General features: G+C 58.9%; 3 protein-coding genes across 13 annotated transcripts in view; all 3 read right to left on the bottom strand.

The window, feature by feature from the left end:
- Positions 1 to 7,139, bottom strand: part of MAN2A2 (mannosidase alpha class 2A member 2) — an 18,810-nt gene extending 11,671 nt beyond the window's left edge. For 2 of the 9 annotated variants that reach the window (XM_064569860.1, XM_064569861.1), the window contains exons 1-9: positions 6,951 to 7,139; positions 5,499 to 6,673; positions 4,687 to 4,944; positions 4,471 to 4,615; positions 4,180 to 4,351; positions 3,630 to 3,757; positions 3,243 to 3,416; positions 2,637 to 2,823; positions 411 to 588 (exon numbers count right to left, since the gene is read on the bottom strand). In XM_064569860.1, coding sequence (XP_064425930.1) covers positions 411 to 588; positions 2,637 to 2,823; positions 3,243 to 3,416; positions 3,630 to 3,757; positions 4,180 to 4,351; positions 4,471 to 4,615; positions 4,687 to 4,944; positions 5,499 to 5,630 — 1,374 coding nt within the window. In that variant the 5' untranslated portion in view covers positions 5,631 to 6,673; positions 6,951 to 7,139. The remainder of the gene's footprint in view (positions 1 to 410; positions 589 to 2,636; positions 2,824 to 3,242; positions 3,417 to 3,629; positions 3,758 to 4,179; positions 4,352 to 4,470; positions 4,616 to 4,686; positions 4,945 to 5,498; positions 6,674 to 6,950) is intronic. The other 7 variants (XM_045899371.3, XM_064569858.1, XM_045899372.3 and 4 more) reach the window with 7 other exon arrangements.
- Positions 7,140 to 17,072: 9,933 nt separating this feature from the next.
- Positions 17,073 to 26,860, bottom strand: FES (FES proto-oncogene, tyrosine kinase). Of its 2 annotated transcripts, none has more exons than XM_045899370.3 (19): positions 26,526 to 26,860; positions 25,829 to 26,044; positions 25,440 to 25,613; positions 24,015 to 24,111; positions 23,711 to 23,885; positions 22,188 to 22,325; positions 21,994 to 22,113; positions 21,777 to 21,899; positions 21,458 to 21,644; positions 21,253 to 21,336; positions 20,463 to 20,672; positions 20,013 to 20,135; positions 19,543 to 19,596; positions 18,959 to 19,077; positions 18,599 to 18,693; positions 18,394 to 18,517; positions 18,022 to 18,179; positions 17,803 to 17,925; positions 17,073 to 17,412 (listed from the first exon to the last, which is right to left on the bottom strand). In XM_045899370.3, exons 2-19 carry the CDS (start codon positions 26,033 to 26,035, stop codon positions 17,270 to 17,272), a joined length of 2,454 nt encoding a protein of 817 aa, XP_045755326.1. In that variant the 5' UTR covers positions 26,036 to 26,044; positions 26,526 to 26,860; the 3' UTR covers positions 17,073 to 17,269. The 2 variants fall into 2 exon arrangements, with proteins under 2 accessions (XP_045755326.1, XP_045755325.1); XM_045899369.3 differs by having other exon boundaries at positions 23,702 to 23,885; positions 26,526 to 26,859.
- Positions 26,861 to 27,526: 666 nt separating this feature from the next.
- Positions 27,527 to 39,127, bottom strand: FURIN (furin, paired basic amino acid cleaving enzyme). Of its 2 annotated transcripts, none has more exons than XM_045899368.3 (16): positions 38,853 to 39,127; positions 34,941 to 35,274; positions 34,442 to 34,540; positions 34,239 to 34,334; positions 33,763 to 33,891; positions 33,576 to 33,652; positions 33,216 to 33,304; positions 32,532 to 32,704; positions 31,932 to 32,144; positions 31,380 to 31,480; positions 31,194 to 31,297; positions 30,988 to 31,105; positions 30,711 to 30,890; positions 30,170 to 30,294; positions 29,942 to 30,052; positions 27,527 to 29,770 (listed from the first exon to the last, which is right to left on the bottom strand). In XM_045899368.3, the coding sequence occupies exons 2-16, from the start codon at positions 35,112 to 35,114 to the stop codon at positions 29,178 to 29,180; spliced, it is 2,382 nt and encodes a 793-aa protein (XP_045755324.1). In that variant the 5' UTR covers positions 35,115 to 35,274; positions 38,853 to 39,127; the 3' UTR covers positions 27,527 to 29,177. The 2 variants fall into 2 exon arrangements, with proteins under 2 accessions (XP_045755324.1, XP_064425927.1); XM_064569857.1 differs by lacking the exon at positions 38,853 to 39,127 and adding an exon at positions 38,315 to 38,474.
- Between the last annotated feature and the right edge of the window lie 11,626 nt (positions 39,128 to 50,753).

Raw genomic sequence — 50,753 nt, 5'->3', positions numbered from 1 at the left:
CCCTCCCCCACTCATGTACTCTCTCTCTCTCTCTCATTCTCGCTCTCTCAGAATAAATAAATCTTTAAAAAAAAGGGAGACCCTTGGGGCGCCTGGGTGGCTCAGTCGGTTAAGCGTCTGCCTTCAGCTCAGGTCATGATCCCGGGGTCCTGGGATCGAGCCCCGCATCAGGCTCCCTGCTCGGCGGGAAGCCTGCTTCTCCCTCTCCCACTCCCCCTGCTTGTGTTCCCTCTCTCACTGTCTCTCTCTGTCAATTAAATAAATGAATAAAATCTTTAAAAAAAAAAAGGGAGACCCTTGCCCAAGAGTCGGGCACAAACCCCTGCCCTGGAGCTGGTAACCTGCCAGGCCAGGCTGCAGCACTGCGGAGGGACCCCCCACCCACCCCCCAGCTCGGCGCCCCCTCCCACCTGCACGTGGAGGTCGGGCTTGCTGTTGAGGAAGTCAAAGAGCCGCTGGTAGTTGAAGAACTGGGCATCCCACTCCTGGGGCTTGTCGTATCGGAAGTCGTCCCCCAGCGGCACCAGGAGGACATTGCTTCGGAACAGCCGAGACTTCTTCCGGTACTGGTCCAGAAGCAGCGTGGCCCTGCGGGGGTGGGGGGAGAGGGCCCGGGCCCAAGTGGAGTCTGGGCGGAAGAGGAACCGAGCAGAGCCAGCCGCAGAGGGCCCCTGAACACACCCAGCGAGGAGTCACGGGGCCTGTGGTGGGCATCTCCCGGAGTGGGAAACCTGTCCCCGGGAGCCCCGTGTTCTCTGGACGGTTCTGACAACAGGGGAGGTCTTCCTAGGCTAGGCTGCAGTTTCCGGCTACAGGTCCTGGACTCCAGGGCCGCCCTTGGACACCACGCAGAACGCAGCACTCCCCTCCCCTGGGGTTCTCCTTCAGACGTATGCAAGACGTCCTCTGGGCCTCCCCTTCCAGCTCCGCAAGCCCAGCTCCTCCATCGCCTGGGTCCCTCCATCTCCAGCGGTTCCCCAGCACCCTGTGCCTGTGTCCCTCAGAGCGCAGGGCCCGGCACTGGATGCAGGCGTCCAGGTGGGCCACCGGTGTGGGGGCGCATCAACAGGGGCATCTCTGGCAGCCCTACAGTCACCCCCAGGGCTGACGTCAGCCAGCGTGCATGTTTCCCATGCCTGCGGTTCAAGTTCCTTCTCATCCTGAACTTTTCTATGCTGTTTTCTGAGGCTAAGAGGGGAACCTTACGTTTATATCTAGTAAATCTCATCTGGTTAGATTCGACCCACATCACACACAACCTGTTGAGATCTTGGAGGATCCCGATCCTGACACTCCAGCTTCACTTTGCCCACCAGGGAGCAAACACAGCACAACACCAAAGAGCCTAGAATCAGAGCCAGACTATGCCAGCTCCACACGGACTAGGCTGAGTGACCCTGGGCAAGTTAGTTAACCTCTCTGGGCCTCAGTTTTTATAAAATGAGAATGTCAGTACCTACCACCATGATGTTATGAAAATTAAAACAGACTAAGCGATTTAATATATATTAAACACTTAGAACTGTGCCTGACTCATAGCAGAAACTATAAACACACATTCATCATTTTCTTTTTCAGTCAAGTTACTCGTAAAATCAATAAAAAAACAGAGCCTTGCAGCCTCTCATTAAAGGCCCTTTCTCTTTTCAGACCAACCTAGTAATTGGCACATCGCGGGTACCATGGTTCAACCAGCCACTGATCTACTTAACTGTGCTGATCCAGCTGGTACTTTCCTACTTTGCTCTCGAGAGAGGACTCCTTGAACACCATTTTCCCCTAATTTCTCAGCCTATTAAGCCTTTCAAAGGAGAAAACGTAGTTACTCTCATGACTTGCTCTCCGCAAACCTGGGCTGGCATCTGTAGGTCACAGATGCGCTTTGGGAAATACCAGGCCTTAACAGCCCTAGATTCTTGCTTAGAATCGGCATTCAGATTTCTGGGTTTCAGAAACAAAAGACCACTTTCTTTCCCTTTGGTCAGATGTTTCACCTCTTGGACATCATGGAAATCAGAGTTACTGCAACACGAAAACCAGTTCAACTTGTTATATTCTCAAGGCCGGTCGGTTCCGGCCAACCCACTGTTCTAGGTCACTCTTAACCTGCCCTTTCCCAGGGACGGGGCGCTGACTTCAGCAACAGAGACATCTTTAGGAGTCCCTAACGACCCTCAAGAGGGCAGATGGGCTTTCTCTGAGGCTGGGGGCCCTTGGGCAGGACTGAGTGGGATTCCAGGTCCATGACCGCTGGGGATCCTGGCCAACTTTGGGCTAAGGCAGGATGCCTGCGCTAAATGAAGGCACATTAGGCCACAGGGCAAGGAACTTTACCTATTTTGAGAATTGTTCACTTCTGAGTCAGTCAACCAGCTCTGGCTGGGCAACATACTCATTTGGGAAAATAAAACCATTCTGGCAAAGGGGGTTCCCTAGGGCAGCTCTAGTTTTCCAGGGAGGCTCAGAAAAGGTGCTGCACCTTAGCGGCTATGGACCTGAACTCACCACCTGTGCCCTCCCCCCATTCTACAGAGGTATGACCCGAAGCACCCCCGTGCAGCGGAGCCTGGAGCGAGGCCAGGTCTCCCGGCTCCTCCCTGCAGTGAAATGGCCCAGCACAGGCCGGGGACAAGTACCTCTCGGCCACGTTTGCCTCTGTGACCGCCCGGGGTGGCACCTTCCAGGGGCAGTTGATGCGTCCGCCCGGCAAGCGTTTGAAGTCAAACTGGCAGCAGACCTTGGGATCCGGGCCACAGGTGTGGGGCACATCATAGCTATAGAAGGGCATCATGTGGCAGAAGATGTCCGTGTCGGAGTCCGAGTCTGGAGAAGACACAGCGGGCGGTCGGCCACCAGCAGGCAGCCTCTGGAGCTGGCCGTGGGGGTGGCAGCAGGGCGGGGATCTGCTCCAGCTACGGGAAGCTCTGACATAAGGTGAGGCCTGAACCAGACCTCAGGCTGCAGATGATGTGCGGGCCGAGGCTCGGGACACAGGGAGGGCTCTGGAGCCCACAGCTCCTCCAGGGGGTGGGACGCTCAGACCCTCAGGACAGAGAGCAGGCCCCGCAGAGGCCAGAGGTCAACGTGACCCTTGACCTCCCCTGAAGGAGGAGAGCACTCTGGCTGTCTGTACTAGTGCTCATTGGCGTGCTCCGAAGGACACCGGGTCTTATTTCTCATCCCCCTGTCCTTCCCCAGGGAGAACTGTAACCCCGCCCCCCCTCCACCCTACCTGGTCTTACCCCAGGTCTGCCTCCACATGAACTCCAGACTGTGGGTGGAAGCAAAGTGCTTCTTGATGGCGTAATGCACCCTCTGGATCAGCATGCTGGTCAGGTTGGCACGGCGCAGCAGGTAAGGAATGGTGGAGCTGTGTCCAAAGGGGTCCACTGCCCAGCCAGAGCGCGGGGTCGCACCTGAGAGGACACGGGAGCCAGAGGTCCTGAACACTTCAGGACCGGGCCTCCTGTCCTGGGGACCCAGCTTTCTTCTTGCCATCACGCCAGGCCCAGGCTGGTGGAATCAACTTACAAAGGAATCCCCTACCCCCACCCCTGCGCCTCACAGGCCCCTGCTGTCCCCTCGGCCCAGCTATGGGAGCAGACTCTCATTCCTGAGCCCAGACTCACCGAGGTTTCTCTCCAGCCACTGGTGTCCCTCAATGAGCTGGTCAATGAGCGCAAAGTAATGGGAGTTGGCCTCGTCCGGCATCACCCAGCCTCCTGTCACAATCTCCAGCTGCCCGTTTCCCACCAGCCTGGAGTGAAGGGTGCACATTCAGCACGGGGCAGGGATGCTCTGCCCAGTCCTGCCAACCAGAAGATGCCAGGACCTGTGCGCACTGGCCTCACCAAGCCCGCTCACCCGACCCCAGGACCAACAGAACAAATGTGCACCCTCCTCTCCCCACATACAACCTCCATGCTGTCCTGGCCCTGCCTCTCTCTGGACCTCCGTCTGCGCTTCCCAGGGCCAGGCCCCGTGCTCCTTCTTCGCTGTGACTCTGATTTCTCCCAACACCAGTGACTGTCTTCTTAGCCTCAGCCCCTCTACTATCACTCCTCCCTGCCCTGCTCCCCCTTCCTCTCCCTGCCACCCTGGCACCCACAGCTTGGCCTCCAGCTGCTCTGGCACCCATCCCGGGGCCCAGAGGGTAGGGCCTCCCCAGTGGGCACTGGCCTGCGGACTGCTGCTTTCTTTTGGGCATTGATGTTGTCCCACCACTTGGCAAAGAAGGAGACTTCTGCCCAGAGGAAGCGCCGCCGGGGGTCCTCCTGCAGCTTGGACACCATGCTGTTGAGGATGTGCTGGGTTTGCTCTGTGTAGTACTTGTCAAAGGTCTTGATCCAGCCTGGGGAGCCAACACAGGGTCCCCTAAGGACGCCAGCATCTTCGTCGGCCCCTCGCTTACCTCTGCCACCGGAAAGCCCCCTGCACAGCCCAGCTCCCAGGGCTCTGCTGGGTCCTCACCCGGGTCATTGTGGGAGTGAGGCACCACAAACACCTGCAGGGCTTCAGTGTCCCAGTCGTGCGGGCTGTAGGAGATGTCGAAGCCTTGCTTCCACACGCCGCCATCCACGTTGTCGAAGGGCAACTCCTCTGATATGGTCAGCATCTGCCAGGCCAGGGAGCAGCTCAGTGCCCATCCACAACCACCAGAGTTCCCCGCCAGCGCTGACCCCCTACCTGCAGCTCTGGCTTCTGGCCCCGGCCCCCCAAAGCAAACTGGCAGTCTTGAGGGGAGATGGAGAAGAAGCTGGGCCGGGGCTCTGGGGGCACCACCCAGGAGCCATTGGCCGTGTAGTAGGGCAGCAGCGCGGGCGAGCCCTCCGCATTGGCTGTCAGCTCCAGCACCGAGTCCTTGATGTGGCTGATGATCTCATGGTTCTCCTCCAACAGCTGCTCCAGCTGCTCAATGCGGTTCTGCAGCACAGAAATTTGGCTCTGCCAAAACACCAGAAAGCAATCACCCACGGCTCCTGGTGCCACAGGGAGGATCTCTGCATGGGGCCCACCACCCGAGGCCTGACTGTGATCCTTCCCTCCCCAAGTGCAGGCAGAACCAGGAGCCTACGGGCCTGGATGGCTCTGGCCAGATGAGGGGAGATCTGCAAATCACTACAGAGGACCCCAGTCCACTTGGCTGGGGAGTACCCTCACGCCCTGGCTCCCAGAAGGGCGAAGATTTCACCGCGCAGGCCTATTCTCCACAACTGGTGTGGCCCGTCTGGAGCACTGTGCGGACAAGGACTGCATCCGGGCTTAGTGGGAAAGAAGGCTGCAATCCATTAGCAATGTCTGCCAAGAATTCAGGAGGACAGAGTGGCAGGACATGTGTCTCCTTCCTTCTTCCTTTTTTGCTATCCTTGTTTTTACCTTCGCGTGTCTAGAAAATCTGCCGATCGGGAAGCAGTGTTCCTGTCCTGGGCTGACACTGACTCTCGACCTGAGCTCAGAGGACTTGTATATGAAGAGATTAGCAAGCAGGCATGACTCACCCGGGGGAAGTTCCCGCCATTCTGGTGACGGGTGGGATCATGCTGCACTCGGTCCAGCATGAGGTAGAGCGAGAAGACGGCCACACAGAAGATAGCGGCCCCACATACTGTCACCTGCTTTTTCAGCTTCATGCTGGCCTCCACACACCTGGCAGGAGGGACACCATATGCGGCTCCAGCAGGCAAAATCCCTTTGTTGGTCTTTCCACCAAATGCCCCAAAGAGTTCCTGAGTGCTACTCTCAAGGAACACCTATTTGCCTGACTCCGAAGAAAAGCGAGTTTCTAAGCACCAAATCCCACCATTGGCTGTGGAGCCTCCTCTCTTGGCTGAGACACTGGAAAGCGCGAGGAGCACATCTGAAGCACGTCCTGCCTGGTCCTGGTGGCAGCTCAGCCCCTAGGATGCAGAGGATGCTCCTTCCCAGGGTAACACGACTGGATAACAAACGTCCCAGCTCTGACTCCAGAGTGCACCACACAACCTCCTGATTATGACTAGCTTCCCGTAGAGCTTGCCTACAGGAAGGACACAGCCAGTCAAAGGAGGTGGGTGTCCAGCCTGCTTGGCCACGTGCTTCTGGTTTCAGAGGACTAAACTGGGATTTAGTTTGAATTTAAGGAAACGGAGAGGGAAACCTTTCTTCCTCTTGGATCAGACCGATGCTCAGCAGAGAGTGCCTGGCACAGCACGTCTCTCATTAAGAAAAACAGAATGAGTTTACAAAGCTGCAAGAGCAGCTTGTTTCTAACATCCAGCGGGCCCTGCAGTCTTCTCCCGGCTAGTTCCGATTCCTGCAGTGGGTAACTTTCAGCCTTCGCTTCTAGAGCACCTGGCGGACCCCCTGGGAAGCCAGCAGTGATTGGTGCCCAAGGTCCCCTGGCTAGGGAGATGCTGAGCACAGCTGCTCCGCTGTGGGGCAACTTCAGAGGGCCAGTGCCCGCTGCCACCGCCCGCGGGGCCCCCACTTGCCTGCTCGGGTCTAGGGAGGCCGCTAGCTGCTGGGCCGAGCGTGGGCGGAACCGCCGCTCCGGAGACTGGCTCCCGCCCTGGGGCCGAGGAGCTCTGTCGCCTCTGTGCGTCGTGCCCTACTTAGCACGATCTGATTCCGCTCAGAAGCCTCCGGGCAATATTTTTAGCCCTTGGAGGCTGGGTCTAGGCCAAAGTGGGTGGAGCTGCGGGGAGAGAGCTGGGTCACAGGGTGGGTAGGCACCTGCCATCGGGTCTTCGGTAGCCCACCCGCCGGCCGGCCCAGCCCCCTCCCGGCCCTCCCTGCCCTCCCGGCCGCGGCCCTCGCCGACCCTCCCGGCCCCGGAGACCGCAACGACAACGGCCGGGTGCGGAACCGCGGGCCGCCTCCGATCCGGAGCGCCGCTCGCGCTACTGCCGCCCACCCCGGCCGCGGCCCGGGGCGCAGTCGGAGCCCTCCCCCGGGTCCGCCCGGCGCGTTACCGTCCGCGGCCGGCCTCCGGGCCCCGCCGGCCGAGCTGCGCCCCTCACATCCCCGGGGCCGGCGGCCCGCGCGGAGGCAGCGACGCAAGCGAAGGCGGGCGTCCGCCCAGCCGTCGCCGCCCGCCCCGCGCGCCGCAGCCACGCTCCCGCGGGGCCAGGGCCGCCCGCACGCTCCGCCGCGCCTGCCCTCCCGCCTCCCGCGGCCGCCCGGCTGACCAGCGCGGGGGGCGGAGACAGCCGCGCCGCGCCCCCTCCGCGCCAGCCCCGCCCCGCCCCGCCCCGCCCCCTCCCGCCGGCCCGGCGCCTCCCGCGCGCTCCCCGCCACCGCCCCGGGGCGCCGGCAGCAGGGCCGCAGTGCGCAGCCGCAGCCCGGGCCCGGCCTCGGCGCGCTGCGAGGGGCGCGCAACTTTATTTTTCTGGCTCTTACCAGCGTCCTCGCATTGCCAAGCAGTAGTAGAAGCAGTCCTCCTCCATTTCAGCTGCCGAACGTGAAGCCCATTTTCCGGGCCCGCCCTCTTCCGCTCCGGGTCGCCTCAACTTGATGCGGTTACGCTCCCCAGGCCAAGGGGTGCTGCCTCCCGTGGGTGCCCTGCAGTGATCACGATCCCTTTCCGTGCTTGCCACCCCGTCAATAAGACATCATTTTCGTGGTGGTTCTCCTTTCCCTGGGCATCTGTGTGGTTCATAATTTTGCAGCATCATAAACCATACCGCAGTGAACATCTCCCTGAATTCCACATTTTTCTTTTTATAGTGTTACCTTAGGACAGATGGGCGACAGTGAGGTTACCTGGGCTTTAAAGATAAAGACCCATGTGACTGAGTATACTTGGCGTTCTATTGCTCCCCCAAAGGATTGTGCTATCAATGACAGACTGTTGAATATTGCTTACACAGTTTATTTGATTAACCAGATTTAAACTGTCATCTCATTGTTTTAACTGCCATCTCTTTTATCACCACAAACATTCTTCTAAGTTTATTTACGAACTGAAAGGCCTGGTACTATGGTGTTAGACTTAGGCTAGGTTCATGGTCCCCTATGTCTCTGTGTTTTGCCCTGTGTTCTGGGAAATTTATCTTCCAACCTTTCTGTTGAATTTCTCATTTTGGCGATCATAATTTTCAAGACCTCCTGTTTGTTCCCTGGTGATTTTTTTTTTTAATTGACATATAATTCACAGTCTATGGCACAAGTCTTAAGTGTACAGCTTAGTTTTGATGAATGTATGCACAAGGATAATCACCACTCAGATCAAAATGGAACATTCCCATCAACCCCAAAATGTTCCCCTCTGTCAAGAGGTCAAGCAGTCCCTAAGCACAGCATGGTGGCTAACGAGGGTCACTACAGAAGCTGCTAGGTGGGCCTGCCACATTTCTGTAGCCTCAGCCAGTAAGGAGACTTGTCGACAAGCCCCCATGGATCCAGATAGCTTTCTACTCACGCAGACAGCAAAAGCAAAACCAGCATGGTGTCAGCTTTCCCCAGAGGACCAGAGTGAACTGGAGGGACCAGATGATAGGCAGCGAGGTGGTAGGTCTCTCTGTGGCTAAGGAGCCAACTCAACAACAATCGGACACTTTCACGGCCTGCAGCTGCCCTCGAAGTGGAGGGAGGGGCCGGGTGGAAAGCCTGGCACTCAGATGAACTAGGAGGAGGGCTGGGAGAGGGCCTGGGGGCAGTGTCCCCACACTGTCAGGCTGCTTCTGTCCTCTGGCTCCAGGGGGAATCATAATGCGTTCTGCCAAGACTTGGGTGGTTCTGTGGTCAAGCCTCACCTTCGTGGCCTATCGGCAGCTGGACAAGGGCATCAGGGCGCTGTGTCGGAGCTGCTTCCTACGCCTCTACTTCCTGCCACCCCAACCTTTCATTTCTCCAGCTAAGAATTCTTTTCAGGAGCATAGCCACTCCATCAGAGAGTTAGTTGTACTGATGGGAGCTTGGACCAAATCCTTTCTATTTGTCTTAACATCAGATGAGAGTGCCCGCAACTGTGCCTCCCAGTAGGGTGATCAGGCCCACGTGGAGGACCGACCACAGCCAGGCTCCCTACTCGGAGCCAAACCACGATATCCCAGATGCCACCAGGGATCAACCTTAGAGCCGAGAGATAGATCACTCCACCTGTCCTAATTCATTAATTCGAGAGCAGCAAGAGGTGTTAGAAGCCGTCAATATGCTGCCTTGACTGGCTAGCACAAAGTTCAGGGAGCAAAAGAACTGTCCATCACCACTTGCACTACAGACTTTAGACTGGTTTGTGTTTGGCAGGTCAATATAGGCCTAATGTCCTCAGCCCCCATAACAAGGGCAGTAGGAGAAACACCAGGTTAGGATCTCCCACCCCCGGCTCTTCTTTGCTGCGGTAGGTCCCAGGAGCCTGGTTTCCTGGAGGCAGGGATGAGAGGGGAAAGAAAGAGTAAAGGAGACCAGTTGAGGCCTCTTTTCTCCCTCTCAACCTTATAGTTAAACACTATCTGAGTGAGAACTGCCCTTTCCTGGAATTGCCACGTTCGGAATTCACACCGCCTCGTCTCAAGGGTGGGCTCCATTGGGAGCTGAGCTTCGGCCGTCTACTTATCTTTTTTAGTTTTTCCTTTAAGAGTACGTTCCAGGGGCACCTGGGTGGTTCAGTCGTTAAGCGTCTGCCTTCGGCTCAGGTCATGATCCCAGGGTCCTGGGATCGAGCCCCACATCGGGCTCCCTGCTCCGCGGGGAAGCCTGCTTCTCCCTCTCCCATTCCCCCTGCTTGTGTTCCCTCTCTCGCTGTCTCTCTCTGTCAAATAAATAAATAAAAATCTTAAAAAAAAAAAAAAAAGAGTACGTCCCATTTTTTGTTGGCACCTGCTACCTGTCAGTGATACAGGGCATGCAATGTCCGGGGAATGCCACAGGTAGTTACCCACTGCCCAGTGTTCTTGGCTATGAAAGCACCACTGTCTGATTGTCTGTGTTTGGAGAACCCAAATGTGCAACACGGCCCATTTAGGAGTCTTTAAATGGTAGGGCCTACATCTACCGTGCAGACAGGAATTGTCCATCTCTGGAAAAAGCTGCCGAGAACAGTTGTTGCCCAGCAGTACCATTGAGCAGAAAGTGGGAGACGCATCTTGTCTATTTGTCATGACCAGCCAGGTTCAGTGCCCCAGACTACATGCCCCAGAGTTCTGTCACTCCACTGTATAGCCAGTAGTCCAGGCATATTAGCCAGGCCCTGGGTTACAGCTGTGCGGCCACGTTCTGTGTGATAATGGATCCAGGTGGCTGTAGTTCTTACCTGGGTGGTGCAGGTCTAACCAGCTTGTTGGTTCCACTCATGTTCATGGTCAAAGGGTCCTTTTACATGGGTAGCCTGTATTAGCCAAGATTCTCCAGAGAAGAACCAATAGGATGTATGGATGTGTCTGTGTGTTTAAAGGAATAAGCTCACGCAATAATGGAAGCCGGCAAGTCAAAAATCTAGAGGGTAGACCAGCAGGCTGGAGACCCGGAGAGGAGCTAATGCTACACTTCAGTTCTGAAGGCTGAGACCCTGGAGACCCAGGGAAGAGCCAATGTTGCTGTTCAAGTCCAAAGGCCATCTGCTGCAGAATTCCCTCTTGATTGGGCGAGGTCAGTCTCTTGTTCTCTGCAGGGTTTTGGCTGATTGGATAAGGTCTACCCCCGTTATGGAGGGAAATTTGCTTTACTCAAAGACCATCAAGTTAAATGTCAAGCAACTAAAAAAGCCTTCACAGCAACATCCACAATAATGTTTGACCATGATCTGGGCACCATGGCTCAGCCAAGTGGACACACAAGATAACCACCATGCTTTCCATGGGTTGTGAACAGGAACATGTGTTCCACGCAATCTGTTGTCATAGTGCTGCTCTTCCTACAGGAGTTAGGACTGGTGGCAAATCACAGGGGAATTCAGCTAGTCCTGTGGCATCACTGTAAAGGTGTATTGCAACCCAAGCCAATGAAGGCAAGATGATTTTCATCCTTTGGATGTAATGGGATGCTAACAAAGGCATTAGCAAGCAATGTCCACCACCACATCCCAGGTGTCTTCAGTCTGTGCCATGAGCTCTGTGACTTGTAATAATCTGTGATGCACCACAGGCAATTGGCCTTTGTTAGTGGCCACTTAGAGCTATTACAAGGAGATATCAGGTCGTTGAGCCCCCTTAAATCTACTAGTTCCTTCATCGAGACAGTAGTTCCCTTCTTCATCCCCCTATCCCGCTCTGCTTCGGGGTAACCACTTGGCTCCATTAGAGGAGATGACCCCTGGTCCCTATCCTAATGACCATGATCCTGATTGTGACATTTCCCCATCGGGAACATCCCTTACAATCAAGAGACGTTAACACACATACTCAAAACATCCACTCCCACAATATATTCAACAGTATTAGTCACAACCACCTGGGTGGGTGTTGGCTCAAAAGGACTCACCCCAAAACTACGGCAATCCAGCGTCCAGTTTGTCCAAATCTAGTGAGGGAAGCTTTTGGCCATGCCTGAGAGTATGTCCCAGTATCACAGAGGCCCACAGGAGGCCTGTGAGGCTTTGGGAATTTTCGTTGCTCTCAGTTTTCTAATTCACCTTGGCCACAGCATAGGGCCTCTGGTCTCCCCTGGGGATGAAAGGACCTTGGCCTCCAACCTAGCCCCAGTTTGTCTATGAAGGGGGTCAACGATAGTGCAGAAAGTGTTGGGCCAAACCACAGTCTGAACAGCACAAACCTCAGTGGGGAGGTCAGGGCTTTCTTGGCGTCTCTCCTGTTTGCTCACAGGACACACCAAAGCTGGCCCAGTTATAGCCCACATCTTTAAGTCCCATGGCCATCCCGTGGCATGACAACCAGAGATAATTTTTTTGTCACAGTAAGATTATCACTTTCCTCTTTCGGGAACCCCTGGCACAATAGCCAGGTCCAAATGGCCTGGTTTCTCTCCCCTACCTTGGCCTGGGGTGCATTATCTTGGCCTTTGCCAAGGCTTCCATTCTGGAAAAATTACCATGCTACTAGCTGAATACTTTCCCAGAGACATCCTCAGAAAGCAAGAGAAGGCTCCATTTCTCCCACAGCCTGGTGGTGTTGAGCAAATGTTCCAGCTGACTTTGGGTGACTATTTTGTTTTCTGGGCACTCACGATCTCCATTATGAATCCAGGTTCCAGGGCACTAAAAGGAAGGGGTAGCCTCTCCTAGTACTATCTGAGGGTGCTCATTGGATGACAGGAATTCATCCTGGATAGGCCACCATTTCATTATAGCTGTGAAGACCCCCTGCACAAGCCCTGATTTATCTTTATATTGTCCTCCCTCACATCCATGACATTGGCCGGGATGGTTGTAGCCGGGGGGGGGCTTGGAGTTTGGGGTCAATTGTTAAACACCCGAATGACTTCCATTCCTTGTCAGCCTGTGGAACTTGCATGGCATCCTCATTGGCTAGTCAGATGAGCCATGCTTCTATGGTTTCATTGGACTTTTGTTCAAATCTCTCTCTCATTTCCTCCTTTCTCACTCACTGTAAGTGGATCCCAGTGGATTTCGGAGTGGCGGACTGCCCTTGATCACCAGGGAGTGTTCCATTCGTAGTAACAGGAAGAGAGTGAGCAGTAATTGCTGTGTGCTTTCTTCAGCTCTGCAAGAAACTCCTTCTTTGGCTTCTAACTCTAAGCACCAATGGATGGGGCTCCCGGCCGGCTCGGTCGGTAGAGCCTGTGACCCTTGATCTGGGGGTTGTGAGTTTGAGCCCCATGCTGGAGGTAGATATTACTTAAAAATAAAATCTTAAAAAAAAAGAACACTGATGGAACTCATTTGGGACCAGGGATGATGGCCAAAGACCACCTGTCTCTGATGTCACCAAACACGTCGGCACGAAGTGGACACTAAGTGAGGCAGAGTTCTCTCCCATACTTGACCTGACAGTCCGTAGAAGCCTGTCTCTTCTCCAAAGTGAGATTGTGGCCTTATCAGCCCCACAGAAAGTGCCAGATTGGTCAGGTGGTCAGGTAGTCCCTGAGGGCAGTGTGGTGGCTAACAGGGCCACAAGGGTCACTACTGCTGTCACAAGGCCCATAGACCGCCTCACATCATAGACTCAGCCAAGAAGGAGACGACAAGGCCCAGTGCATCCAGACAGCTTTTTATTCACAGACAGCAAAAGCAAGACCAGCATGATGCCAACTTCTCACACCCCTAGTTCCACAGGACGACATTGAACTGGAGGGACCGGGACAGGAGGTACGGGGGTAGGTCACTCTGTGGCCAAGGAGCCAACTCTAAACTACAGCCAAGCAGTTGCATGGCCTCAGGCTGCTCTCTACGAGGAGTGGGGGGCCGGTGAATAGCCCTGTACTCAACTAAAACTAGAGGAATGGGATGAGGAATGGCCTCATGGTGGTCTCCCACAGATGGGGAGGCTCCTCACCCGGCTGCTTAGGGCCCCTTGCTCCAGGAGGAATGGTAGTGCATTCTGTCGATGCCTCAAGTCTCGCCTACACAGCCTACATAGAGATGTGCAGAGTTGTAAGGACACTTGGGTGGGGCTGTGACCCTGCATTCACACCTCTTCCCATCGGTATGCCTCAGACCAAACCACGAGTCTGACTTCTCTATAGCTTAGTTTTGCCTGTTCTTGAACTTCATAAAATGGAATCCTAAAAAGGTACTCTTTCACGTCTGGCTTCTTTCCTCAACATGTCTTTGAGGTTTGTCAATGTTGGTGCAAGCAGCTGTGGTCTGTTCTTCCTTATTCCTACAGAGACATTTGGGTCATTTCCGGTTTATTCTGGTCCTAACCTTGTTCTCCTTCTGGAATATCCATCACTCATATACTGGAATCTCATGTGTTTTTTAGGCTCTGCTTTCTCCAGTCTTTTTTTTTTTTTTTTTAATTAGAGAGAGAGAAAGTGGGGGGGTGGTGCAGACGGAGAGGGAGAAAGAATCCTTAAGCAGACTCCCCACTGAGCATGGAACCCAATGCAGGGCTCTCCCCTGGACCCTGAGTTCATGACCTGAGCTGAAATCAGGAGTCAGATGCTTAACCGACTGAGCCACCCAGGTACCCCTGCTTTCTCCATTCTTTTATTTTTTTTCTCTCCCTATACCTCAGTTTAGATACCTTCTATTCTGTCTTCTGTGTCTAATTCCTATGGTTGTGACTTTATGCTTTAGTCCTATGAGCCTTTATAAAATTCATGCAAGGAGCACATAATGCCAGAGATGGCAATTTTCAGTTCTACCTGCTCCTTTGGTTCTTTTTAAATAGATTCAGTCCTGCTAAAATTCTCTATAATTTGCTCCTATTTGTCTTTTCATGCAGTTAATACATTAATCATCGTTATTTTTAAGTCCTTGTCTGCCAACTCCAATATCTGGATCATCGGTGGGTCTGCTTCTATTGTTTCTTTTTTCTCCTGTTTATTGGCCCCATTTTCTATCCCCTTTTGTGCATGTTTTATAATTTCTGATTGTAGGTTGCATGTTGTGTATAAAAGAAGGGTATATTGATGAGCACTAATATACAGAATTGTTAAATCACTATATTGTACACCTAAAACTAATTTAACACTATGTTAACTATACTGGAATTAAAATAAAAAATATAGGGCGCCTGGGTGGCTCAGATGGTTAAGCGTCTACGTTTGGCTCAGGTCATGATCCCAGGGCCCTGGGATCGAGTCCCGCATCGGGCTCCCTGCTCAGCGGGGAGCCTGCTTCTCCCTGCCTCTCTCTCTCTCTGTCACTTATGAATAAATAAAATCTTTAAAAAATAATAATAAATGAAATAAAATAAAATAAAAAATATATAATAACCTTTATGGGGCGCCTGGGTGGCTCAGTCGTTAAGCATCTGCTTTCAGCTCAGGTCATGATCCCAGGGTCCTGGGATCGAGCCCCACATCGGGCTCCCTGCTCGGCAGGAAGCCTGCTTCTCCCTCTCCCTCTCCTCCTGCTGTGCTCCCTCTCTCACTGTGTCTCTCTCTGTCAAATAAATAAAATCTTTAAAAAATATATATATATATATATAATAACCTTTAAAAAAAAAAGGGTAGGACTTCAGACTATGTTATTCCTCTCCCTTATCCCCCATCCCAGGGGAGCCAGTCACCTCGATGTAATCAAGTATTGAGCTGAGTTGGGGCAGAGCTAGAGTTCTAGTAAAACTCAATCCTGTCCCTTAGGATTGTCCCTGTCCCTTAGGAGTGGCCCTCTTGGATTTGGGTTTGAAAGCCTGGCCAGCCTATATCTCTCTAGTCCTTCAAGTTCTCTTTTGAGACTTTTTTTTTTTTTTTTAAAGATTTTATTTATTTGTCAGAGAGAGAGCACAAGCAGGGGGACCGGCAGGCAGAGCAGGCAGAGGGAGAAGCAGGCTTCCCACTGAGCAGGGAGCCTGATGTGGGACTCGATCCCAAGACTCTGGGATCATGACCTGAGCCGAAGGCAGACGTTTAACCGACTGAGCCACCCAGGCGTCCCTCTCTTTTGAGATTTTGAGGTTAGCTCTTCAGCCTCCAAGACCACCCAGGTTCAAAATCTGGCCAATATCTTGAGGGGGGAGACCAGTTTTTGTTTCAGCCCCTCTCCCTCTAAACACTGCAAGACTGTGGGACTTGCCTTTCCAGCCCACCCAGTACTCAGCTGCCCACGGTGCTCCAGAACTCAGCAAATCTTCTGTGGGGAAAACTGGCTTGGCATTCCAGCCTCCTCTAGTGCCCAACCCACGACAGTCCCTGCAAGAACCACAGACTGTTCATTTCTCTTTTCCTCAGTAGAGTCTCCCTGCTCGGGGCAATGCTGGTCATTGGAGATGCTCCAGATCAATGAATGTCTAAGAAAGTAACCACCCATCATCAGCTCACCTTGGAAGGTCTCTTTCCCCCTGGAAATTTTGTTCATCTGGTCCTTATTCCTTCCACCACTCCTCATTCTCTTTAAAAATGATGACTTTCAGGGCACCTGGGTGGCTTAGTCGTTAAGCATCCGCCTTTGGCTCGGGTCATGATCCCACGGTCCTGGGATCGAGCCCTGCATCGGGCTCCCTGCTCAGCGGGGAGTCTACTTCTCCCTCTCCTTTTGCCTGTCTCTTCCCCTGCCTGTGCTCACTTGCCCTCTCTCTCAAAAATAAATTAAGATCTTTAAAATTTTTAAAAAAAAGTTAAAAAGATGATTTCCGTCTCGTTTCCTCCTAGCTGTTGCAACGGGAGCAGTGACCTGTGGAGACCTACCACATCCTACCCAGAAGCAAAAGTTCCTTGGTTCTGCTTTTTATCACTTCCAATGAGAAAGACTTTTTAGTATTTTTTCTTAATCACACTCTAACTTGATTTCCTCTTGTTCACACAAGTTACAGTGTTTTTATCTCCTTCCTACTAAGGAAGTAGATGTGATCTACTTCCTTAGCTTTCTTGAGGGATGGCCATTTTACCTCAAAGTTCTTGTTGCTTTGTTCTTTGGTGCGAGAGATCTTTCCTGGTTTCGGTTTTTCAGTTTGTTCATACCTCTTTGCCTTCTTGCCCTTCTCTGGAGCTGCTGGGAAGGTTTCTGATGATTTTATAGATTTCGGGGGGGCCTTTATAGACTTAGAGGAGGAGGTGAGCGCTCCGCGCTCTGCTGCCCTGTTGCTCAGTAGACTTGTCTTGATGGATGAACTCCCTGGGGAGCATGTTCTTTCTCTTCAGTAGCCCCGGTCACCTTTTAGGGAAACTCACTTTCCCTGACTCCCTGCCCCCCTCTCCTGAATCTCCTAATGACTGCCGCACACACCTAACGTTTGTCGCTAAGGACTTCCCAACGCCGGTGGCCGGCCTTTGCCTCCATCTGGGCTTCTGGACTTCTGTGTCACACCTACATCCCCACAGGCCCCTCAAACGCAACGTCTCCCACCTCCCCACTCCTCCCGCAGCTCTGCTCCTCTGCCTGTGACCCTCTCCGGGTGCCAGAAGCCCGCACACCGTCTCCCTCTTCCCCACGTCTCGCATCCAGGGGCTGTCGGATCAGGTCCGTTCCGCCCCGCGAACACTGCCCGTCCTCCCCCTTCCCACGGCCCCAGCGTGGGCCCCCGACTCCTCCTCAGACCTGCCGTCCGGAGGAGCGCACATGCCAAGAGCACTCAATGGGCAAAGTGGTTTTTATTACTTCCGCCCGGAAGGGGAAGGCCCGGCCAAGCAGAGCCGCATGGCCACCGGCAGCATGGACGCCAGTGGCCAGGGTCCAGGACAGGCAGGAGCCATCCGGCCGTGTGGTCCACACTGCGTGGACGTACAATCTTGCCTGCAGAGGCCACTGGCTTGAGAAGGGGGCCTGGCCTCACCGATGCCGCTTCCGGATGCTCTGCAGCTCCTGGGAGATGGCGCTGAAGTTGGGCCGCTGCCCGGGCTCGTAGGCCCAGCACTGCTCCATGAGCCTGAACACGGCGTCGGGGCACAGCTCGGGGCAGGGCAGGCGGCCCCCTGTGGGCACAGGCACCGCACACACGGGCTGTGAGGGCAGGCGGGGGGACCCGGCAGCCCCCGGGGCCATTCCTGGAGCACTGGGAGCTGCTTATTAAGAGGCACTGTTCTCGGGGTGCCACTCTTCAAGGGCCCCAGGGACACAGAGGCTCGAATCTCGGTCCCACCGTGTGCCAGCTGGGTGACCTCTGCAAGGCTGCTTGTTCCGGCTCTAAAAGGGACGTATTAAGCCCTCCCTCCCTTGTTGTGAAGAGTGAATGAGATATGCTGGCCTGGGGGCTCGCTCAGCAGCAGCTACGCTCGGAGGACTCTCGCTCTGCGCCCGTGGGCGGTCAGGGGCCTGGGGGAGCCCGGCCGGAGCCCTGGGAAGGCGGCGTGGCTCGGCCTTACCCTTTTCCACAAACTCCCGGGTCTGCTGATTGCTGAGGTTGGGGTAGGGGGAGGCCCCCAGGCTGAAGGTCTCCCAGAGCAAGATCCCGAAGCTCCACACGTCGCTCTCAGAAGAGTAGCGTCCTGCAGGGAGAAGAGGCGTGAGTGGGCCGGCCACGTCCGCTGGCCAGAGTGAGGGCCCTGGCCTGGGGACAGCCGGAGTGGGTAAGGCCCAGGTACCGTAGTTAAGAGCCTCCGGGGCTGTCCACTTCACGGGGACTTGTCTGAGGCCCCCTGAGGCTGCATAGATCCCATCGGCTTCCTCCCGGGACATCCCGAAGTCACTGATCTTCAGGACGTTCTTCTCCGTCACCAGGCAGTTCCGAGCAGCCAGGTCCCTGGGTAGGGCACGAGAGCGTCCACGCGGTAGCCGCACCTGCCCAGGCCGGCGCTCCAGGCACAGCCACGAACAAAGCTGCTCCCCACACCCCTGGGACTACTGGTCCACGGGGACAGGCAACCACGAGGTCTGCAGCATGTGCCTGCCCTGAGGGCAGCGGCGGGGTGCGCCAGGTGGTGGTGGTGGGGCTGCAGCGGGCGCCCCTCACTCACCGGTGGATACAGCACTTGCTCTCCAGGTACTCCATGCCCGCAGCCGCGTCCCCCACCATCTGCAGCAGGGTCTTCATCCTCAGGCGGGCGCCCTCAGTCCGCAGGAAGGTCAGGAAGTCGCCGCCTGGGGGTGGGCAGGGGAAGCTGGGGTGAACCTTAGGCAGCAGCCTCCTCCCCACCCCTGCAGACCAGCTTCCTTGCTCACCTTGCACGAGCTCCATGACAATGTAGATGGGCTGCTTCTGGGTGCAGACGCCAATGAGACGCACGATGTTGGGGTGGCTGTACTGCTTCAGGATCCTGGAGAGCCCCGGGAACCCCAGGGAGACCGAGGGAGGATGGGAGAAGGCAGCAGAAGAGGAGAGCATGGCCTCTGAGACCAGCAGACCTGGACATGTGACCTCGGGTGGGTCACTGAGCCTCTACCCTCGGCACTAAGTGGGGGGTACCACCTGCACGGTGCAGGGGGCGGGGGCATGAGAATTAAGTCAAGCACTTTACCTCATGCCATGCACAGAGGGACCCTTTGTATGTGGAACTGTGGGATTGTTACTTTATCACCCACCTCGCTTCCTGTAGAAACTTGGCCTTGAGGTCAGGTGGGAGTGTCTCTCGACAAGACTTCACCGCCACCAGAGTGTTGTCGGCCCTCAGGCGTCCACTGAACACTTCGCCAAAGTTGCCCTGAAAGGGTCTCGGGCTCCTACCAGTCGTCCCTGGACCATGGTCCTCTTCCTCACTCCTGGGGACTTGTCCTCATCTTGTCGCCACCCACCCTTCACTGCCCCCGCGCTCGGACTGCTCAGCCATGCTCCACAGGAGTTTACCCCCTGGGTGGGGAGCCAAGGGGGTGCACATGGGATAGGCAGAGAAGGTTACCTCGGACTTGCCACATTCACGGGGAGAAGTGACACAGAAAACCCCAAAATCTCTTTCACTTGGGTTGAAAAACCATTCTGATTCTTAAGAAAGTGACTTTTTTCCTTAGCAGGTATTTTATAGCTCATGTGAACAAAGCGTACCACCCACGCACATGAGAGCAACCTGAGGAGAAAGGGCCTGGGTCGCGTGAGGGGGCATCGGGGATGCCGGCGGAAGCGGGGGAGGGAAAATCAGGCAGCCAGGGGGCTGGCAGGGCACTCGACTCACCCGCCCAATCTGCTCACCCAACACCAGGTCCTCGTGGTTTAGCACCCACTTGTCCTGGCAGAGGGAGAGGGTGGGGGGGGGTCGGAAGTCAGTGAGGGGAATGGGTGTTGGGCCCTGCAGGGGACCAGACATCCCCCACCAATGCTCTTGGTTTTCATTTCTTAGCACCTCGGTTTGCTGGTCTGAAAAATGGGGGTTGGACAGTATCAGGATCACACTTAGATGACTTTGGGGACCAGGCGGGGGCCCCTAACTGAGGGAGTATCAGCTCTGCGTGTATGTGCATATGTGTGTGTGTCCCACGGAATGGGCGTGGCCTTGAGAGTCCAAACCTAGAGGGAAGCTGGCCCCCTGAGGAGTGAGGAATCACGCTGCAGGCCGTACGGAGGCAGGAGGCAGGAACCGGGGGATCCCCTCCTGCTCTGACGCTGCGTGGCTTAGCGCGTGGGCGGGGCTGGGCGCAGGCTCACCTTGGGCACAGCCCTGTTCAGGACAATACCGCTCTTCTTGGTGAGGGGCTGCTGGGAGCGCAGCAGGTGGTCGATGAGCAAGGGGATGCTGGGAAAGCCGTCCCCTTCCAGTCGGTACAGGTTCTGCGGGGCAGGGGAACCCAGGGTCAACGGCCTCCTCTGCTGGGGGGGCCTGAGCCCTGGGAGAGGAGAGACGGGAGGCAGAGCCGGCAGGGCAGGCACTCTCTGAGGCCGCACCACGGCCTGGAGCCCTCCTCGGGGCAGGACCCACGCTGAAGACTGTGCCTCTGGCTCGTTGCACGGACTAGGTGCTCTCCGGGGCCCCTTGCAGCTCCACCAAGCAAGCGACGGATGTAGCAGCAACTTCCTCCCCTCCCGAGGCCATTCCCCTGCTGGGGGGGCGGGGCGGGGGGGCGAGGCAGGGAAGGCCGGAGGGCAGGCCCCACTCACGTCAGCCGACTGGATGATGAAGTGCCGGGGCTGGCCATCCCACAGCACAGACAGCACGTACTCCTGCTTGCCCTGGCTCTCCCGCACCAGGAAGTCCCCGGAGTGTGTCAGCAGCTCAGCCACCTCTGCCCGTGGAATGGCCCCGTGGTACCACAGCTGCTCATGCAGCGGCTTCTGCACTTCTGGCACGAGCTGCAGGGGTGGAGGGAGCTGGCGGGGGCAGGGGCGGGGGAAGCGAGGAAGGGTCATTCAGCCAGTTTGCCAGGGGAGGCCACCGGGCCAGACGGGGTCAGCTGGGGGGGTCTGTCTCACATAAGCCCCTCGTGCTCACGGACCACCTGCGTGGCGTTAGCGCCTCCGAGCAGGCACCAGACTGAGCCGGGCTCGCTCCAGGCAGAGCTGGGAGGGGGAGCCCAGGCTGGCTGATCTCAAACCGGGCTTCTGCCTTCTCCTCCAGGCCCCCGCCGCCCAACTCCTCCCTCCAGAGCCGGGGGTGAGGGGGGGTGGGGGGGTGGGAAACAACAAGGTTGTAGCACACGTTGGGGTGGAGGGGAAGGAGGGGCTGACTGGCAAAGACCTGGGGACATACGCAATCTGGAATCCCAGGGAAGACGGGGACTCCCCGATAAAAGCGGTCCCCTCTGGGCAGAGCCGCCTCTCTAGGGCAACGCAGTGATGAACCCCAAACACCCTGGTGGGAGGGGCTTAGCGGGTACATGTCGGAGACCCCTGGCCTGGCCCCCCCCTTAGAGAAGGGCAGAGATGCGGGCCCAGGCTGGGCTCCACTCACCGAGAACTTGGGGCGGAAGATTCCCGAGATGTGGCTCTTAAGGATCTCCAGGGTGGGTGTCCTTCCCCCTTCTCGCTCCTGCTCCTGAGGCCAGGGACAGACGTCAGCGGGTGGCCAGGCTTGGGGAGGGGGAGGGCAAAAATGAGGAGCGCGCCCCGGGCGGGCAGGCGAGGCTGGTGGCGGTGGGCAGTGGCAGGCAGCTCACCGAGGACGACGTGGAGTGGCGGTCATCCTGCAAGAGCAGCACGGGTGGAGGCTCCCCAGGGCCCAGCTGCTCCAGCTTGGCCTGCAGCAGCTCCTGCTGGGCCTGCAGCTTGGCCTGGCTGCACAGAGCGACCTGCAGCCCCTGTAGCGCCTCTCGTAACACCTGCTTCTTGGCCAGCAGCTGCACCCTGCAGGTGGGGCCGGGCGGGGGGGGTGGGGTGGGGAGAGGGGCTCAGCCCGTAGCTGGCGGCCAGCAGCAGGTCGGCCGGCAGGCGAGAGGGGGGGCGGGCCAGGAGGCTGCTGTGGGCGAACCGGCTCACCGCTCCCGGGGATGGGTGTTCTGCTCCTCGTTCCGGAGATCGCGCTGCAGCTGAGCGACCGCCTCCTGCCGGCTAAGCACCGTCTCGGTGGCCACAGCCAGTTCATCCGTCACCGAGGTCAGCCTGTGCCCGGAGGAAGGGCGGTGTCCGAGCCGTGCCCCTCAGACGCACGGCCGCGCCCCCGGCCGCCCCGGCCCGGTGCCCAGCCAGCACGCACGTGTGCTGCACGCTCTCCACGGTCAGCTCGTTCAGCTGCAGCTCCCCTGGCTCCAGCGGTTCGCCCTCCTCAAGCAGTGACTCGTCGAAGGTGACACAGGGCGGGACGTCGGGTGCGGACCTTCAGGGGGACGGTGCCCCGTCAGCGAACAGGCCAGGAGCCCTGGTGCCCGGCAGGATCAAGGAGGGGCTTACCCATACTGTTGCAGGAAGCCTTGGTACTCGGTCTCGGGCTGGATGCGGGCGACAGCGGCAGTCATCTCCAGGTGAATGGCCACCACCTCATCCTGCACCAGGCTGCTAATCTCCAGGTACTCCTGCAGGATCTCCTTCCTGCCCCCGGACAGGAGCCCTGGTCAGTGGGGCCTCGGGCTGGGCCGGGCTGGGCAGCACGGGGCCCCTGACGCTGTGTTTGGAGCGTCCGTCCTGGGGGGTTGACCCTTCCTCTCCCCCTCATCATTTACCAGCCAAATGACCACAGGCAAGTTACTCAATGTCTCCCTTATCTCTGCTTCCTGGTGCGTATGATGGGGACGCTGGGCATGGTGACAAGGACCCGGTGAGAGCTGGTGTGCAGAGCGTGTGGTGTACGCGGACGGCTCGGTGAATGGGGAGCACAGGTGCACCTGTCCCAGGCAGCCAGCCCCACGGCGGGGGCTCTGGGCTCCCATGTGCTGCTGGCCCTACACCTACGTGTCCAGTCCCAGGCCCTCCCCGAGCTGCAGCCTCACGCGGCCACGCACATACACCAGCGTCCCGCCGGACGTCCCTTAGACACCCTAACTCCGTGAGTTGAAACGTCAACGCCTGTCTCCTGAACCCGTCTCTCTCTTTCCTGTCCACGTAAGTTAGCAGGAGCTCCATCGTCCCTGGCTCCATCTCACACCTCACTTCTGGTCCGTAGAGAAGCGGCCCCGGCTCCACCGTGGGAGCGCACCCAGGAATTACCACTGGCCCAGCGGTCCGCGCTCCCGCAACCGCCCCGGCCCCCTGGAGTGTCTTCTCAACACAGCAGCGCCCAAGTCCTCACAACGGCCTGCCGGCCCCTCCGTCACCAGCAGCGCCCCAAGCCCTGGACCGGAGCGGCCTTGCTCCCGCTCTGCCCTCCCCGCCCTCTGCCTGGGCTGCACTCGCCATCCCCCTGCTCCTGGATTTCAGGCACCCTCCGCTCTCCCACCCTGGGGCCTGCGCACCTGCTCTTCCCTCTTTCTGGAACGGTCTTTCTCCAAACACCGCCCCCCCCCCATTTGCTCTGGTACCTCTGAGGCCTTCCCAGAGCGCTCTACTGGAAGCTGTCCCTCCTCCCTGCCCGCCCTGCTGCCCCTGCCTCCCCATCGCCTTTCCTTGTCTGATTTTTCTCCGTAGCGCTCATTGCCTCACATGCTACCCATTGTAGCTGCTCTCTCTTCTCTCTCCAATACCACGAATAACCCTAGAGGACAGGCGCTTTCGTCTCCGTTGTCCCCGCTGCACCCCAGAGCCTACACTGGTACTCCATACAAGAAGAAAACCTTGCAAAGGGAATTCTGGAATAGCACGGCCTGGACAGGAGCTGACGGGCTCCACGCCTCGGCCCAGGGCCCGCTCCCCCGCGACTACGCAGCCTTTCCCGCTCGCCCGCTCAGGGACTAGGTTTCCCGGCCCGGCCTCCGGGCCTGGCGGCAGGGCCGCGGGGCGCTGAGGGGGGCGGGCTGCGGCCGCAGGCTTACAGGACGCACGCCATGTCCTGGTGCAGGTCCTGCAGCGACTGCAGCAGGCCAGGCAGCATGAGCTGGTGGTGGTGCTGATGATGCAGCTGCGCGGCCCGCACGCCCAGCACGTAGCGGTTGTGGTGAGCGAAGAGCTTCCACAGGCTGCGCACGTACTTGTCCTTGGCCTTGTCACGGTCCTTGTCTGCCGGGGGAGGAGAGGGCCGGTGGGTGACGGCTCAGAGGCCCCGGGTGGGCCCCACTCCCCGGGCACCAGTGCACAGGTCAGGACTGGCTCGGGACTCCTTCTCTTCCAGGAAGGGAAGCCGCGCACCTTTGCTCGCCTCCTGGTACTTGCGCCTGGCCTGGGCGCTGTCCCGCGCCAGGGCCCGGTACTGGCTCTTCAGCTTCTCGATGTCCTGGCTGTGCGTCTGGGGAGAGAGGAGGGGCCGGTGTCGGGTAACGGGTCCCCGGGGCACAGGAGAGTTCCGCCTGAGGCGAAGCCCTGCACGCGTCCCACAGTCTTGGCAGGCCACGCATCTAAGTCTGTCCTCCGTCCTCCGGGAAGGCCCCGGAGGCCTCTGGGGCCCAACCTCTGCTGCTGAAGTTAGGTCAGAGGAGCTGGCTTGAGGACAGGCCCCTGGGCAAGGCAGAGAGGGGGGCCGGGCGGGCCACACCTGGCCCTCCTTGACCTAGAGTGGTATCTGGTGGCAGGGAGGCCCCAGCTGCGGGCCCACATGGCCTGGGCTTGGTTTAACGCTCTGTTGATGACATCTTGAAACTCTTTCATAATTTTTTTGACAACAGGCCCCGCATTGTCACTTTGCAGCAAGTCCTGCAAATTACGTTCTGGGTGGCAGGAACAATGGATGGTCAAGAGCGAAGTTCTTATCCCAGTTCCCCTGTGTATGCACTGGGATCCTTGGGGTAAGTTCCGTCCCTGTCCTCTAAACCTTAGTTTCCCCATCTGTATAACAACTTAATGGAAAGACGAGATGAACCTTTCTCTTGAAAGGCCGGATGGTAAACACTTGAGGCTCATACGGTCTCTGCTGAAATCACTCAGCTTTGCCGCTCTAGCTCTGTAACAGCCCCAGGTAATAGGAAACGAAGAAACGGGCATGGCTGGGTTCCAGTAGAAATACCCCAAAAAAGCAGGCCGACCCCGGAATTAGATGCGCTTCTGGGGAGAGCGCCGGCGGGTGGACAGTGGCCACCAGGGGCCGCTGTGGGCCCGTGGGAAGGCTGGGGTTGGCGCAGGTGGAGGGGTGTGGTGCGCGGGGGTGCAGACCGGCACACTGCACCGGGCAGGCTCAAGCCGAACAGCTCCGACCGCCCGGGCTCTAGACGGAGCAGCAGGGCGGGGTTCAAACGCAGGCGGGCCGACTTCACACCTCTGTGTCAGGGGGCCACACCGCTGCCGTTCGAGGAGCCGACTCGTCCCCCAGGCCCCAGAGCCCGCCGGCGCCGCCGGGCGGGAGGGGGGTCACCGATCCTGCGCACCCTGCAGCCGCCGGCTGGATCGCTCACCTTTACTCCCCGTGCTTTACTGGGGCGCACGGTCAGGGCGCAGAGCACGCACGGAGAGGCCTTGCCACAGGGGCCCAAGTGCAGGAAGGCGGGACGGAAGCTAGGGCAGGCCTGCGGTCAGGGACGTGCACTTCCCCCAGTGAATCCAGGGGCTCTTGTGCAAAAGCAGCCCCTTAGAGTCAGCCTTTGGGCAGCAGGGGCCAGGGGGAGCCCAGGGCCCCCGACCCACCTTGGTGAGCTCCTGCTGCAGCTGCTGCCACTGCTCGCTGTAGGTCTTGCGCAGCTGCTGTCGCTCCCGGATCAGCAGGCCCAGCTTGCTCAGGGGCCCTGAGTTCAGGTCCTCCGCGTGCTGCCTCAGCAACCGGCTCAGGCCCTCCGTCTGGCTGGTGAGCTCTGCCCAGGACTGTGCGGCACAGGACGGGCGAGACAGGGAGTGGGGGCACAATGGCTCCCCAGCCCGGGCCTGCCGACTCCCCAACCCTGCCCAGCCCTGCGCAACCCTGCCCAGTGGGCTCTGGGAAAGGAAGGGGGCGGGCGGACAGAACCGTCACCCAGAGGAATTCCTCAGTCCAAGGCAGGAAGGGGATGAGGAGGCCTAGGGTGCCGCAGAACCCCCACCTGGCTGATGGGGCTACTGGGGCTCATGCCCCGGCCTCCACTGTCCTGTAGGGACATGTGATGCAGAAGCCCTGCATACTCCCGGTCGCTCTTGACCCGCTGGGCCATCCACTTCCTCATGCCCTCCAGCAGCCGCAGCTCAGCCTCCTGCATCTGCTGCACCGCCCCGTGGCCCTGGGGGCTGCACAGCTCCGAAGAGAAGCCCATGGTGCCGTCCTGGGGACAGAGACAGGGCAGCCCAGCACTGGGTAAGGCAGCAGCCGGAGATGGAGGCGCCAGCCGGGGAGGCTGGGGGCTGTGGGGCAAAGAGGAGCTGCAGAGAGACAGGAGGTGGGGTCCTGTCCTGCTGAAACGCAGCCCTAGGTCCAAAACGGGCAACTTGGCCTGGGACGGGCCCTCATTGCTTCCCGTGTCTCGGGCCAAGGCCTGGCGCCAGGGGACCCCTCCCTCCCCAGGCCCTCCCACCGGGCACCCTTCCCTTGCCAGGGGCTCGGCGTGCCCGGGACCCTCCGCCGGGCTTCAGGCAGCCGCAGCCTGAGCCGGGCCCCCGCCCTGCCACGCGCACCCCACCGTGGGGGGCGGAGGGGGGAGTGTCCCCCTCTCGGCACCCCCGGCCGCCGCTGCTCCCCGCCCCCCCCGCGCCCCTCCCCCCCCCGCGCGCCCGCCCGCGCCGCCTGGGCCTCGGGGCAGGAGTTACCCGCGCGGGCAGCTGCTCCGGGGCTGCCGAGGACGCCTCGGGGACGACTCCGGCCCGACTGCGGCCCCGGCGACCCTGGCCAGTTCCTGATTCGGCTTCCTCCTGCCGCGGTTTCAGTTGGCCGGCCGGGGCGGGCCCGGCGAGGGGAAGGGGCGGGCGAGAGGGCCGGCGCCCCCGACGCCTGCCGGCCCCCCTGCCCAGCGCGCCGCGCGGCCGCGGAAACGGAAGGGAGGAGGGGGCCGGGGAAGAATGGCCGCGCGGAGAGCCGCCTGCCGGCGCCCCCAGGGCCTGGGCAGCGCCCGGGAGCGCGGGGAAGCGGCCGCCGCGCGGTGGGGGCCTGGCGCCCGGCCCGGGCGGCCCAGGAGGGGAAGGGGGAAGCCTGCTCCAGGCCTCCCCACCCCGTCGGATTCCCCTAGGAGAGCTCAGGCGCCAGCCAGCATTTGAATAAAATTTCCAAGTAAATATCCCCGAGGAGAGGCCTCCTTCTCAGGCGCAGGTCCTGGGGAACCGGCCACCACTCCCCTACCCGAGGCAGGGGCTTCCTGCCCCAAGGGAAGCCAGGGGAGGGGGGCATGGCTGGGATAGGGGAGTGGACAGGTATGGAGTTTCCAGACTGGACACCGGCCAGCAAAAACCATCTATCTTGGTTCAGTCCGGCTCCACCATAGACCTCGGCCCTACAGCCAAGGGAGATCCTGAGCAAAGGCGGGGGGAACCACCCTGCTGGAGACCAGGCCTGTGGGGGTGCAAGCCCTCTGCTTGTCCTACTCTTGGGGCTCCCATGTCCCACAGCCTGGGGCTTGTCCCCAGCTGCTGCCTCCTTCCACAGCCCACTGCTCCCCCAGGGAGGCCCTGGAACTCCGTGGGAGACGGCCTTTGGAGTCCTGACTTGGGCCCACCTAGAGGCAAGCAGGACATCAACTGGCCCCAATCCCCGCCCCCATCCCGGATGCAGTCCCAGGGCCCTAGGAAGAACAACATCACCACACTGGAGACCAGGCCTGGTTTGCATAGTCTGCACGTTTAATCACTTTAAAACCTCTAACATTATCTCGTGTCCATTAAATAGAACCAACAATGCTGGGCCTGTTTAAATTACAAGAAAAAAAAAAATCACTGGGCACCAACCCAGTATCTTACAAAATCAGCCAGGCTGGCCACAAGGGTGGGGGGATGGGAGAGGAGGGGACACCCCTGGGCAGGTGGCTGGGTGCCAGGAAGGGCTAGGGGAGAGAAAGAAAAGAGGGCTCCCAGATGGGAGGGGACTGATTGTCCTAATGGGAGGGGTGCGAAAGGCACGTCAGAAGAGGGGGACTTAAGGGGGCAGAACAGGTCAGTGCTTTCTCTACAAGGGCACAGTGTTGGAGGGGGCTCAGTGCCACCACCTGCCCACCCCTGGCACTTGGAGAACCAGTGACCCATGAGCCCTTGGCACGATGAGCCCCAACTGAAACACGGATGACAGCCTGCCCCTCCCACCACGATCCCCTTTCCTAGGGCCCACCTGGCTTGCCCGCCTGCCTCTTCAGGACTTGGGGTTCAACTCCTCCTCACTCCTCAGCAACATGCTGCAGCCCCCCGCACCTCAGGGCCAGCGTAGCCGGGGGAACAGCAGAATGGACAGTGGGTGTGGGAAGGTGGGTGGTCCAGCTGCTACCCCCATTACAAATACAAAAAAACAAAAAAACCCAAAAAAACCCAAAATCAGCATCTAAAGTGAAATAATCACAAAGTGAAAATATATCCTCAAACAGCCCCTGAGATCCCCACAGGGGAAAGCAGCATCGGGTGGGAGGCGGGAGAGGCCGGCTGGGCCACCGTCCCTCCCCACCACCCACCCAGGGGCTCCGGGACTGTGAGTGCCAACAGCCCAGGCAGCCCCGGGCTCAGAAAACAGGGACTTGGGCCCTGGCCGGAGGGGAGGGGAGGGGAGGGGAGGGGAGGAGAGGGGAAGGAAAGGGAGGGGAGGGGAGGGGAGGGGGGGGAGGGAAGGGGAGGGGGCCCGAAAAGGTAGGGTGGTCAGGACACCAGCACGGGGCTCGGCGGGCAGCCAGCGGTGGTGGAGGTGGGCAAGGGGACACACACGCGCGTGTGCTCACGGGCCCACCCTAAAGCACCTGCCTTGCCTTGGTCCCTTCCTTTGATCGCCACTTCCTCAAGAGGCTCACCAGACATGGGGGACAAGGTCGGGGATACAAAAGCCCTTGGAGAGGTGGCCTCCTCCTTCAAATACCCCCTAGGCCAGCCTCCCTGCTGCCTGGATGGGGACCGTTATTGCTTTAGAGGGAACAGGGTAGGGAGAGAGCTGCAGCCCGGGTCAGGAATCCCCAAAGAGAAGGGCTGACCCCTCTTCACTCCGCAGAAAACCCCGGCTGGGGCCTGGACCTTGGAAAGCTGCCCTAGAGGTTCCACTCCTTTCTCCACACGGAAGGGGTGCTGGAGGTGGGGGTGAGGCCCTCCCCGGCTCCCCAGCTGGTCCTGGGGCCCCACCTCAGGCAACCAGGTGGCCCGAAGGTAGGGTGGGAAGCAGTCTCTGCCCCTCTTGCCTCCCAGCTGGGGTCCAAACCCAGTCCCAAGATAAAAAAATACTTTGGTGAATTAAAAAGTGCCCAAGGAGGGGATGGGCTTGAAGGGGCAGGCAGTAGGCGCTCGTCAAAGGGCGCTCTGGTCTTTGATAAAGGCGGTCCTCTCGCCCCGGCCCTCGTCCTCTTCTGAGTCGGATGGGCACTCTTCCTGCCAGGCTTCGGGGGGCAGCCCCTTGTAGGAGATGAGGCCGCGGTCCATGGTGTACACCTTCACCCCCCGGAAGCTGAAGCCGGAGCGCAGCTGCAGGACCAGGAAGACAGTGACGAAGACCAGCACGATGAAGGCGCAGCTGAGGCCGGCCACCACCTCGGGCAGGTGTGAGGGCGGCAGCCCTGCGCGCGGCCGGGGCTCCGTGTCCACCTCGGCGGGCGGCGGCGGCGGCGGCCGCTGCTGGGGCGACTCGCGGCTGCTCTGGCTCTGCCGGGAGCACGTCTGCTCCACGGGGTCCAGGGAGGCGTGGCTGGGGCAGCTGAGGCAGTCTGTGGGGGCCAGCCCCTGGCACGTGGCGCACGAGCTGTGGCAGGGGGCGCAGACGCTGGCCCGGATGATCTCCACGTCGTTGTCCGTGCTGTAGTGAGTCTCGAGGACTTGGGGGGTGAAGCCCGGCGGGCAGCGCTGCACGCAGCTCTTCTGGAGCAGGGAGAAGCCCTCCTCACAGACTGCCGGCATGGGGGAGGAGGTGCGTGTCAGCTCAGGAGGCGTGGCGGCCGCCCCGAGGTCTCTTCAAGCCCCCTTTCCTCCTAGCCCCGGGCGTCAGCACAGGTCCCCTCTGTGCGCACCCACCCCCCCAAAGCCCCGGCCCCCCGACCCCAGCAGCAACCACTACTGACCCACACAGGCCTGGCTGGTCGTGAGGGTCTTGCAGCCGCTGCTCTCGGGAGGCGGGTGCGAGCCCTCGGGGGCCGTGCCATACAGCACGAGGGTGAACTTGGTCAGTGTCCCTGTCCCGGGGTGGGGGAGGAGGCAAGAGTTAGGGAGCACTGGCACCGCTCCCGGGATCCCAGGGCCCACCGGCTCCCGTCTCTGCTGCCCCCTCAGTCCTCAAACATCCCCAGTACCGTAGTTGTTGGCTTCGCTGGTGTTTTCAATCTCCAGGACCCACTCGCCAGAGGGGTCCTCATCCCAGGAGTGGGTTGTCATGAAGGCCCAGTCGTTAAACCCATCTGCGGAGTAGTCGTGCGGCCTGCAGGAGAAGGGTGCCCACGGCTGTTGGAGGCCTCCGGGAGACCCCAGCCAGGGGACACCAAGGCCACAACACGGGGACCACACACCCTCCCCCAGGGCAGTGCCAACCCCACTGGGCCGGAAATGCCTGGGGCTGTTGTTTGCCAGTAGGCCAGATGTTCTCCGCCAGAAGATTGGTGGAAACGTGCAAGGTGCTTGCTACACACGGGAAGGCACGCTACTGGCAGGTAACGACTGGAGGCCAGGGATTCCTTCAATGCGGGACAGTCCCTTAGGACAGAACCATCCCTCCTCAAGTGCCAACCCACACTGAGAAGAACCTGGTGGCCACTAAGACCCTGTGACAAGTCCAGGAGGGTGAACGTGTGCGAGCGTGAGGAACGGGACAAGCTGGGCAGGGGAGAGGGCAGGCACCTGGCGGCCAGCAAGGTGGAGCGGGTGCCCATGGGGCTGACCAGGTGGATGGCCAGGTCGCCACGGCGATTGTAGGACAGGGTGAGGCGGGCCTGCGCGTGCTCTAGCCGTGTGATGTGGCTGGGCTCCCCCAGGCAGGCGGTCACCGTCTTCCGCACCTCCAGCCGCTTCCCGATGTCCCTGTGCAGACAGCAGGGACAGTCTGCCGGCCTGACCCCCCCCCGACACCCCGGTCCCCCCCCCACCCGCCCGGCACCAGCCCCGGGCCAGGCCTCACTTGGGTTCAGTGAGGATGTCGATGATGCATTTCCGCTGGGGGGGCACCGTCGTCCAGTTCTGGGCCAGGGTCACCATAGCACCCGCGTCCAACAGCCCGTAGCCGTATGAATGGCTCACTGCGGGGGCAGGGAAGGCAGGGTCATCTGGGAAGCAGAGGGCCCCCCTACCCTCCCCCAGCCCGCGCACTGGGCCACCTGTCCTCACCTTTCCGGCCCACACCGTTGGTGGCCCAATCGTTAGCGTTGAGGTGGGCGGGTTTTGAGGTCTGTACCACCAGGTGCTGCATGTCCCGCCAGGTGAGGTTCTTACTGCAAAGGGCGGAGAGTGAGGCCCGGGGCTCAGGCCAAGGGCTGCCCTGCAGGGGGCACCGGTGGGGGCGAGGTTGCTTACTTGGCTTCCAGGGTGAGAGCGATGATGCCGGCTGCCAAGGGGGCCGAGGCCGAGGTGCCCGTGTGAGACTCGGTGCACTTCTGCCGCAAGTCCGTGGTCACCTGCCAGGAGGGCGGTGTGTTGGGCCCGTGATGAGTGCAGGGACGAGAGAGGCCACCTGCCCGCCCCCTGCCCACAGGCCCAGAGCACCAACGGACGGCAGGGGAGCCGGGGCCAGGACACCTCAGGCCCAGCTGCTGCCTCGCTCACTCGCTGTGAACAGGCTAACGCCTGGCCCTCCCGGGGCCTCAGTTTCCCAAGGCACGAGGGGCTGAGCTCCAGGCTGGAGACCATTCAGAGCCGTGCGCATCTTCAGAGAGTCTGCGCCTCTCAGGGGCTTCGCACAGCCCCGTGGCCCCATTCCCAGTCTCAGAGCGCCCCAGCTCCCGTCCCACGACGACTGAGCCACCGATGCCCCAGCCACACGTGGTCCGGGAAGGGGGCCCTGAGCAGAGCCCGCAGGCGGCCCCACCTCCCGCCCGGCCCCTGCCCCGCCCCCCGGGCAGGACTCACGATCTGCTTCTCGTTCTGGTTGCCGCTGCTGTAGGTGGTGGCCAGCGTGGACGAGCAGGCCTCGCTGTACCAGGGCACGTTGCCGAGCTGCGTGGCGCTGCTGATGGACAGCGTGTAGATGCTGTTCGTGTAGCCGTCACAGTTGCAGCTGTCGTGCTCCCGGCCCCCGTTCCCCGAGGCCCACACGAAGATGGAGCCCAGCCCCCCGCGGCCCTGAGGACAGAGCGGGCTGGGGTCACTCGCAGACGGGGCCTGGGGGAGGCCTGGCGGGAGGCTGCTGCCGGGGGACGGGGCCCCTCTCCGCACCCCGTGAGACCCCTGCTGGGTCGGGCGCTTGTGCAAGTCTGTCTGTCTGCGCCGAACAACAGACCCGGGCTGCCACCGAAATGCCCAGACCGGTGACTGTGGGGGCTGGAACGATGGGTGATCTCCACTTATTTTTCTCTTTTGCTATCTGTCTGGTCCATTAGCATTTCCTTGTATAAACTAAGGTGTAACACAAGAATAAACAAACAGGAACAGAAAAACATGGGGGAAAAAAGTAGGGAGCAGACAGCGCCCGGCCTGGCCCACAGGGCTGCGCAGGGACCCCCACCGCACCTGGCTAACCCCCCGGAAGAAGGCCTCCTCGGCGAGGCGGGCAGGTCCATCCACGGTCTTGCCATCGTCCTCGGGGCCCCAGCTAGCGCTGTAGATGTGGATGTGGTTGGGGTTCAGGCCCAGTGAGCGAGCCTCCACCGCGTCCGTCACCTCGCCGTCCAGCATGCGCACCCCTGGCCGCGGAGGGGGGTGAGGAGAGGGATGCTGCGTGGGTCTAGCTGCCAGGGGTACCCCCAAAGCACACCCAGCCCTGCACCCGGAGGATGCGCAGGGGAAGGCAGAGGCCAGTGCTGGAAGCCCTGAGCCCCTAGCCCCTGGGCCTCTCTGCCTCTCCAGGCCAAGAGCCCGAAGGGAAAAAGAGAACACACCCTGCCCTCAACCACAGAGCCTGGCTTAGAAGGAGCCTCTGGGTTCCCTAGGGGTGTGGCGATCAAGGCCTGCCCTGTAAGGACGCAGTGGGGGTGGTGGGGATTCAGGGAGGCTCCTGCTAAGAAGCCCTGCCCCGCCCCGCCCCGCAGCACAGGGGGCTCAGTTCTGAGCTGTCGAGAAGCCTCTAAGGAACAGCCACGTGGCCAAACGGATCCACGGATCCGCGGTGGGAAAGTGACAGGCACTGGCCGGATGGGAGAGAATCCCACCCGCAGGGCCCTCCCCACGGACAGGGTGGCCAAGGCCCACACCCACCTCCGATGCGGGCGTTGTAGGCCACGCCTACACCGCAGACACCGTTGTTGGCCACGGCGGCCACCTCGCCCGCGCACCGTGTGCCATGCCTGCCAGGGCCAAGAGCACAGCGTTAGCGGCGGACAGAGCACAGCGGGCGCAGCCTGAGGGACAGGACGGGCCGGCACGCCCCTCCAGCCACGACCTCTGTCCCCTCCCACGCTCTCGGCTCTGTGGCCACCCCTGTTCTGACCAGAACTGCAGCAAGACCACGGAAATGTCCGCCTACTGGGGGAATGGGTCTTAACCCGGGCTCGACCCTGCTTCCTCAGTGGAAGGGAGGAGAAGGCAGGCAGGGGCCGGGGCCCTGCCGTCGCTTACCTGTTGTCATTCATCTGTGTGTACCGAGGCTGGGGGTCAGGGTCCTGGTCGTTGACGTCGAAGCTGGCCCCGGGATCCTGGAGAGGACATGGCCATCGTCAGGAACAGTCTGAGCACACCGGCAGAACAGGACCGTCCTGAGACACCCCTCACCGGGGATGGCTGCCTCCCTCCCCCACCTCCTCACATAATTGCCTGCCAAGTCTGGATGGTTCTTCTCGATGCCATCGTCCAGAATGGAGACCACAATGCCACGCCCCGTGTAGCCCTGAGCCCAGGCCTCCTTCACGTTCAGGTCCCGCTGGGTGACGGCGGACTGCAGAGACACCCACCCCATCACCCCAGCACTTACGAGATGTGGTTGGCCGTGTGAGGTCAGGGGTACCCAGAAGAATCCCTTCACCACCCCTGAAACCTCTTTCTCCACCTGCCCCCGCGCCCACAATGCCATCCCTGGCTGCCTGGGCTCCGTGGGAGTGCCCAGAACTCTGGAAGGGCAGCCCCCAGGCTTAGCGGGAAGGGGCGGGGAGGGAGTGCTGGGCAGAGAGAAAGAAGAAGAAGGAGGGGAGGCCTCCACATCAGCCTCAGCATCCCGCGGGAGCCCTCAGTGGCCAGATGGGTGCCGCCGGGGAGGAGTACCCACGACCCGAGGCGGCAACGTACCAGGTACCACTGCTGGGGAAACTTGGGGTCCGTGGGCTCCTGGTACACATCTCGTTTGGTCCTTCGCTTTACCACCTGCTGCTCCAGCCACTGCACCTGCAGGAGTGAGGGGGGCCGGTGTGGGCGCGGGGGGCGGGGGCTCAAGCGGCTCCAGAGAGCGGCAAGGGAAGGGTGGCAGCCGGAGGGGCTGGGGCCACACTCACTTGAGGCTCCCTCTGCAGCCGGCTGTGCTGCAGGCGGTGAGGCGACAGGGACCGCTTTGTCACCGCTCGATGCCAGAAGTGGTAATAGTCCCCGAAGATCTGCAACAGAGCAGGGAGCCTGGGCTGGGCTTTCCATCTGGCAGTCCCCGGGAGGCAGCGGACGGGGGTGGACAGCCGGCTGCAAGGGGAGGCGCACGACGCCAGGGGGTGGTGGGGCATCTGCTCCCTGCCCAGGCCCCGGCCAGGGGGTGCAGGGGACGGAGAGGGACGCACCCTCCCGGGCAGAGTCTGCTCCCCTGAACAACCTCTGTCGGAAGCCCGAGGGCGGGACCAGCCACGGCTCCCGTCCCCCTATAGCCACCCAGAACACGCCTCCTACCCAGATGGCCCTGGGAAGATAAGCCCACAGTCCCGGTCCCGCTGCCCGAACCCCTGCCCTCGCTGACCCCGCCCCTGGCAATGACCCGCACCCAGGCCAGCCGGCAGTCGGCGCACCTACCTGGCCCAAGTTCAGGAAGCCATGCTTGTGCGCCAGCCTGTCAGCCACGGCCGGGCCTCCGGGAACGTGCACAGCCCACGTGTTGGTGTAGACCTTCTGGGCCCGGGCGTCGGCTGCCAGCAGGACCAAGGCTCCTGCCATTACCACCCATAGCAACCAGGGCCTCAGCTCCATGGGGGGGGCCGGTGGCCGGGACCCCGGAGCCCCCGTCTCCTTGGCCTGGTCACAGGGCCTCGGCGCCCGCGTGCCTGCTCACTGCCTGTGGCCCGGGGCTGACTGGCGGGGGCATGAGGCCGAGCAGGGCAGGGCTGTGCGGGGAGGAGGGCCGCCGGCTCTGAGGGGAACAAGGGAGGAAGAAGGGTAGACAGTCAGTCCCCCCGCCCCCGCCATGTGCAAAGGCCACCCCCGTGGCTCAATCTAGGCCTGAAAAGGGCCCCTGGGGGAGACGGGGGAGAATCCAGCCCCCCTAAGGTCAGCCAGCCAGCCAGATGGACCCCCCCTACACACACACACACACACACACACGCACACACACGCGCGCAGCTCCCAAGCCTCTCTCCACACAAGAATACGGAAGTGGGATGAAGAGTATCAGGCTTGAGTCATCCAAAATCAGAAACAACAACAGAATAAATGTTCACCGCAATCAAAGTGAAAAAGAGATGGGTTATAAAGCAGTATGTATACATGACCCCATTTTGTTTTTAAAGAACTATTTATAAGTGTGTATTTATATACCACCACAAAACAAAATCTGGAAGGACACATGCTAAAACGTTAACCAACGATTCTCTCAAGATGGTGACGATTATGAATAACTGTTATTTTCTTCTTTGTGCCACTGTATATTTTCCAAGTTACCGAGGTCTATTTTATAAAATGTTGGCTTTTCAAAGTTTTTTAATGGGTGGTGTCTACTCAGCTCACCAGGGGTTCCTGGTTCAGCAAAGCAGACCTAGCCACAGGGAATTACCTGCACGAAGACCCACAGCCCTCTGGGAAGAAACAGTGGATGACCTTAGGAGGGATGGGGCTTTGGGGGCTGAGCACAGGGGATCCCAGTGGCTTCACCTCCCTCCACGGGCAGACCCCAGACCAGTGTCCGTCAGCAAAGTCAGGGGCCCAGACTCTTTTGAGGCTGTTTCCTGGGGAACGCTGGGGCCACCCAGCCCTGCCCTGCGCAGGTCCTGGGCGCAGAGGCCCCTGGCAGCCCCCTTGCACTCCACGCCCACCAGCCTTGCGTAATCCGAGCCCAGGCAGCCAGGCCAAACACTGGCTGCTGAGCCAGGAGCACCAAGGTGAGGCTGAATCAATAGTCTGCGTGTTGTTTTTCCTCCTTCAGCAAACAGACAGCGGGACCTCTCTGCTCGGGGCCACATAACTGTCCCCACAGAGGGCCCCTGACTAGCCAGAAGCCAAGCCCCTGGGGTGGGGAGAAGCTGCGGAGGCCCCAGTGGGGCTGTTGGAGGTATCCTGCCTCAGTGCCAAGCTCACTGAGCAGAGGTCCTGCCCACAGGGCCCCGGATGCCCCCACCACTCCCAGCCCCAAAGGAGGCCACTCTGCCAGATGGCTGAAATGAAGCTCCCCAGCTCACCCAGGCTGTGGGGAGCTGGGCAGGCGGGTTCGCCACTGGGAAACCTTGCCCCTCCAGGGGCTACCCTCAGCCACAACCAGCCTTGCTGGCTGCTCCTACTGCAGTCCCACCCTGCAGCCTGGGAGGGACTCAACACACAATTCCCAGGGTATTTTCAGTTTACACCAAAATAACCTGACAGCTGATGGCAGGAGGCATCCACAATACGGCTCCTCCTCACCCTGGATGGGGCAGAGTCCACGGGGCTCCAGGACAGGCCCATGATGCCTTGGGCATCCAAGTTCCAGAAAGCCAGTCTTAGCAATGGCTGGGTGGCCAAACATAGGCCCTAGGGTGTGAAGAGACCCCACGCCCCTCATTTAACAGAGGATGCGGGGCCCTGAGGGCAGAGCCACGTAGGAACAAGGCCTCTTCTGCTCTTCTGCCCACTGCAATAGCCCCCGCTTGGGTCCAGATGGCAAGTAAAGCTGCCCCGGACCACAATGCTGTGAGCCCCGCCAAAGCCCCCAAATCAAGATGGGCTCATCTGGGTCTAGCCTGGGTTCCAGCACATTGTGAATGGAGCTGCAGCTGCCTTGCCTTAAAGGTGATTAACCAACTAGTTAATTACCCTGCAGCACCCAAAAAGCAAGCAGGCTTCCGGCACAATCCAACTATCCCCCAAGAAAGGGCCTGCCTCCCTCTGCCCAGCATCCCTAGCCATGGTGAGCTGTGGATATGGCTTCCACAGAGCCCCGAAGACCCCCCCCCCTCCAGCCCCACCTCAGCATCCTGGAGGGAGGGAAGATTTCCCACCTCCCTCCCTCCCAAAAGAGCAGGCTCTGAGAACAATGAATGAATGGGCTTCTCCCCACCCCCATCCCAGACTCTGACTCACCCTCTGAGTCCCAGTTCAGCTTAAACACCCCCCCCCCCCACCAGGCTGGCTGTATTTCTAGCCTCCTGCGATGCCCCCTCACATGGGACTGAGCTCTGGGCTGTGGCCACAGAGAGCGCTGGGAGTGCTCTTCCTGGCTGTGTTCTTAGGCAAAGCCCTTTCTCCAGAGGTCCCAGGAACCTCGGACACCGCTCTGAGGCATCCAACTGAACCGACCCCCAGGTCCGGACGCTGTTTCCCAGGCACTGAGGCACTTTCTGGTGTGTACAGGATCCAGTCCCTCTTTCTAGCAGAGACACCAAGCCAGGTCCTGTTACAGGAAATGAGAGGCTCCCCTGAAATTCTGATTTCGTCTCTGCTCCACTACTCATTTGCTGTGTGATCGCAAACAAGTTACTTCCTCTCTCTGGGCCTCAGTTTCCTTGGTGGTAAAAACTGCTAGATATGAGATTTTCAAACTTTTTTTTTTAAAGCCACATAATCCTTAAAAAAAAAAAAAAAAAAATCAAATCTCACGTGAAAGCCCCATATAGGAAACAGTAAAATTTGGGTTGCTCTGGTTGAGACGCGGCAAGCTTGGCCAGTCTCCTGCGCTCCCTCCACACCTGGCCAGCAGCCGCCCAGCCCTCACTAGGCCACATCACCCGGGTTCCCCTCACGCTTCCCAAGCCAAAAATAGAATTCCAACACCCTCTCGCGGCAGAGGGTCTGCACCCCCTCCCCGCGGCACCCGGAGAGCAGGTACAGACCAGACAAGTGACTGCTGTCAGACCTGTCTGGCGAGCAGGCAGCCCCGCAGCACAGCCACCCCACGGGGGCAGCAGGGGCCTGCGCCAGGCCTCGGCGGGAGGCAGCCCCAGCACCCCCCTGAGCCAGCCTCCCGCAGCCCGCAGAGCCCGCACCTGCGTCTCCGTCGCCCAGGTGTGCGGACGGGGGCGGGGGCGGGGGCGAGGCCGGGCCGGGGAATAACCCCCTCCGCCCGGCCACCAGCCGTTCCTCCCCTCCCCGGCCGCGGAGTGGGCGAGCCGGCGGCGGCGCCCGGCGGCCGGCGGGGAGGCGGGAGCACCCGGCGCCTCTGGAATTCTCTCCCCATCCCGCCCCCAGCGGGGGCCCCCGCGGACGCTTCCTGAGGTCAGAGGGCTCGCCCCGGCCCCAAGCGGAAAAGTACCCGCACGGGCCGGGGGCCGGGGGCCGAGCCGGGCCCGGCGCGCTCAGGTGGGCTGCAGGGCGCCCCTCCTGCTGCCCGCGGCTCCACCCTCCGGCCGGCCCCCGAGCCAGTTCCGAACGCCGCGCGGAGCGGCCGGGGCCTGGGGGGGCCCGGGTCAGGACGGCCCCGACCCTCCCCCGCCGGGGCGCCGGGGCCCAGCGGCCCAGGCCGGCCGGCCGGCTCTCCCCGGGCCCGGCGCGCTGCCTCCCCGGGCCCCGCGCCCTCCTGCTTACCCGAGGGAGCCCGGGCGGGTAACTTTTGCAGGCGAGCGCCGCGGCGGCTCGGGCGCCCCTCGGCCGAGCGGAGAGCCCGGCGGCGGGGCCTGGGCTCGGCGCCGTCCCCGCGCCCAGCAGCAGCGTCACCGCGCGGAGGCGGGGAGGCGCGGCGGGCGGTCCTCGGCGCGGCCCGCGACCAGGGACAGGGCTCGGCCTGGGCTCGGGCTCCAGCGCGGGCGGGGGCAGCGGCCGGGCCCCGGCGACGCCGCTTGTTTACTCCCGCCGCTGTCAGCGGCGGCGGCGGCCCGGGCTCCTCCTCCGCCGCCGCCGCCGCCGCGCCCCTCCCCCTCGCGGCGCCACCTCCGAGCTCCCGGCCCGCCGCCGCCGCCGCCGCCGCCGGCCCGCCGCCCATGCCGCCTGCGCCCCGGCCGGCGATCGGAGCCGGAGCCGCGCGCACGCAGAGCGCCGGGCCCCGAGCCCAGGCCCTGCGGCCTTCTGGGGCGCCCGCTGCCTCCGGCGCCCGGTAGGGGCAGGTAGAAAGTGGGGCCGGAGGTCCCAAAGCCCGGGCGGCCGCCCGGCGCGTCCCCACCCCCCACCCCCCGGCCCCGCTGCCCGCGCCCCCGCCCCCGGCTCTGCGCGCCCCAAGCTCCCGGGGCAGGCGGCGGTGGAGACCCGAACTCGGAACCCTCGGCTTGGGCTGCCAAGGGCTCGAGGAGGCACTCCGAGCTCAGTGTCGGCTGGATTGTGGGGGAGCCGGCCCTCTCGTCCCCAACCCCCCACGACTGCCCCATTCCTGAGCCAGGAATTTGGGCATGACCCAGTTAAGTGTCCCGGGGTGACCGACCTGGGGTAGCTCCCCCTGAGGTCAGACTTCAGCGAGGCGAGGCACACCTTCCCAGGCCTACCGTTAGGGGAGTCACGACTGTTTGCATCTATATAGACAGGTGGATAAGCTGAACCAGCAGCCCACGCCTCTTACTTTTTTTTTTTAAAAACACCAACCGCGGGCGAGGCACTGGGACAGTCACTTTACGTTACCTCCTTCTTAAGTACATTATTTAATCCACATAATCCCTCTGGGCCGACATTATTAATCCCATTTTACAGATAAGGAAACTGAGGAGCACACAGTTAAATAATTTGCCCAAGGTCCCCCAACTAGCAGGCCTCAGAGCCTGGGCGAGATCTGGGGCTTTGGCAGAGCCTGAATCCAAGCTACTTGCCATATACCAACGGGCTCCTCTCCCTCCCTGGGTCCCTGCCCTAGAAAACGTCTGTGCTACTTGGCTGAGGCCGCCACTGCTTGAGCTGAGAAAGAAAAGAGGGGAAATGTGGCCAAGAGCTCCCCGGGCTGGGTTATTCCAAGGTCATGGAGCAGTCTCTGCCCACCCCTTCCTGCTCCCTGTGAGGTTACCTGGCAGGACAGTATTATCCTGTGGTGTCCTCAACACAGGGGGTAATGACAAAACCGAACACCGCCCAGTGCTCTCTATAGGCCAGGTGCTATTCTCGGCTCTTGTCCATGCGTTAACTGACTTCTCCCCACAAACCCCACCAGGTGGGTACAATACATTTTCCTTTGGCAACTTTCTTTTTTTTTTTTTTAAGATTTTATTTATTTATTTGACAGAGAGAGAGAGAACTCAAGCAGGCAGAGGGAGAGGGAGAAGCAGGCTCCCCGCAGAGCAGGGAGCCCGACGCGGAACTCGATCCCAGGACTCCGGGATCATGACCTGAGCCAAAGGCAGCCGCTTAACCGACTGAGCCACCCAGGCGCCCTCCTTTGGCACCTTTCATGTAGCATTTATGTCTACATTTTACAGAAGAGGAAGCTGAGGCCCAGGGAGGTCAAGTAATATCCCTAAGGTCACTGGGTGGCAAGTCAACTGGCAAGCCCGGGTCCAGATCCCCGGGGCACTGTTGCATACCCCGCCCCCTTGGACAAGTTACTTCCTTCTGAGAGCCTCCATTTACTCCTCAGTAAAGCGGAGATGATCCTCAACGAATGCCATGAGGTACCACCGGGAACCCTTTCAGATGCCGCGGAAACTGGAAACTCGGGTTGCAGTGTGGGGATCCGAAAGTCGGGCTGGGGGCTAAGTCTGGTTCGCTCCCGCTCGAGGTGGGAACTTCCCTCCCAAGGAGTTGAGACTCCTGGGGCCACCCTGGGGTAGCCCCACCAGCCGCAGAGCATCATTTGGGAGAACAATTCTTGTGCAGTCAGACTGAGGCAGGAAGTGAGTCATGGTTCTTCCCTTGTCTATGAGCTAGAGAACCCCATTGAGAGGAAATTTGGACTGCGCTAGCCCCACCTAGGCTCGGGGTTCCCTAGTGCCCTTCCCACTTGTCCTCTGGCCTTGCAAGAAAGGTCACCGCAGGGAGAGAGCAATCCTGGCCGCCTGGAGGTGCCCCACCCATCCCGGACGCTGGTCCCAGGGGCGCTGCGGCGGGTCTCAGGAGGAGGAGGGGCTGGCCCTGTCTCAGAGGGCTGCCACCCCGGCAGGGCCGGCCTCTCCAATCCCACCTTGGGCAGGAGGTGGAACTCTTTTCAGCTGTGTTGCTCAGAGGTGCATCACTTGAGGGGAGGAGGGGGGCGAGGACTGAGCAAGTGAGCACCTGTCCTTACTTTGCCCAGAGCATCTTTACCTTCGTCCCTCTCCAGTTTGGGAGTTTCACAAACAATCGTATTTTACAACAGTCCTCTTTGCTCAAATGAATTTGGAAGCCACTCCCCTTGAGACGAGGCCCCTCGGGAGAGAATCCCACCTTGCCACAGCTGGTGACCGTTAGCCAACTTCTTCATCTCCCCTGAAACAAGTCCTGGGGGCATGTATTGTTCTTTGGATCATGCCCAAACATTTACCTGAGGCCTTAACGCCTGAGGGAGCTAAGCGGCCCCTGAAGCCCAGGTGTCCCCCCCCCCCCCCCCCCCCGCCACCGACTTAGGGCCTTAAGAGCCCAACGGTCTCTGGATCCGTTTATCAGTTTTACACAGCAGTTGATAAGATGGTGGTACCACAGGACAGAAGCCTGGAGTACGAAGCCTTGGGGGGTGGGGGTGGGGAAGCAGGGCCTGGACAGACGAAGGGGCTGTGAAGGGGGTTCCCACCTTCCCAGCAAGGCTCTGGGAGGAAAGATCCAGCCAGCCAGGCCGCTCTTTATCTTCAAAGTGGGGCGAATCTGCAAGGCTCCTGAGGGCAACCACCGTCCTGTGGCTACGTTCACCCAGACACTCCCATATCCCCTGAGTGCTCCCAGGGTGGGGGTCCTCTTCTCCCCAGATCTCCTCCCCGCTCTCGGGCACCTCAGAGCCCTCCACAGCAGCACCCACACCTGGTTTTAATCAGACCCATTCGTGCGTGCATGTTAGGGCCCCTGACGAAATAACTGGTACTTTCTCTGAAAGGGTGGTATTTTGAGAGCTTTTTTTGTTTTCTTCCTTTTTGTTTACCTGCATTTTCAGGAATGTCTACAGTAGCTTTTCTAATAAAATAATTAAACCTTGAAGTCATGCAAAAGTGAGTAAAGCATGCCCATACTTCACCAGCTAGCGCCTGAACACCTGGGGTCCATCCCGAGCCCCTCCGCCGCCCGCCGGGGGCGACAGCCAGGCTCCTCCTATCTGGTCACAGGGCAGGGCCTCTCCAGTTCTGGCTAAACCACTTTGGGAAAACCTCCTTTATATGACAGGCAAACAGGGTGTCTGTGGGTGGGGGGAGGAGCCAGAAGTGATTGGGTGCTGACACATGAACCCAGCACGGCCAGATCTCCTCATTTTCCTAGTTATTGGGGTGGGTCTGCCACGTCCCCAAGTCATTACTGGCTTAATGGCTTCTCTCTGCCCACTTTGTGTCTTCTTCCTTGCCCTCAGTGCCCAGCCAGTGTTACCCACAGTTGGGCACGTGACAGGTGCATTGGGTGCAGTCTAGCCTGGCTGACATTCATTGAGCACCTGCTGCATGCGGGGTCCCGGTGCCTCAGTGCCCAGTCCCTTAGAGCTTGTCCTCAGGAAGCCAGCGACCACCTCTGCTAGGGTTGGAAGGAGGTGCCTGTGAGGACACCAGTGTCCCCGAAAATCTGCACCCTGCCGTGCCCTTGCAGCTCCAACAAACCCCTGCCCTTCCTTCTCCCTCAGTCCATTTTCATGACTTCTTGTTGAGTTTTCCAATCACTGTGTCATCATCCAGAATGGGGTTTCTCAACGTCAGCACTATTGACCACTTGGGCCACCGGATCATTCTTTTTTTGTGGGGACTGTCCTGTGTATCGTAGGATGTTTAGCACTATCCCTGGTCTCTAAACACTAGGTGCCAGGAGCACCACCGCCCCATCGTGACAACCAAAAAAACATCCCCCGGACATTGCCTAATGTCCCCCGGGGTGGGGGGACGGGCAGAGTCTCCCCCAGCAGAGAGCCACTGGTCCAGAGTGAGGAAGGGGAATGGTGCCGGAGGCGGCTGGTGAGCCCGGGTGCGAGACAGCAGGAGTTGTCTATGTGCCGAGACAGTTGGCAACAAGGGAGAAAACTGCCAGGCCCCAAACCGCCTGTCATAGCAGCACAACAGTGGGGCCATTTAGTGTCCAGGGCAAACAGTCCTAGGTGTTTCTACAGCATCTCTTCGGTAACATTCGCGATAACGCCGAATCCGGGTAAGAACAACCACGGTGATCACACTGTTTCCTAAGGTCGGGGAGACAGCTTTGCCGTAAATATGTGTTTAGAAAGCAGACTGGTAGCTGCTTGGGGAGGAGGGGCCAGGAGGGGCCGGAGGAAACTTTCAAGAGTGACGGGACAGACTTCATTAGCTTGATTGTGCGGAGGGTTTCATGGGTGTGTACAGACGTCAAAATGGATCAAGTTGTACCCTTTAAACACGTGCAGTTTATAGCGTGTCAATCATATCTCGATTCATCTGTTTTTAAAATGTATTTGTTTCAAGTTTTAGTGCTTGAAAGGCAGTATTTTGAAAACTTACTAACATGCACTAGCCTGCTTCTTGACCATGACAGATAAATTGAGGGTCCTTAAGATCCATGTGGTACTTAAGAAGAAAACAGAAAAAAAAAGAAGACGATCACGGGCCTCAAGGCTGACCTAAGAAAGGAGGGAGAGCCAGAGTGAAGCCGGTGAGAGCCGGTCCCCCGCTCAGGGGAAGCGCAGGAGTTCTGCTCTTGGAGGACGCTATCAAACCAACGTGTCTGGAACCGTATTATCCGGGGCTTGGGGAAGTGAAATGACAAACGTGGTGCTGGCTGCCAGGAAGGGAACAGATGATTCTGGACCTTACGGGCTCCTCCACTAACTTTAATCCCTAAAACAAACATAGCTGGGGAGAGTCAATTAATACAGGAGGAGGGTGGGCACTACCGCTCAGTGGGGCATGGTACACCCGGGGAGCAGAGAGCCCTTACGGGGGCCACCTGCCCATTTGTGTTCTCTGGAACACAAATCATAAAGACGGCAATTCGGTAGTGCCTGGGGGAGGGCGACGGCCGCTGTCCCTAGGGTGATCAGGGAAGGCTTCTTGGAGGAGGTGATATTGGAGCCCAGGCTCAAGAAGGAGGCAGTGATGTGGAGATCTGGAGAGAGGGCGGGAGGCCTTCCAGGTGTGCTGGTTGTCTGTCCAGATCCCGCTCTGAAGGCCCCCCTGGGCAAATTACGTCACCTCCTGGGGCCCCAGTTCCCTCCTCTGGAAAATGGGATAAAAATCTACCCCGAGGGGCACCTGGGTGGCTCAGTCGTTAAGCGTCTGTCTTCAGCTCAGGTCATGATCCCAGGGTCCTGGGATCGAGCCCCACATCGGGCTCCCTACTCTGCAGGAAGCCTACTTCTCACTCTCCCACTACCCCTGCTTGTGTTCCCTCTCTCGCTGTCTCTCTCTCTCTCTGTCAAATAAAATCTTTAAAAAAAAAAATCTACCCCGAGCATCAGGTGATACCTGTAAAGTGCTCAGCCCGGCACCTGGCCGGAATTGATGGCCTCTCTGATTAAGCGGCCTCCTCCTTCCTTCCGAGGCAGGAATGCTTCCTGATGCTTCCACACTGGCCTAAAACCAGGCTCTCAGGCACAAATTCTCTGCCCTCACTGCAGCTCTTCTGGGGCTGTCAGACTTTTTTTTCTCTTTCCTGGACAGGAGAGTTGCTAGCCTCCTCGCACTGCTGTCTGTGCTCGAGGCGGCCTTTGGGGTGGCCTGGGCCCTGGGTGGCCCGTGAGGGGACTTGTACCCATTCTGCAAGCTACCTGCTCCTTCGCCCTCTTCTCTCTGAGGTCAGAGACCTGCAGGCAGTCTTCCTGTCTTGTTCACATCATGGCTCGCAGAATATGGGGGCAGCCCGCTGGGGCAAATGGACCAGGCTGGTTGGGGCTGGCGGGGCCTTGCCGACAGCAGCCACCCCACATCCTGATGCCTGCCTGCAGGGCTGTAGGAGCCATTTCAGGCACACTAGAGGGCAGGGCTCTCGAAGGGGCACCTGGCGGGCTGGCCACATGGGGGACAGGTGGCTACACCCCATCTCCCAGCACCGACCACAGCATCGTGCTCTCTGGGCTCGCTCTTCAGAGAGTCCTGCCAGGGCTAATCTTCCTGACCTTCTCATTGTTCAGAAATAAGGAATACTTCCAGACAGTATTCTAGGACGATAGTTCTCCTGGGAAGCAATAGGGCCCTTTATCATCGACAGTGTGCCTCTAATACGAGCCTTGTACATTCCCTTTACGGGAGAGAGACCCCTGCAGCCTCCCCAGTGCTGATTGAGGTACATGATTTTTGTTCTATTAGGTGTACATACCTTGTCACACTTCTTATGCAGCCATCCATCCAGAATGATCCAAAGGTCAACACTATACAGAAAAATACACAGAAAGTGATCCCACCTCTGCCCCCTCTATACGGCCCCCCACTACACCTGAGCACCAGTTTTTACTAGATCTGATTTATCCTTCCAGAAAGAAAAAAATATATATATATACACATACACATTCATCTTTCTCTCCATGTATATTCTCGTACTATCCCCTTCTTATCAAAAGGTAGCATATAACAATTTGTTTTTTACTTAGCAATACATTCTGGAGAAACTCACATAATAAATACAAACAAAACTACAAACTCAATACAATTCAAAATGAACTAAAGGGAAGGATGATGTTGTTTGGCTGAAACCAATCGCCGCTTGTGGGGACGTGGGGCTGACCAATGAGAACGGCGCTCCTTTCGGGTTTGAGATGCCTACGGATGCTGCCATGTGCTGCGGATGACTCAGTGCTCCCACTACTTTTCTCTATTTGAATTACTGCAATACTTCTGTTTACACAGTGGGCTGTTACATCATTTGGCCTTCACTTGGCTTCAACGCATCATTTACGCATTAAATCCGCCTCTGTTCTGCTCTTGTTAGCCAGCAGCAATTAAAAAGGACTGCATGATGCCAACACAATCATAAACACAAACGCACACTCGGGCAGTGAAATCCTGTGTCAACAGTAGATTGTAAGGTGGTCAGGCCGACAGTAATGATGATGAAAATAATCGAAATGGCCAACACTCACGGAGTACTTGCTGTGTGTTCACCGTGCTGAATCCTTTACATGCGGGGCCACATGTAATCCTTTATGAAGGAAGCACTACCCATTTTAAAGATGAGAATGTTTGGTTTTACACAGACGAAATAACTTGCTCAGGGTCACATACATGTACAGGAAGTGGTGAATCCATGTCACTGACCCCAGTGACCACTCTAAAGGCTGGGGGCTTACTAAGCTCTTTGACATCAGATCCTGGCCATAATTGCGCACCTTGGCCAGGCCCTGCTGGGCTGCGCTAGGCAGGATATACGGGGCTAGAGCAGAGGGCGAAAGGGGACCATGGGGGTCACAGTCCCTGGTGGGACCTGGACTCCCAAGGGGCCCTCTCCCCGAAGTCCTGGGTAAAAAGTGTGCTGAGCCAGTGATCCTGCCTCCTCTCTCTCAGTATCAAAGCAAATAAACACAAGCCAAAAATACCTTTTAGAAGAAAACGATCTATGTCCGTGACTGTAACAATGACATGTTGTCAGGTCCTGGCGGAGGACTGGGAGCTCTACGTGTTCCCGTGGAGTCCCTGGCCAGCTCTGCTGGGCTGGGGCCAGGCAGGGGCTAGGCAGTGTTTAAGATAAAAGTGCAGAAAGAAAAAAAAAAAAAGATAAAAGTGCAGACTCTATGGCCATCACCTCCCCATGGCCTACTATTTACCCTGACTCCTGCCCTGTCTCCCTTCACCTCCTACCCCTTCTGCCACACTACCTGTTTGTTCTTTCCCTGTCCTGGGCCTGACCTTGCTCCCCGTAGCTCCGGGTCCAAGAGAGAAGGTGGTCAGGTAGGCCCGGAGCCAGAAGCCTCCGCCCAAGCCTAGGGATCAGGTCACGGCATGTCTGAGCTGCAAAGGCTTCCTGGCAATGGGCAGCAATAGTTTGATGATGAAGAGGATGACCCAGTGAAGTCCCCTCCTCAATGGCCGCCCCAGGGTGGGTGGGGGTTTAGCCCTGAAGGATCAGGACCCTCAGGGCCAAGCAGGCTGCTGGGGCTGATTCACTGGAAGTTCACATAATGAATGCCTGGGCCCTCTCCATGTCTAGGTATTCCCGCTGTCTGCCAAAAACTCTCTCTTGGCGAGGGTCCTGGGAGGCACGCCCAGGCCTAAGGCAGCCGGGGAGGGAGGGTACCATTCCACGCCCACCTTTGCACCCTTCCTCAGATCCAGGCTTGAGAACACTGACACCCTCCCCCGGCCCCCACTAGGCCCAAGGAAGCCCAGCCCTTTCTGTGAAGCCTCTTACCAAATTACATAATAATTTGGTTTCCATTTTCCTATGTCAATATAATTGTTTATAAAACTAAGTTGCCCTGTCTCTTTGGCTCCACATGACGTGCCAGGCACTGTTGGAGTTCCAGAAATGCTGGTCCCATCGTCAGTTCCCAGTGTGGTCTTTACTTGGTTCGCCATGATTGGATCTGGGTATTCTTTTTATCTGGGTTGGAGCTTCTGCTAGAGTCTAACCCTTTCCTATTTAAAAAATTTGGCTTCTTGCCTTACCAAAGCCATACATCTGCAAGCACCATCTACTCTACCCCTGGGCCTTCCTGACCCCATCTCATCTCCCATAGTTCTCCACCTGGCTCATTTGGCTCCAGCACACTGGCCTCCCTGCTATTTCTCAGTCTCTCCAATAGCACTCCTACCTCAGGACCTTTGCACTGGCCATTCTACCTGGACTTCTCTTGCAAAACACCCATGTGCCCTAGACTGGTCACCTCGCTCAGGATTTTGCTCGAACATCACCTTCACTGCCTACGGTATGTTAAAATGCAAATGTAACACTCCCATTCCCCCTTTCCTTGGCTTCATTTTTTCTCCATCGGACAGACTGTCTTCTCTTCACGTGTTTGTTTGTTGCCTTCCCCCCCACCCCCCACTGGATTGTCAGCTCTAGGAGGGTGGGATTTTTGTCTCTTTTGTTCACTGCTTGTCCCCAGTGGCTACAACAGTGCTTGCACTGTGGTAGGCACTCCGTTAATTTGTTGCATGAATGGTTTCCCTGTAGAAGACAGGAATCTATAAAGACACAAAGAAGAAATAAAAGATGCCTAGAATTTCCAATCCTTCCAGTGGAGCTCCTCGTCTTTGGAGGCATGGAAGTGGAAACTGAGCATCCATTTGGTGAGGAGTGGTGGCAGGGATGTGGGCACTGGGTGGAGGCGGGACTCTAGTCTCAGGAAGATTTTGGGGATCCTGCAAAATGCTCTCCACCACTCTGCAACTTAGAGCCACCGAGCAGTACAGGACTTTCCTTTGGTCCTCAGCACTGGGTGGGGAGCCCTATGGCCCAGAAGGCTTGGGGAACAGGGTGGAGTAGAATCACCTATCACAGCCAAACAAGACCGTCCCAGGAGAAAATGCAACAGAGACCTGCAAAACAGTGACAAAGGTGTGGTGAAGACCTGAATGATTCAAGGAATGTCGGCCCATCCCCACATTGCCGGACACGTCCCAATGACCAGCCACAATGTCTGGAGTTCCTTCATTAGAGAGACTTAAGTTTCTGCTTTTTAAAATGCACTCCTGGGGGCGCCTGGGTGGCTCAGTCAGTTAAGCGACTGCCTTCGGCTCAGGTCATGATCCTGGAGTCCCTGGATTGAGTCCCGCATCGGGCTCCCTGCTCGGCGGGGAGTCTGCTTCCCCCTCTGACCCTCCTCCCTCTCGTGCTCTCTGTCTCTCATTCTCTCTCTCGCAAATAAATAAATAAAATCTTAAAAAAAAAAAAAAATGCACTCCTGGGAGGGCCATGCGTTCGGCCATGTCAGCCATGTAAACCAGGTCCGAGTTTGCACATCAGCCCCGAACGGGTCACGAGGCAGTGTGAGATTTGGTCCCGGGGGCATTTAGAAGCAGGGTGCTGCCTGGAAAGAGAGCAGCCTGCAAGCCCTGTTCTCCAGGACAGGAGTCCCCAGAATCGAAGAGCTCAAAGACAGGAGCGTGACATCACAGGTCAGCCCTGGTGCAGGTATTGGAGCGAGTTATCTGGGACAGGAAGTGGCTATGAGAGGCAGGAACCAATGCAAAATCCCCTCTCAATAGCTGCGTAATTTCTCCAAGGAGCCTGTCTTCACAGAAATGAGGTTACTGGGGCACGTCACCTGTGGGGAGCACTTGGGGAACTCCTTGAGGGCTCACTTGGGACAAGACACTTGGGGATCACAGCTATGGCAAACACACAGCACACGCGCTACCACGTCTTTATCCTTGCCCATGGCAGACATTGCTAATCCATCACCACACAGCTGTGCAATCCTTCTCTCTCCCGAGTTCCAGACAGTCACTGCTAATCTATCGGCACTCAAACACAAGAGGTGAAACATAATGGCTATCGCTGGTGGGAGGGCCATGCCTGAGGGGGAAGGTGGTGGGCAAAAGAAATGTCTTCACCTTGCCTGCCCTTCGAGAATCATGGGGTTAGGATTCCTCAGATGAGGAAACCAAGGCTTAGGGAGGGAGGCAGACCTGGCCCAGGTTACGCTGGACATTAGTGGGGACAGGTGGGTCTGGAGGTCTGGTCTCCCCGCTCCTCACCTGGAAGCTATCACCAGTGACTGGACAGTTGGTCCAGGAGATGGAGCACACGCGTATGTCCCCACGCCCACGTGCCCAGCGGAAAAAGCCGCTCTAGCCCTACATGTCAACAAGTGCAGAGAATGTGAAACCCCAGGGTGCCTGGGTTGACCTTATAAAATGTGGACTTTTTGGGCTCCGTGAGTCAGCGGGACAGCAGTGGGCAGATGTTGGGAAGGCCCCGTGCCCGGAACATGGCTGCTGTCTGGATAGGCCCATTTGAGCCTTAGTCCCTGGCCTATATCCGGGGCAAACTCCCAGCATCCTCAGGCAGAGGGAGCCGGGCCCAGTCCGGGGGACAAGACTTGCTTTGGGATGGTCCCTGTCCTGGGCAGACCATCTCTGCTCCCTTGGCCTCAGATGCCTGATCCATCAGTGAGGAAGCTGACCTGTGACTTCACCTTGCTGAGGCTCAGTTTCTTCATCCATTAAATGGGGATAATGATACCTCCCTGCTGGGATGTCACAAGAAAGGGATGAACTAATTCTATAAAGTGCTTGGCACAATGCCCCGCACACAGCAGGTGCACAGGGAGGGCAACTGGAATCACCGGAGGACTTTTCCAGCTGCCAGAGCCCAGCCCGTGACCCACACCTTCCTGTAGGAAACAGGCCATCTCACGCTGGCTCTGCAGTCACCAGAACTAATACACCTTGGCCACGCTTGGAGGGGGAGAAAATTGATTTCTCCTGGATCTGGGGAAGGGCAAGAGGGAAAACAATGCCCTCTGTCTGCAAAGCAGCCCAGGAGGCCCCAAACACCTGCCCCGGGGTG

This window comes from Mirounga angustirostris, unplaced genomic scaffold (assembly GCF_029215605.1).
Source record: "Mirounga angustirostris isolate CCGP_5_RB_7025 unplaced genomic scaffold, mMirAng1.0.hap1 SCAF_9, whole genome shotgun sequence".
NCBI classification, from domain to species: Eukaryota; Metazoa; Chordata; class Mammalia; order Carnivora; family Phocidae; genus Mirounga; species Mirounga angustirostris.
The sequence above is the reverse complement of the archived record's forward strand: the minus strand, read 5'-3'. Positions and strand labels throughout refer to the sequence as shown.

Bases quoted from the DNA above. Each gene is read 5' to 3' on its own strand.
- FURIN (XM_045899368.3), bottom strand. From the start codon at position 35,114: ATGGAGCTGAGGCCCTGGTTGCTATGGGTGGTAATGGCAGGAGCCTTG. The intron at 31,106-31,193 runs GTGAGGACAGGT...CTGCCCCCGCAG, and splicing joins CAACGGTGTGGGCCGGAAAG to TGAGCCATTCATACGGCTAC. The intron at 29,771-29,941 runs GTCAGTAGTGGT...CCATGCCGGCAG, and splicing joins GACCAGCCAGGCCTGTGTGG to TCTGTGAGGAGGGCTTCTCC.
- FES (XM_045899369.3), bottom strand. From the start codon at position 26,035: ATGGGCTTCTCTTCGGAGCTGTGCAGCCCCCAGGGCCACGGGGCGGTG. The intron at 24,112-25,439 runs GTGGGTCGGGGG...CTCTCTCCCCAG, and splicing joins TGCAGCAGGAGCTCACCAAG to ACGCACAGCCAGGACATCGA. The intron at 20,136-20,462 runs GTGAGTGGGGCC...CCTGCCCCGCAG, and splicing joins TCATCATCCAGTCGGCTGAC to AACCTGTACCGACTGGAAGG.